Source organism: Quercus robur, chromosome 5 (genome assembly GCF_932294415.1).
Source record: "Quercus robur chromosome 5, dhQueRobu3.1, whole genome shotgun sequence".
Lineage (NCBI taxonomy): Eukaryota > Viridiplantae > Streptophyta > Magnoliopsida > Fagales > Fagaceae > Quercus > Quercus robur.
In genome coordinates, this window is record NC_065538.1 from 46,877,928 (window position 1) to 46,948,783 (window position 70,856).

At 33.8% G+C, this 70,856-nt stretch overlaps 7 protein-coding genes and 1 long non-coding RNA gene across 16 annotated transcripts; 5 read left to right on the top strand and 3 right to left on the bottom strand.

The window, feature by feature from the left end:
* The first annotated feature begins 776 nt into the window (after positions 1-776).
* LOC126726131 (nudix hydrolase 15, mitochondrial-like) lies at positions 777-5,401 on the top strand. 3 transcript variants are annotated; one of them, XR_007655714.1, is made up of 6 exons: positions 777-1,385; positions 1,484-1,626; positions 4,246-4,365; positions 4,451-4,636; positions 4,868-4,966; positions 5,047-5,401. XR_007655714.1 is itself a non-coding variant. In XM_050431256.1 (5 exons), the coding sequence occupies exons 1-5, from the start codon at positions 932-934 to the stop codon at positions 4,913-4,915; spliced, it is 951 nt and encodes a 316-aa protein (XP_050287213.1). In that variant the 5' UTR covers positions 777-931; the 3' UTR covers positions 4,916-5,401. The 3 variants fall into 3 exon arrangements, 1 of the variants encoding a protein (XP_050287213.1); XM_050431256.1 differs by having other exon boundaries at positions 4,868-5,401; XR_007655715.1 differs by having other exon boundaries at positions 779-1,385; positions 4,451-4,966.
* A 6,370-nt stretch (positions 5,402-11,771) lies between these two features.
* LOC126726133 (nudix hydrolase 15, mitochondrial-like) lies at positions 11,772-14,022 on the top strand. Its single transcript, XM_050431259.1, has 4 exons — positions 11,772-12,117; positions 12,200-12,342; positions 13,435-13,554; positions 13,653-14,022. The coding sequence occupies exons 1-4, from the start codon at positions 11,877-11,879 to the stop codon at positions 13,872-13,874; spliced, it is 726 nt and encodes a 241-aa protein (XP_050287216.1). The 5' UTR covers positions 11,772-11,876; the 3' UTR covers positions 13,875-14,022.
* Positions 14,023-14,489: 467 nt separating this feature from the next.
* LOC126726132 (magnesium-chelatase subunit ChlI, chloroplastic) lies at positions 14,490-16,695 on the bottom strand. 2 transcript variants are annotated; one of them, XM_050431257.1, is made up of 3 exons: positions 16,471-16,695; positions 16,121-16,236; positions 14,490-15,785 (listed from the first exon to the last, which is right to left on the bottom strand). In XM_050431257.1, exons 1-3 carry the CDS (start codon positions 16,571-16,573, stop codon positions 14,709-14,711), a joined length of 1,296 nt encoding a protein of 431 aa, XP_050287214.1. In that variant the 5' UTR covers positions 16,574-16,695; the 3' UTR covers positions 14,490-14,708. The 2 variants fall into 2 exon arrangements, with proteins under 2 accessions (XP_050287214.1, XP_050287215.1); XM_050431258.1 differs by having other exon boundaries at positions 14,490-15,761; positions 16,471-16,691.
* Positions 16,696-20,548: 3,853 nt separating this feature from the next.
* Positions 20,549-23,330, bottom strand: LOC126726134 (spermidine coumaroyl-CoA acyltransferase). Its single transcript, XM_050431260.1, has 2 exons — positions 22,368-23,330; positions 20,549-21,399 (listed from the first exon to the last, which is right to left on the bottom strand). The coding sequence occupies exons 1-2, from the start codon at positions 23,174-23,176 to the stop codon at positions 20,859-20,861; spliced, it is 1,350 nt and encodes a 449-aa protein (XP_050287217.1). The 5' UTR covers positions 23,177-23,330; the 3' UTR covers positions 20,549-20,858.
* An 8,050-nt stretch (positions 23,331-31,380) lies between these two features.
* LOC126726136 (NAC domain-containing protein 89-like) lies at positions 31,381-33,018 on the top strand. Of its 3 annotated transcripts, none has more exons than XM_050431263.1 (2): positions 31,381-31,599; positions 32,019-33,018. In XM_050431263.1, exon 2 carries the CDS (start codon positions 32,026-32,028, stop codon positions 32,941-32,943), a length of 918 nt encoding a protein of 305 aa, XP_050287220.1. In that variant the 5' UTR covers positions 31,381-31,599; positions 32,019-32,025; the 3' UTR covers positions 32,944-33,018. The 3 variants fall into 3 exon arrangements, with proteins under 3 accessions (XP_050287220.1, XP_050287218.1, XP_050287219.1); XM_050431261.1 differs by having other exon boundaries at positions 31,982-33,017; XM_050431262.1 differs by having other exon boundaries at positions 31,382-31,599; positions 31,993-33,017.
* An 11,145-nt stretch (positions 33,019-44,163) lies between these two features.
* On the top strand, positions 44,164-45,552 carry LOC126728264 (uncharacterized). The gene has a single exon (XM_050434116.1). It carries the CDS (start codon positions 44,164-44,166, stop codon positions 45,550-45,552), a length of 1,389 nt encoding a protein of 462 aa, XP_050290073.1.
* A 75-nt stretch (positions 45,553-45,627) lies between these two features.
* LOC126728265 (uncharacterized) lies at positions 45,628-46,714 on the top strand. Its single transcript, XM_050434118.1, has 3 exons — positions 45,628-45,979; positions 46,095-46,299; positions 46,396-46,714. The coding sequence occupies exons 1-3, from the start codon at positions 45,628-45,630 to the stop codon at positions 46,712-46,714; spliced, it is 876 nt and encodes a 291-aa protein (XP_050290075.1).
* Positions 46,715-50,560: 3,846 nt separating this feature from the next.
* LOC126726137 (uncharacterized) lies at positions 50,561-53,426 on the bottom strand. 4 transcript variants are annotated; one of them, XR_007655719.1, is made up of 3 exons: positions 53,142-53,412; positions 52,529-52,573; positions 50,561-50,931 (listed from the first exon to the last, which is right to left on the bottom strand). It is a non-coding gene; the product is annotated as an uncharacterized LOC126726137 (long non-coding RNA). The 4 variants fall into 4 exon arrangements; XR_007655718.1 differs by lacking the exon at positions 50,561-50,931 and adding an exon at positions 52,046-52,416; XR_007655717.1 differs by lacking the exon at positions 52,529-52,573 and having other exon boundaries at positions 53,142-53,426.
* Positions 53,427-70,856: the final 17,430 nt, after the last annotated feature.

Here is a 70,856-nt window from a genome sequence, read left to right on the forward strand (position 1 = left end):
TAGTGACGTTTTCGGGCCCTATAGCGGCGTTTTTAAGCCCCCATACCAGGTTAAGGGGCCCTATAGTGACGTTTTCGGGCCCTATAGCGGCGTTTTCCTGCAAAAAATTTTTTATAAGTCCCCATAACAGGTTCAAGGGGCCCTATAGTGGCGTTTTTAAGCCCTATAGTGACGTTTTTGGGCCCTATAGCGGCGTTTTCCTGCAAAAATTTTTTATAAGTCCCCATAACAGGTTCAAGGGGCCCTATAGTGGCGTTTTTTGGCCCGAAAACGTCACTATAGGGCTTAAAAACGCCACTATAGGGCTCATTGAATATGGGGCGATAGTGGATTAAAAAAACATGGTACTCGAGCTTGGCAAGCTCGAGTACCTAAAAAAGTGGTAGATTGCTATATAGTTTCTAAACAGTGTTTCTGGGCAAATTATTTTGAAAATTGATGGTAATGGGCCATTTTTGCCAATATTCGAGGTGGTATATCTTGTACCCGGCATATATGCCGGGCATTTGGGCCCAGTTTTTTTTTTTTGCAAGAAACAAGCAATGGGCCCTATCTGTCTATAAACAAATAACAAACAACCAAGAGTTGGTGTATATAAGTCGGATCCATGTTCCAAGTTCCCACATCAATGAATTTCCTTCAGCAAAAAAAAAAAAAAAACATCATTGAGTTTCCTTGACCAATTTTTTTTTTTAAATCGTTGAATTCTTTTAACTGCTTTTCAATTTTTTTTTTTTTAAATCCATGTTCATTGAACATTGATTTATTATTATTATTATTATTATTATTATTATTTATTATTCAATGATTTATGGAGCAATTGCAAAGTTAGGACATTTTATTATTCAATTTCAATGACCCAAATTTCCTTCAAAATTCAAATCATGCTTAAGAAGATCAAGTCAGATTATTGGTTCGTACACTTTAATTCATGACTCATAATTTATCCCATGCCATCCACCAAAACCCTTCTGCTTGCTTAGCCAATTCCGCCAAACCATCCTCTAAACCCTTTTTTATGATTCCAATTCTCCGAAGCCTATCAAAATCCACGCCCTTTTCATTCTCCAAGCTCACACTCATGGATTCATCATCCAGCTCAGGCTCAAAGAAACTGGCGGCCTTGGCCCAACATCTCCGTCTCTACAAGGCAACACCAACCATGAGGGACTTGGATGAGCAAATCCTCGAAGAAAACGTCGGAAAGGTTGTTTCCCAAGTGGGTTTTGCAGAATCAGCCACCCCAATTGCCCAACAAGACCCACAAAGAATCAGAGCCCACAAGACCCGGAAAGCCGCTGTTTTGATCTGTCTCTTTGAAGGTGACAATGGAGACCTGCGTGTCATTCTCACCAAACGCTCTTCCAACCTCTCCACTCACTCGGGTCAGTGCAGTTTCAGACACCCTTTTTCTTTGTTTGGTGTTTTTGATATGAAGTATGAGAAATTTGACACCAATTAATATGTGGGTTTGTTGTTGCAGGTGAAGTTGCATTGCCAGGTGGGAAAGCAGAGGAGGGGGATAAGGATGATGGAGACACTGCCACAAGGGAGGCAAAGGAGGAGATTGGATTGGATCCTTCGCTTGTCAATGTTGTCACTTCTCTTGAACCATTTTTGTCTAAGGTACTATATCACTATCATTTACTGTTTTTTTGTTTTTGTTGGTATGCTCCAATTATGTTATATCTTTTAATTTTTCAAAAAACCAGTGCCTAAATTTTTTCAGTGTTGGAAGTTGTAGGTTTGGAAAATAGATTAGGAAATGATAGTTGGGATTTCATTTATTTATTTTACTTACTTATTTGTACTGCTAACTGAATGTGTCTGGTGTATGAACTGGTCTATGGATCTTTACCGTTCCTGTGATATAATATTATAGGAAAAATAAGTTATCTTAAGTTTGAGACCTTATAGTCATACCCAGTGCACAAAGCTTTCACTTTTGCGCCTTAGTTTACAAGGAAAAAGTATTTTGTAGATATGAGAAGTGGAGTTGAGAGGTTTTTGAAAGGGCTTTTTGCATGGAAAAAGTTCACAATCATTTTAAGTGCCATCCCTAAATTATAAGGAGTATTAATGTTCAACGGTGCTTCATGCTTAAACTAGAAAACCTTTCTACTTCTGATTACTAAATTTTATATTTTAGCTGAGATCTTCATGAGCATTTGTAAATCCTGAATTGAAACTGAGACTTAACTTTCCACAGCATGAAGTACAAAATTAAAAAATTAGGCTCCCTGGATATTATAAAAAATCAGTTGCAGCTCATCCATCACTTAAACTTTGGGAGAATGATTTCTTCAAAAGAAACACAGAAAGGTTTTGTAAAAGCATAGACTAGGTCCTTTTTGGCTGCTCACCTCCCCCTCCCCCACTATCTACCTACCAAAATACAGTCCATTTTGGCCAAGTAGGATTTCTTAGATTAGTTAGTAGATAATTTTATTCAGTTTAGTTTCATTTTGTGTTAGACTTATAGAGGAGCAAAGAGTTGGAATTTCTATCCTTTTGATTTGGATTTTGGGATTAGCTCTATTATTTAATATCTGGATTTAATATCTGGAAATGCAAAGTTTGAAGTCCAAGTGTTGACTTGCAAACTCTCTTTTGAGATTTGCGGGGGTAAGACTTCTTGTGATAAGATATTGATGATTGTGCTTCAGTGAGTACAGGTCACATGGCTCAAGGTGGATTTCTTGTGACCGTTGGTGTTCCTTTATGGAAGGTGTGCACACAAATTTCATGTTGATAAATCACAGTCACGAATGAGTTTAGCAAATAATCTATTGATATGTATAGAAGTTGGTACAATTCTCTAAATGATTCTTTACAAGAAAAGAATAAAATAAACTCATTTGATTCGATCTCCATGATGCTTTACAATCCAAATGGCTATAAAGCTTAATCTTGAATCATGCCTTAATGTCCCTGAGTTGGATGTGTAGATGGAAGTACTTAATTTAATATAGAGTTTCATTGGCTTAATCTCTATGGAAATTGAATAATAAAAAAATTCTTACTTTGATTTGGAGGAAGAATAGGCCTTCATTTTGAATGAGCAAGAGTTCTCTTTTGGACTTAGAGATCTATTTTTGTTTGAGTGTCAGTATATATATATATTTTTACAAGTGTCTGTGTCCCCTTTCTCATATGAGAAGTCTTTATCCATATACAACTCAAGGGTACTTGATTTGGAATTTCCCTCAACATTTATTGAGATTTAATTATGAATTTTGAATTTGAATTTGAATTTGAATTTGGCCTTTCATTTAATCAATGTAAGCCTCTTCATTTGATGCCACCACATGGTTTCAACTAACTTGTGACGTGTCATTTTTTTGTGATCGGGGACCAACTTAGCAGGCTTGACATGTGGCTCAATCTCATTGGCTTAAAGCTTGTTGAGTAGGATCAAATATCAACATGTCACCATTTGGAATTGACTTGATTAAAAATATTGATCACCTTCAATCAGATGGCTATCAAAATCATGCAGATTTTCATGTCTACAGGAGGTTTTGCACTTTTGTTAGCTTTTCTGTAGTAGCTTCCAGTATGTTGGCTAGATATAAAGCCTTAACAGATAGACAGGGAACTCTTTTACTCTATGGAAAATGGAACTCTGTTAATAAAAATTAAAAAATTTATTCACAGAACATAGTTCAAATCTTCTTAGGGAGATCTTTATTCCTTGTAATCCAGCATATTCACATTAACATAATTCAAATCTTCTCGGGAAATTCTTGTTCCCTGGAATCTAACATATTCTGTCTGGACGGTTATTGCAATTCTTCATGGTCACTAGCTCTTCACAACTACCTTTATTAAGAAGGCAACAATGTTGCAGATGTTCTTGTGAACTATGCACGTATTTAAGTGTCAGATTTATTTTTTACCCAGAGGTGAATCTGCCTAGAGATATAAGAAAAACTTTTCAGATGACTTACACAGTTGTCGGGTTTGCAGAGTTCTTAAAAAGTTAGCCAGTAAACAAAACTGTCATCTTTCACCATCACAAGAAAACCATAACATATTTCCATATTACTCCTCATAATTGGTACACAAATTATAATTTCATAAATAACTAATGTTTTTCATCTTTTGTGTCTCTCATTACAATCCAAGTACAAGATTAGCATAGGATAAGTTTGCATGTTGAGTTACACACGACCAATTGTATGTCAACAGTTCATTAGGTTCTCCCCCAGTGGGTGGTTTAGCAACTATTGTTTTTCTTTGCAGCACCTCCTGAGAGTGGTTCCTGTTATTGGCATACTTAATGAAAAGAAAGCATTCAAGCCTGCCCCCAATCCTGATGAAGTGGAAGCAGTATTTGATGCTCCCTTGGAAATGTTTATCAAGGTTTTTCTCTTTTAAGGCCATTTCTTGATGATTAGATTATATGAGTTTTATCTTTTAATTTTCCTTAACCATATATATGATCCAGGGTGAAAATAGGAGAACAGAGGAGAGTGAGTGGATGGGACACAAGTATCTAATTCATTACTTTGATTATGAAATGGAGAATAAGAAGTATCTGATATGGGGTTTAACGGCTGGGATCTTGATAAGGGCTGCATCAGTTGTGTACAAACAGCCACCAGCTTTTCTGGAACAGAATCCCATTTTCAAGGTTTCTAGAGATACTGATAAAGATATTAAAATGCCTTGACTTCAAGGGAAATACTGTGGGTTGTAATGATGTATACTCATTCTTCTGCTATAATGTCCATCTCAACCTGTGGTTGTTGGACTATTATAATGTATTCAAGATAATTGTTTTAGATGTACTGAAAAAAAACAGAGAAGCTGAAACATTGCTCTAGTTAGATGTATTTAAACTGAAGAGGCTGAAATATTTCAGACCGGAGGAGGCAACTGGCATTGGGTGTCAAGGAGATCTCAGCTGTGAGTAAATTATCTGAACAAAGAAGTTGGAGTCACCCTCTTCACCATTGCTCAGGTCTGGTCTTCTTTAACTGGAAATTTCCTCAATAAATTTTCGTATAATTCTGTCTGATTTTCATCTGTAAGCTGTTGCAGGACCTGATCTCAAGAACAAAGAGCCTATCTGGTTATTGATTAACACAATTGACAAGCTTATCAGCATCAATAATTTTTCCTCATTGTTTTACAAAGGGAAGAACAATTGAGTTTACTCTTATCAATGCTGAGGTGTTACTTGCCAGGGTAATCTTGCATTTGTTATGATAATGAACATGAAAGCCCATGTACAAATTTCTCTTCTTATTTTGTATGATTGAAAAAAAAAAATTGTTAAAAAGGAATTCTCAAGCCTAAAGATTACAAAAACTTGAAGTTGTTGCCATTTCAAAAACAAAAAAGAAATTGCTGGATTTTAATTGAATGAAGCTTTAGAACTCCTTTTTGCCTATGAGACTATAGCATCCAATTACTAATCTACGAAAAGGATCTTACCACTTGGCTTAACAAATGATCAAATACTCTTCTTGAAATTTTAATTCCGATATTTATGGAGCTTCTAATTATGGTGTATCTCTATTGGAAATTTAGTGTATGGTAGGTAGTGAATAGGTACACTTTTCAGTAGTCTCTTTACCCCGTGTCGTCTAGCTGAGCTCTTTTATAATTTAGCACATTAACTTTCAATTGCTAAATTCAACTCCCTTAGCATTAGCATGCATTGATGGTGCCAAAAATGCTATTTTATCTATTTTACTACCTCACTTTACAAAATACTTAATATTAGTGGTTTTATTTTAGTATTTAAAACACAATAAAATAATATAAACACTTCTATAATAAACAACAACAACCACAACCAACATAATAAAATAATATATCTTTTAATAAAATATTGTTTTTTCAGCATATGAGCTACAGTGCACATGCAAAGATAGCTGTGCACTATAGCTCAACAAAAAAAAAAAAAAAAAAAAAAAAAAAATTGGCTTTTCCTCCACTGATACAAGAGCATTTTGTTATATTTGGTTGGTAAATTAAGCATTTTAACAATTTACTAATGCTCCTTTGTTCTAAAATGTAACCATTGTCGTTTAGAATTTGTTGAAAATGTAGCAATTGAAAAGTCTTGAATTAAATTTGTGATACAGTTAACCATATTGGGGTAACTAATGTCCACAAGATACAAAATGTGTTAATTTAAATGGAATCTTAACAATTTTATTTTAATTCAAATATTAGTGTCAAATATAGTAATTAAAATTTTGTGAACTAAATTGTGATGAAAGGTAATATTATGGTTTATTCAAATCTCATTCGGTAAAATAGGCTTTATACAACCCTTATGAAATAGAAAGATATTATATTTAGGGAAAAATAGAATGGAATGTTAAAAATCTTGTTAAAATTAAGTCATGAACCAAATCGAGTGTTATAAGTTCATGAAAGTTTTTTTAATTTTATTTTGTTTACAAGTTGAGCTTGAGTTCATTATCAAACTAGAATATATGTCTAAGTTTGATTTATTTTCTTGTGAAAGAAGCTTGAGCTTATTTACGAGTTACTAGATTATTTTTATCCTAGTTTATTAAAAAAATATATTAACTTATTTTTTCCCAATATATAGTAAACACTACAGCTAGTTATTATTTACCTTTTCACAAAGCATGTGCTAATAATTAGTAAATAAATTTAATTAAAATTGCATTACTTTAATTAACTAAATAGAATAGTTTTTGTTATGAACTTGTTATGAACTTATAAATTAAATCCATTAACCTTGTATTTTTACAATAAATGGATTATTTTCAATCATTTGTAAATAATAATTTGATATCTTATGAAAAATTTATACAATCCAATTTTAAGTCTTTATAAATATGCGTGTGTTCTCAAATTTATTCATGAACACAATAATGTTTAAAATAAATTTATTTAATAATTGAGCTTAAATTCAAATTGAATTTGATTAAATCTGTAAACGAATATGATCAAACTTTATTAAGAGCATGAGAGTCAAAATTTTGACACAAAAATGAAGAGTGCATTTGGTCATCTTTAAAGTTAAAAGTTCAAATCATCATACTCCAAGGTAGCTTTGTTCATGTGACACTTTGAAGATTGAGAAGTTGTTTGGTATTAGTGTTTAAACAACAGTTTTCAATATTTAAATAACAGTAACACTTTTAACACATATTTCTATAACACTCAAATACATATTTTCACAACATTGAAAACTAAACAACGATACTAGAAATCTCCAACTAAACGGGCCTTGAAATCTATATATCATGATTCAAGATAAAGTCCACCTTGGTATTCTTGTTGAAACTTTTTCTTTTTTAATAAAGAAAATATTGCTTTAATATTTGATGAGGATCTGCTGTTGGTAAGCAGAATTCCAACCAATATTGTTGACGCATCGAATTCAGTATTCATGAGGACTTGCTTAGAAAGAAGAAAACAACTTGGAATTCAAATTGGGATCCTCTCAAGTCTTTAGAACGTTTCTTTGACTAATAATAAGCTATGAAAAAATTTTAAAAAACATTTATGAGTTTCAGCTTTACCCTTAAAATTTAGAGGAAAAGATTTGGATTGGAGCCTTGGATTCCAACCACCAATAAGGAAGATTTATGTATCTCGTCATGTGTATTGTATATGACTCACTTAGTTAGTTGGGCTAAGTGCATTGTACATAACAATAACAAATGTCATAATCTTATTAGTAATTGGAGCCAGACTTTGAGTGGTCCATTTCCCAAATGCTGCTTTTAGAAAAGAGCAGCATGAGAAATATTTGACTTTAAAAAGTCTGAAGAATAGAGAGTGATTGTTTTGCAATAACCGGTAACCACCAGTCCTATATGGCTAAGCCAAGTAAAATGCGCCCGAGTCTTTGAAGTCCATACCTCACCAATAGTTGCATATCATTCTATTATGTTCATTATAAAGGGCTTGAGACAATTTAAAGCAACTTATGGTGTACACAGGTTTTTTTTTTAAATTATTATTATTATTGTTGTTGTGTTTTGCTAATTCTAAATTTCATTCAGCAGAAGAAGGAACAACAAAATCAGTCTTCCAAGCCTCCCTAACAGTAGATGGGATGGAAGATGTATTACAACCACAAGGACACTTTCTTTGGTTCAAGGATCAGGGCCGGCTCAAGGCCTAGGCAAGTTAGGCCTAGGCCTAAGGCCCCACTAAAAAACAAATTTTTTCTTGAAAAAAAAGGCCCAATTTTTTATAGTTAAAGGCCCAAATTTTTATAAAATTATATATATTTTCTAAAGGTTGTACATTTTTTTTATTAGTGATGTACAAATTTTACTATTAGCTTATAAATTGTCATGTTATTAATCACAAAAAATGTAATATAAACATTCATTAGTTAAATTGATGAAATTCATCAATGAGAAACAATATCACATTATATTTTGAACATTTTATAGTACTTTTAATTAGCGCATTTTTCTTTTTCATTTCTATTAAGACTCTCAAAGTACGAGACAACCTTAACTCAATTGAAACCCTAAAATATTTCAAAAAGATGTTGCAAATGTGTTAAATCATCAATTATAGATTAATCTCCCCTAATAGTTTGAGACTTTAATTTTTGTAAACTAATATCCTACAAAACCATACACCAAATAATCTCTCTCTCTCTCTCTCTCTCTCTCTCTCTCTTAAAATCAAAATATAAAATTAAAAATTAGATTACAACTTTATTTAACTATACATCGTCTTATATCCAAAATAAAGTATCTTTTCCAATCGCAGTATATTTTTATTTCTTTTTATTAATATTTATAATTCAACTATGATATTCAATTCTCTATATGAAATTAACATTAGTCTAGTTGGTATTATTTATATATTTAATGTATCAAATTAACCTTAATTTGATTAGTATTAAATAATTTTGTTTAATTAATATTTATCTATTAAAGGCCCTGCATAAATTTTTCGCCTTAGGCCCCTAATTATGTTGGGCCGCCCCTGTCAAGGATATTACAGATAGTGTTAAAAACAGACCAGCAACTTTCTTCTCCGTTTTTGTTGATGGTGTCAATGCATATCTTGGGGTCTCCTTCCACAAGGATGCAAGGGAATTTCTCTGAGATTGCTAGTTGTAGAGTCCAAAAAATGGCAGAAGCCTCTGCTAGTAATGGATCACAAGGCAAGATATTTTTAGCCCAAGCCTTTAGTAATTCACCTCTATCATTTCTTGCAACCACTGCTAAGGAGGAACAATTATCAGAAACAACAGCATCTGCATTTAATTTGATCATACCCGACGGAGGGCACTGCATATGGTCAGCTTTCTTCTTCTTTTGCTTCACTGGCTATTGTAAGAAACTGCTTTGCTCCCTTATTCTGCATTCCAAGTTACTATTAACTTTGTACAGCTTAATCTCTTGGTCACTAGAATGAACTACTTGATTTCTAAAGTTCCAATTGACTCCAATGTTAACGCCATCTGCAAGATTGCCTGAGGAGGATATTCTAGTATAGCTTTGAGTATATCCCCACAATAAGAGCTATGTAACATGTTTGGTATGAAACCTTCACAACACCCAAACCAGATAGCCTTGGCTATTGGGCAATTAAAGAAAAAATGAGTGCTGGTCTCTTGCTTCCTTACATAGCGAGTAATTGTTGTCATTTGATGCTAACTTCTATGCAATATTTTCTTTGGTTAGTAGGATGTCTGAGACCAGCCTCCATAGGAACATTTATTTAACTTTCATGGGTCTTGAGCCTCCATAGCTTTTGCTAGTTATTTACACCGGTTGCTATACTTGAGGCACTAGCACTTGTTGACCAGTGGCCTTGGATAACCCTATAAGCAAACTTCACTGACAACAACCCTTAACAGTTCAAGTCATCACTCTATAACTCCTAAATGTTACTCTTGGTGAGATATATAGAGGGACATGCCCACTTTAGGTGTCCTATTTTCCTCTCAGTTTCTAACACAAACTCGATCTTTAATTGCACCAAAAGTGGCTTGCTTTGATTACACAACAACAGATGAAAGATCAAAGTATCTTATGGTTCTTGATCTTAGGGAGTCATAGTGTATTCTATATTCACTCTTTGGTCTCTACTTTAGTGTTCTTTCTGAAGTTGAATAAAGTCTTGCGTTGGCTAGGGGCTTATAAATTTACAAAATCTTGCAAAGATTGGTTGCAATATTCCATATTTGGCTAGATAGCATAGCAATGATGACAAAGAATAAGTGAGTTAATCTAGAACCGCTCCTAAAATCATATACACCAAACATCTCTTTATCCTACTCAACTTGTCTTAACAAGTAAGGACTCAGTACAACACACTTTTCACGCTTATCATAATCAAGTGTATCTAGGATGCATAAACACCCATTTTAAACATCTCTTCTAAAAACTATATTTAAAATTATAAATTATAAAAAATAAAATAAAATAAAATAACCTATCTAATCTTAAGCTTTGTTCATATCGAAGTTTAGGGGCATGCCATTTGGCCATTATTGCCATTAGTTTTTAAGAATCATATAGAATACATTACAAGAACATTATCAATAATGAGTCCACATGGTACAAAGGTAATTTGTGTGTCCGAGATGTACAAGGGAAGGATGCCTTGCAGTCTGTTTGATAACACTTCGACAATGATCTTGAAGATCACACTGCACAGGGCAATGAGTCTATAAATAATCTTGTATTTTCTCTGGTTATTTACCGGGTGAGTACGATATGTGTAGTTAATTTTCTGAAGCATATGGTCAAAATTTAATGTTGAAAGGACACCTTGGGTGATCTCAAGGCCCACGACATCCTAGTAGTTTTTTTTTTTTAATAAAACACTGCTCCCGTCCCATGCCATGATGCCATTCAAACCAGGCCGACTTGGAATGAGACATTTGATTTATTGCTTGAGCGACCTAAGGGCCTTTGGTTTCTACATTAGTGGATTCAGTTGTCATGAATGGGCGCTGGAAATAACCAGTGCCAATCTCCATCACTTTTTATTTCTATCCCTGTGCTACACTGCCATTACAAACCTTGACTCTACTTTTCTTTTCTTTTTCAAAATCAAATTAAAGTTTGGTATAAGTTAGGAGTTAGGACTTACACTTTCTCGGCCCAGCATGTTAAGACCGGAGCATGACAAAAACCCCCATTCTATTATTGGGGTTCTTAGAGCACCTCCAGTAGCTTCTCCAAATTTTTGTACTGTTTGAAGAATGAACAGTGACATTTAACTTTTATCTACCCACTTTTTCAAATACACTTTCCAACAGATTCTCTATTCCATTCTCTATTTCATTTAAATATTATTTCTTCATTCTTTCTTTATTTTTTTTTATCATCATTTATTCTTTCTATATTCATTCCCAATAATTATATTTTTCAATGAAAAGTGTTATATTCACAACATTTTTTGCAAAACTTTCATAAGAATCACATCAAAATTTTATGTAAAAAATTGTTACTAGTTCTAATTTAAACCCACGTTGCTTTTTCCTTCTTTTATGAAATCTTGGATTTTTTTTGCTTCAATTCAAAGTCTAGCTTGCACCCGTCACATGACCCGGTCCCCCCTCATTGGGACCTAAAAAAATTCTGCCAATTCAGAGTTAGGTAGGGTGGGTTAGTTAAGGAAACGCAGAAACTGCATTTCCTCACAACCAAAATTTGTATAAAGTTTCAACTTCAAGGACAAAATTACGTGTTTGGCAAGGAAAAAGAAAGTCAATTTTGTGGCAAACGTTTGCACATATGCGCAATTTTCTTTTTTTCTTTTTTTTTTTTTTTTTTTTTTGAGAACCCACGTGCACAAATAAATTTCATTGAGACATAAGTAGGACGGTTCGCATAACAAGTCAATTGTGAATTGCCAAAGAAATAAAAAACAAAGAAAAAGCCCCAAAAACAAGAATGGGTTCCACTTCCAATTCCAACAGCCTCGGAAAAGTGTTAGAGAGGCTTGAAACTTTAGCTCAACAATACCGTCTTCACAAACCTAGTCCAATTCCAGTTCCCGATGGTACCAACTCGACACAACAAACGTTGGGATCCAATAAGAGAGCTGCAGTTCTGGTATGCCTCTTCCAAGATCCCTATGGAGATCTACGTGTCATCCTCACCAAGCGAGCTTCTACTCTCTCTACGCACTCTGGTATGTGGTTTTGAATTTGTGTCGGGTTTTACTTCCATGGCTGAAAACAAGAAATGAGTTTGTGTGTGGGTTTTGGTTGCAGGTGAGGTTTCGTTGCCCGGTGGGAAAAGAGAGGAAGGTGATGCTGATGATGTACACACGGCATTAAGGGAGGCTAAGGAGGAGATCGGCTTGGACCCTTCCCTTGTCAATGTTGTCACTGTTCTTGAACCATTTGTCACTAAGGTAATACATGTTATAATGGCATAATGCTTTGCAATTTAAGGTCTCTAATTGCTCGTTTTTTTTACGACACTCCAATTTTGACAACTTATTAAAGTGGTTGACTGTGAGCGATAAATTTATGTAAAAAGTAGTGGACAAAATATGTTAAACGATTATAATCAACCACTTTAGCATGTTGTGAGGTTGGGTGGTCGTTAGATTTATTTATGTTGATTGCGAGTCCAATATTGTGAGAGGGGGGTGCACTTGTGGTGTGTCAGTCTTAATTTATATTACTCACTCTAAAACTTTCATTAGTTGTATCTTGTATGGGATGGGACAATATTTTTCATGGATCGGTATAAGTATGATCATGGGTACAAAAATGATATAAATTGATTTGGGTTATGTCGGCAGATTTTAAAACAAATTGTTGGATGTACAATCGGTCTCGACTCTCGAACTATATCAGCACTCCTACACATATTAATGTTCAGACTTATGATTTAATGATAAATCATCAACTATCGATAGTAATGATGGCCCTTTTGCATCGTGCGGGGAGGTTTGACGTGATGTTGTGAAAATGAAATTGGATCTTGGTTCTTGAGTCATTCGTATTAGAATTGTAATCAACCATTCACTAGTAATGACTAATGACTAATGACTAATGACAAGCCTCAGATGCAATCTTTAATGTTCATCTATTTTGAACCCCATTAAAGTGTTCGAAATCATAGAATGTTAAAATCATTTGTGCTTTTGAATAAATCAAGAACATAACCTTTACCACAACTTAAGGATGTGAGCGGTGAAAATAAAAATGATGTGAGTGGTGGGTTAATGTAAAGTGATTGTCTACTGCTCTGAACTTTCTATCTCATCAAGTTGTAGGGCAAGTTGTGTTCATAGCAAAGTTGACAACTAGTTTAAGATAATTGCTTGTTTTGTATTTTCTGCCTATCTTTGTTCAAATTTGGAATGAAATGTTCTCAAGTCTCCTTGTGGTCTAAAGGGGTATCTGTAGGTGTAGGCCATGGTGTAAAGTTGCTCAGCAGAACTACAATTTACACACTTGACCTGTTTTTGACTAGAACTGGTTTCTTTTCACAGATTGGTTTGACAGTAGTTCCTGTGCTTGGCATACTCTCTGATATGAAAGCATTCAGTCCAAGTCCAAATGCTGCTGAAGTGGAGGCAATATTCGATGCTCCCTTAGAAATGTTTCTCAAGGTCTTACTATACTTTAAATTCTCACTCCTATTTTTTATTCTCTTCGACAAATTTAATCTGAAAGAAATTCCTGAGTGACATTTCTTTTATTGCCATAGGATGAGAATAGGAGAGAAGAGGAGAGAGAATGGAAGGGAGTTAAGTATCTACTGCATTACTTCGATTATGAAGCAGAGACTGAGAGGTATGTGATATGGGCTCTAACTGCTGGAATCTTGATTAAGGCAGCATCATTTGTCTTCGAGCGGCCACCAGCATTTCTAGAGCAGAGGCCAAATTTCTGGAATAGAGCTACTAACAGCAATACTACTACAACATAGATCCTAAGCATTTTTTTTGGGTCTTATATCATGTGATTCTTGTTTAACACTACTAATTATTTACAATCTGCGATGTTTAAGTTATCACATCATTCTGTGTGAAGGATTGAATTTGAAATATGAAAATGAAATAACTAACATTTTCTCCTGCTCTTCTTTCTTTTTCCTTATACTTTGTTACTGTTGTTATTTTGTGCTAGATGTTCTGCTTTTTTGCAAACTAATTAGATCGTCTATGACCAAAAATCTCAGTAGGTAAGCAAACTATTGGATATCAAGCAAGATCATGGCTGAAGTTGATGGCTACTGCACAAAATGATCAATGGTAATTAGATCATTGTTTTCCTAATATCAATAAAAAATAAAAAATAAATACAAAAAAAAAATTTATTTTAGTACTTTCATGACAGATATTTGGGGGGGAAAAAAACCCACAAATGTTGCCTACACATTATTAGCAAATAGATGAAACATTGTTCAGCTGACTCACTTATTAAGGTTTCCTGACCTATTAGCAGTTGTACCTCCATAATATCAGAAGAGAAATCTCAGCATGACTTGGTATAGTGGTTGATTTGCACATATAAAAACAAGCTATTTTTGTAAGAAAACAAAAGATTGAAGCGTCATTGAATTGATTCCAGCAAAACTATTGACAGAACCTTTATACATATGGACTCTTTTAACTTCATGCTCCTCAATACTACTAGGGTAATTACTTAAATGTCCATGGAAATAATTCTGAATTTTGCTTGTGGGGGAAAGAGAATGGAAATGCCCACAAAATATCAAATAAAACATCAATCTATTCAAGAAAAATTACAAATACCTCCCTCAGCTAAACACCTCATAAAATTTTTCAATGACAAGTAAACCTGAGTCGATTGACTCCAAGGGATCCTTTCGAAGGCGGTGTCTTAAGCAGTTAGGAATTACAGTGGCAATATCCTCCGTGGTTACGCTATCTCTTCCCTTTAGAGCAGCTAGAGCTTTTGCAGCTCTATTTGTCACAATGTCTCCTCTCAACCCATCAACATTCAACTCTGCACAAACCTTGGATATTTTCACCTGGAGATCACGATCAATCTGAACAGAAGAAAGTGAACTTCTAGCTGAGCCAATTTGTTGTTGGAGCTTTTCTTGCTCAGCCTTATAAGAATCCCTGAATTCCTTGGGATTTTTGTCAAAACGAGCTCTCTCCTCCACAATCTTGACTCTCAGCTCTGCATCCCTAACAGTCCCCACTTGTGCATGCATTCCAAACCGATCAAGAAGCTGTGGCCTTAGCTCCCCTTCTTCCGGATTACCTGAGCCAATGAGAATAAACCGAGCAGGATGTGAAATTGAAATACCCTCTCTTTCCACTGTATTCCAACCTGAGGCAGCTGAATCCAATAAAACGTCCACCAAGTGATCATCCAAAAGATTTACTTCATCTACATAAAGAATTCCTCTATTAGCTTTAGCTAGAAGACCAGGCTCAAATGCCTTGACACCCTCAGTGAGGGCTTTCTCAATGTCAATTGTCCCACAGACCCTATCTTCTGTAGCACCCAATGGCAAATCAACCATGTTGATTTTGGTCATGACAACAGATAGGTTCTCTCCTTTCATAATGTTTTCTCTGACTTCCACGCCCATGGACTCTGGATCTTCTGGATCTGAATTAAATGGGTCACCAGCTACTACCTTGATTTCAGGAAGCAAATCAACTAAGGACCTAACAGTTGTGGATTTCCCTGTTCCCCTATCCCCCATGATCATGACACCTCCAATCTTGGGATCAATCACATTTAGCAGAAGGCATAGTTTCATTTCATCCTGTCCAACAATAGCAGGAAACGGATACACCGGCCTCTGGCTTTCCTTTGCAGCAAGCTTCTGGGGCTGGAAATCATCAAGTTCACAGTCCTTATTAGCATAAAATTCAAAACCTATTCGTTAAAATTCTGCTATAAACATTCACTTCCAAGAAATGTTATCATCCACAGATATAATTTTCTTTTTGTTCTTTTTTACATATAAAGTTATAAGAAATACTCATTAACCATAAGATTATTTTGACAAACAGCCTGAGTGCACAAAAGGACCTCAAATCTTATTCAAACACCACAAGAAATATTCATGGTAACTTGAAGTTTTTGAGCAACCAATTTATCTATAGCATGTGTTTGAATAGAAAAGATAGCAACAAAAACCAAATATGATCTAAACAATAGGATAAATCAACAACATTAGACAAGTACCTGGTCAACAGAGTTGATGTCAGTTGCAACATTGGTAACTGCAACATGGAACTGAGACCTCCCCCTCTTACCATGAATCCCAATTCCTCCATAAAACTTCCTCCCACTACTCTGCCCTGAAAACCCACAATTGTCAACATCAATATCAATCCACTAAAAAAGCTAAAACCCATTTCTTATCATCATTGCTAAAGACTAAAAATCAATAAATTTAAAGTTTTTGGACAAAGAAGCACCACAAACGAACTGGGTCTGTCACGTGTGTACTCAATATGAGAATGAAAGTCCAAAATTATGGTTCTGACCCAGAAAAATGCAGTGGGGTTTAGTTTGTTTAGTTAGTAATGTACCTGGAGATAAAGTGAGAGAGGAAATGGAAGGCTTGGAGGTCTGAGAAAAGAGGGGCCTGGAAGCCAAGATTGCAGTTGAGGAAGATCCTAGTACCGACGCCATGGGCAAGTGTTTATGAGTGCAGTGTGTGTTATGGTCGATGAGTTTCCTAGCCTTCACAGCTTGACATGGTTTCTTATTGCTTTGTTAGGTTGAGGATAAGAGGATAGATTTGATTCGAATTTTCTAAGTTCTTGTTCCCTATTTTGTCCTTTCTCGATACTAATAATATAATAAAGAGAAAAAGAATTACATTGAAAATAAAATAAAATAAGTTAAAGGAGAGATTTTTAGAAAGCAAGAAAAAGAGAGAAGTCTCGAAAACAAAAAGAGATAGGGGTCTCTTTTATTTATTAAATTTTACCTAAATTGCAAATTACACACTAAATTTTGGGTTATTTTAGTCCTTTACTCTTAAATTTCAAATTTTGATTAGCATTTAGTAGCATTTGGATTTATTAACTTTTGTTAATGTATCAGGCCTAGTTGTTTGTTAAGTTCAAAATTTAATCAAAACAACCCCAAATATGGAGGGTGCAAAATCAAAATAAATACAAACATAACAAAATTTAAAGATGTAATATACAATTTAGTCAATTTTTTTAGTGAATGAGAAGGATCTCTTGTTCCAAGAATGTTGAGATCCTCTCAATCATGCTCTCAACATTTTCTTTTTTACAAATTTTATCTTGTTAAAGGACAAAAAAGAATTTGAAATAATAATAATAGAAGTTAAGGTTAAATAGTAACCTTTATGCTCACACTAATTTTCTCTTCAATTTTCTACCTATCGTTTAATTGATGAATTGTGGGTAGTTTAGATGGGAATAAGCCACTGATCTTATTTTCTTTTCCTCTTAATTTCCATTAACCATCATCTTTTGCTCTTTTTTTTTTCTTTTTTCCTTTTTTTTTAATCTTCCCTGCCCATTTCATTGTCTTGTTAACTAGCCAAAATGACTTTAAAAACAATAAAAAAAAATATTAAAAAAAAGGCCAAAAAAAAAAAAGTGTAAAGGCTAAAATAATATTTTTACAAGTTCTTTATACCTGCTCTCCACTCTTTTTTTTCCCTCCAAAATTCCACCTATTTCTCAGCATATGAATTTTGGTCAACAAATGAATTTTTGTAAGTACATATGGAAATTGGCATCCACCATCCTTTTATTTTCCTTTTAATTTCCATTTATATCAAATAAGAGCATTCACGTTGATGCTTTCAAATTGCTATATTACTATTTTTAACAAACCATTCCACAAAAAATATATTGCATTGATGGTTCTTTTTCAAATTTTTTTTGCAAATGTGCTACAGTAAACTATCATTTATAGTAATTTTCTGTAACTCAAATGCTATAACAAATAATAATCTCTCTCTCTCTCTCTCTCTCTCTCTCTCTCTCTCTCTTCTATTTTCTTTCTTCCTCGCCCCTCCCATCTCTCCCAAGCCTTCTCTTCCTTCAATTAAAAAACTCAAATTCTTTCTCTTTTTTTGTCTTTCTCAATTCACTATTCTCAATCTCTTGCCCCCCCCCCTCTCTCTCTCTCTCTCTCTCTCTCTCTCCTTGTTGGTCTTCTCTCTCAAACAAATAAAGAGGTGGGTTTGCGGTGGTTCATGGGCAACATTGGTGGTGGTGATGATGACAATGGGTTAGCAATGTGGTGGGTATGTATTAGTTGTATTTAGGTTCTTTTTTTTTTTTTTTATGTGTGTTCATATGGGTTTGGTGCTTTTGATGGTGGTGGTGGTTGATTTTGGTTGTGAGTTGAGATTGGGATTTTGGGTTGATATTAGGTTGTGGGTTTTGTTTGATCTAGATGTGTTTGGTTTTGGCTATGTTTGATCAGATCGGGTTTTGGGCTTTGGTTGTGGGTTGTGCTTGATCGGATTTTGGCTATGTATATTCATATGAGTTTGTGTTTGATATGGATATGAGTTTGGTGGTTGTGGTGGTGGTGGTTGATTTTGGGTTGTGAGTTTGGTGGTTGTGGGTTGAAGAGAGGGTGAAGAAGAAAATAAAGAGACAAAGACGAAGAGAGGTCATGGGTTGAAGAGAGAGAGAGAGAGAGAATAATAAATTAATTAATAGTATTTAGCTATGTTGTGAAAAATAAAAATATTGATGTAGGGTGAATTATGAAATGGTGAGTTAAAATAGATAAAGTAACTTTTTTAGAATGCTAAAAGCTAAATTTTTAACACCATTGATGTGGATGCTCTAACAAAAAACCATGTCCTATGATTTTTTATTCTTCCTTTGACATCTTCTCTTTTTTACTTCTTATGGAAAACTACCAACTGTTTTAACAAATATTGGAAAACTATCATCCTTTGATTTTTTTTTCCCTCCCTTTGTCATCCACTCTTCTTTCATTTTTAGCAAACACCACCTTAGTTACTATATATCAAAAAATAAAAATAAATAAATAAAAAGATAAATAACATCTTTACAATAATATTTTTTAGTAGGAGAGGGAAAAAATTCAAATATAGGTTTTCCCTTAGAGGAAAGGAAGCCGGACATTGTCACCAAACCATAAGGCTTTTGACAACATCCTATCAATTAAAATTTATTATCTCTTTTGGCACAAAATTGTAAATCTTTTTTTCTCTGCTTAGACCCAAAATGGCTAGCTATAAGAGAAAGGCAAGATGAATCAACACCTTCAATTGATCGAAATCTACTAATTAACCAATGCAACTGTGAAATCTTTTCTCAAAACCTCTAAATTGGCATCTTAAGCTAGGAGGGATGGCAGTACCTTGCCTTGTATTGCCTTTGCTTAGTCTTCCAACTCAAGGTTCACAACCGATAACTTTCGTTGCCCATCCAAAAGCCAAAAGGAGTGAAATCAACTTCAATCTATGGGTGAGGTTGTTGAATAAGATCTTGCTAAATTGGCTAAGCAAACCATACTTTGGATATCACTCGAAGTAGGGCCAGTCGTCAGATTAAGTCTAAGAAACCAGCTTATTAAAGAACGCTAATTGATTCTAAGTACCCGTTTGGATCACGGCCAACGCACCCACGTTTGCCCTTTTTTTTTTTTTTGTGACCAGTGACTACTGCACTGTGCAAATAGGCAAATGAACAATGTTTTCGATGTGAATAGTAATTCGGAAATTAATTTTTTATTGTTTTTAATTTTCAGCAAAATAAGCTAGGGGTGTGCAGAAAACCCACCGACCCGCCAAACCCGACTCGACCCACTGGGTTGGGTCGGTTTTTAAGGCTTGGTGGGTTGGGTTGGGTTACAAAAAAATATTTTATGGCGGGTTGGGTTGGGTTTGGGTCATAAAATTACAAACCCGCCAAACCCAACCCGACCCACCCATATTTAATATATATTTAAAATATATTTTTATATTTAATAATTTTTTTTAAATCAATTGTAGGACACTTTTATATATATATATATATATATATATATATATATTTAAATATATATTATATATTTAATAATTAAAAAAAAACAGTTGTAGAGCAGCATTTCCTTAGTTTATCCTACTAATACTAATTTAATATATATATATATATATATATATAATATATTATATAATTAATAAAATTTTTTAAATAGCCTGTTCTTCCTATCCTATATAAAAGCCAATTAGTTCACACAAATCCTAATAAATTACTATTGTTGTTTAGTCATTAATGTTGTTTGCCTTTAAGGAGTTACATTGATACTAATCTTTAGGTTTTTTTAATATTTTAATATATTTTTTTCTACTCAATTTAATAATAATAAAAAAAAAAATTTCAAACCCATGGGTTCAACCCGACCCATGTGGGTTGGGTTGGACTTATGTGATAGGTTGAGTTGGGTTGGGTTTATGGGTTGGGTTGGGTTTTTTTTGACCCACCATGGTGGGTTGGGTCAAAAACTCCCCTCAACCCGACCCAACCCGACCCATGCACACCCCTAAAATAAGCAATATCCAAACGCACCATCAGTAACTTTTTAATGTAGAGGAAAAAAACTACCACCTAGTAACATTAAAGACACAATATTCAGTATTTTTCACAACTATCAAGTATCAAAATATGATTGATTTTCACATGAATCTATCACTAATATCATTTTATTGTTTATAATTGAGAGCTTGTCACTTTATCAATGCTTTTATGTATTAGGAGAAATACAGAATTGGCCTGTAGCCAATTTAGGACACGTGTTGTGCCTGTATCATGTCATGTACCAAGGAGCATTGGACGAAGCCAAACCCAATTCCAATTACAAATAAAGACTTATTACTCCGTGAACAACTCTCTTGTCTGATTGTGGTACCCCTGTCAACCAAAATACATACTACAGTACTAAAATCATGATGTGAACTTGTTATTTAATATCTAGACAGCCCAAACTCGTGGTTGGCAAACTCCTTCATCTCTTCCTTGAAAGCAGGCATGGCACTCTCTCGCAAATTCACTAACACCTTGAAACCATCCTTCCTTCCAGAACTAACCGAAGAATATGGTAAGAAAAAGCAAGGCTCAACACTTCCAAGAAGGTTTCTTGAGAGTGGCAAAACTGTTACAGGACCACCCCAACCAAAATCAACAGTTGAGTGGCCTAAGTGCCTCCAATCTGTGAATCCACTCACTCCTTTTCCTGCTGTGATCCCATCTCCATAATGCAGATGCTGGAAGTCAATAAACGAGCGAACGTATTCATCAGTGGCTCTGCTTTTGCTCTTGTTGATCAGCTGTGCTGTTTCCCAAATAGGTTTCTCTACCAACTCTTTGGCACTAAGCTGCGCGTACATTGGAACACAGCCATTACCCCAGTAACCGGCAGGTAGTGGTGGCTTTACCTGTTTTCTCATATTGATTGCATAAGCAAACTTCACCTTCTCTTCGCCTGGAATTTTTGAGGCTTTAACCCTGTTGCGTAAATGACAAACAAAATGTCCAGGAGGCAACTCATAAGGCATAATAAGAATATAAATTCAATGTCGAAGCTATTGCCTAAAATGACAATAATTATAGGTTAGTACTTGTAATTGGGGTAAAAAATTTATCTATGATTCCTTATGAGCTATTAGGTTTCTTAGGTCCGTTTCAATATAGTTTATTTTGCTGAAAATTAAAAACACCATAACAAAATAATTTTTAAATAGATGAATAATATCGTGAGACCCATTTTTAATATATATTTTTTTTCTGAATAAAGTGATTATGAGTCCCGTAAATAGTAAGTAAACCATGTATAAACAGTGCATGAATAGTCACTTTGTCCCCTAAAACTGAAAAGTGTGCACAGAAAAAAAAATAATAATAAAAAATGCTGAAAACGCAGACACAAGTTCATCCGGATCCAAACACATACTTAATTAGTTCAATTATGTGGTTGTATTGAATTTATTGATCAATAAAACACATGATTGAATTTAATTATACATGAAAAATATAACATTATTTTCGTTGCATTAGTAAAAAAAAAACCATGTGATAGGTTTTAGTTTGGTATGCATGTACCATACCTACAAATTGAAACATTTACTTAATGCCAACTACAAATTTTATTTTTTTATAATACATCAACATAACAAATAGGTTAATATTCAATTAATTCAATAACTTTATTTCAATTGTCAAATTAGTGCATAAGGCTAAATTTTTGTCAATTTCATTTCTCACGTAGTAACATTGTAAAAATGAGTCACCCCTTTTATGAATATATATATTTTTCTATAAAAATAAAACTTATCCAATGACAAAAATCTGTCAAATGAAAAATTTTATGAATATTTTGTGTCATTTACTAACAGATTTGGCAATTTAGCTGATAATAAAGAATACAAAAAAATTTTAGAAGGCAAACACAAAAAGGAAATATAGAGGGGACTTACTTGGCTCGCCATATGAAAGCACCCAAAGCTTCAAAAGTGGTGAATTTCAATCCACACCGTTCAAACAGCGCGGTCTTGAACTTTTCCAAGCACTCATCACTCACATTAAAGCACTCCATCAAAACCGGACCAGTCTCCTCACTGTACGATGAAAACCCCTTCTCCAAACTCAAGAACTCATGAATCGGTGCCTCAACTCGGGGCGGGTCTCTGGGCCCCAACAGACTCGTCCGATCCCACACCGGTTCAACCGAAACCCGAGTCGCCCCACGAGCCAACTCGGCCATAACGTTGAAGAACTGAGTCGCGCCGAGTCCATCACACAGCGAGTGGTGTATTGCGGCCCCGAGAGTAAACCCACCACACTTGAACACCGTGACCTGTAGCACGCACGGGTTCACAAGCCTCTCTTCCTGATCCGGGTCGGGCACCAACTGCTCCAGAAAGTGGGCATCCGGGTTGTCGTCGAGGTAGTTGAGAGATTCGAGAGTGGTGTCATCCACGGTGGCGTGGATGAGCGGGACGGTCAGGTTTTTAACACTGCAAAAGAGGTGGTTTTGCCGGAGAGTGGCGGCGAGAGGGTAGTAGTGGACGAGAGCGGCGGAGAGTGCGGCGGAAATGACTTGAAAGGGGTCGTTAACGACGGCGGCGGCGGCGGAGGTGGCGGTGTTGAGGTAGGTGCGGAGGTAACGGAAGGTGACGTGGAGGTTGGGGTCGGTGTCGAGATGGGAAAGAGGGAGGGTGTGGTCTTCGTGGAATGGTGGTGTGGTGGGAGATACTAAGGCGGTGTGTGAGATTTTGACTTGCATTGTTGCTGAGGAGTAGGAGGTGAATTCTTTTTAGTTGGTTGTTGGTGTGAGTGATGAGTGTGGTGTGAGAAATTTATATATATGGTGTTGGTTGTCACGTTTTCAAACTCTCGAGATTTGGTGCGTTGAAGTTGGAGGTGTGATGTGGAACTTGCTGCGACTAACACCACCAATTATACGCAATCTCACCCATTTTTTTCTTTACTAAAAAAATTATACTCTGCGACGTTATTATTGTAGCAAGAAATTATAAAACATTTTGTGGTCTAGACTTTTCCAACAAGGCGGCTGGATATTAAAAAGGATGACCGAGTTTTGACGTTTTGGATGTCCAAAAGTCTGGACCCAACAACCACCGGGCGATTTTTCCTTATAATAGTGTTTGTTACCGTAATACTGTGATTTTACTTTTGGTTGCTTTTTTCGATGTTTGACGGTTTCAATTACTTTTTTTTTTCCTGTTAAACGTGGACGTCAGGACGTGATATTTTCATTTGACTTTTTTATTTAAAAAATAAAGGTATAAAATAAGATTTTTTTTAGCTAGTTTGGGATTTGCAGAAATTTTCAATTTATTTGTAATTTTAGTTTATTTTTAGTATTATTTATAAATTTTATTATATTTTTTGATATTATTTATGGATTTAATTATACTGTTCAACTTATTTTTTTAACTTTTTTTTCTATATTTTCAACAAAAAAAATTTTCTATTTCAACTATATAAGTTGTTCCTAAATAAATCCTTAGCCTTGATAATATTCTTAATTGATGAACAATTTTTACATAAATTTTCTATTATTTTATTTTAATTTTTCATCATTTCGGAGTTGAGACTTGCATGATCCAATGGATCAAGGACAATATTTATTACATATAATTTATTGTACACTATGTATCCGTTTAAGATGAGCTAAAAAATTCAGTTTATTTACACTTTTAACTTATTTTTTTATTATTTATGAGTCTTACTATATTTATTGATATTACTTATAGGCTCTACTGTACTATTCAGCTTATTTTTAATCTAATTTCTACATTTTTAATAAAAAAATTTTAATTTTAACTAAATAAGTGGTTCCTATACAAAAACCGTACTTACTAATTTTTTTTTCCCATGGATCAAAATAGAGTTAAATGTATTTTGATGCCGTGGCTACTAGCTAGTCTAGTAACTGCTAATTGTTGAAAGCAATATGTAGGCAATAGTTTTCTTCCAACCTGTTGAGTTTTTATTTATTTATTTTATTTGAAAAATGGTATAAAAATACATTTGTATTTAAAAAAATAACTCCACCTACTACGGTGAAAATAGAGTCACATGGATTGAGATGTGGGGGGTAGCTGGTAGCTAATAATTAGTATAATATTTAGGACAATATAAAGAAGCACTTAGTGCACTCACAATAAATATGCTAAATAACTCAAAAGTTATTTTAGCATCTCAACCACACAAAAAAGCCCTCCAATAAAGATGCTATAGCTAAATTATTTAGCTATATTTTACCTTCATGCTACAATGAGCTGCTATCAATAACAGCTCACTATAGCACGAAGGTAAACATAAAATTTCTTTTTTTATTCAAGGTTTTCAAATCCGGACCGTTCATTGAACCGTAAAAGAGAGAGGTTCAAGATTTTTGAGGTCGAATCGAGGTCGAACCGGGGTCAAACCAAGATGACGTCATAATTAATTTAATAATTATTTAAATATAAATAAATATATTAAATTTGTAAATATTAGCAAAATTTACTAAAAATATCTTAAAAATTGAAACAAAATACATAAAATAGTACATTATAAGGTTAATAAAAAATAGTACAACATAAATAAGCATAAAAAGAAATTTTTATAATAATCCTTTAAGAGAAATCATTTCAATTAACTAAAAATGACTTTTAAAATAAATTCATAAATTGCATAGGTATTATTCTTAAATAAAAATTTAATTTAGTAATATTTAATATGTTGAGAAAGATGACATAGAAGTTTAGAAACTATAAATCATGTAAATTTAATATAAATTTAATAATATTGCATATTAGCTCCCAAGAAGAGCACTTCGTCCGTTGGTCATAGCTTTAGTCTTACTTACAAGGTGTGAGAGCTTAGGTTCGAATCCTGGGAGCCGCATTTTTCTTTAATTTTTCCCTATTCCATGATTGGTTAAACCAGCCTACAATTTGTCCGGTACCCGGTTCTCTAGGCTTAAAAAACCAGATTTCAGTCCGATTCCCAATTTTTCTGGTAGAACCGCTCGGTCCAGTCCAGGTTTCAAAACCTTGTTTTTATTCCCTCCTTTCTTATAAAAATCTATAATGGCTCCTCTCTCACTTCTCTGTTTCTGTTCTCTCTTTTCTCTCTCTCTCTCGTCATTGGTTTCGTGGGTCGATTGGTTCTTGGGTATAAGTGTGGGTCGAAGTGGTTCGCGGGTCGATTTGTGGGTCTAATTGGTTCATGGGTATCAGCGTGGTTTGTGGGTCCGTGGGTATCAGCTTGGTTTGTGGGTATCAGTGTGGTTGTGCTGTGGGTATTAGCGTGGTTGTCTGTGGGTTTCAGCGTGGGTCAATTTGTTTGATTTCTATTAAGTTTTGCTGTGGTTTGATTTCTGATTTGGTCCAATTGTTTTTTTTTTTTTTTTTTTTTGCTGCTGTGATTTGTGGTTGTGGTTGGTGGGGCAACGATGGAGGTGGTGGAGGTGGTTGTTGCTATTGTGTTGGTTTTTGTGGCGGATGTATATTATTATTTTAATGAGTTATTTATATTATTTTAAATGAGTTGCCATATATAGAGTCTTTGATGTTGGGTGTATTATAAAGTAGGTTGTTAAAATAGATAAAGTTGCTTTTTAAGTTGCTAAAAGCTATAATTTTTAGCTTGCTTACTGTAAATGCTCAGTCAACAATTTGTTTGGATTGCCATGTTTTATTGGTTTATTTTATTTGAAATTTTTTTTAAATGAATTAAATGGTTATATGCTTGACTCGAAGAATGAATGCTTATAATCTATATCCATATATATAGAGAGAGAGAGGATTAATCCCTTCCAAATATTTTGAAAAATCAACTGAAAGATTGGTTTCTGCTAATGGTACTCAAATGAAAATTAAATATGAATTAAATAATTCTCATGTTTGCCATGATAATGTCTGTTTCAAGGTTCTTTCTGTTCTTGTTAAAAACATGATTGATAAAGTAATTCTTGGACTTCCATTTATAAATGCTTTGTATCCTTTTCTTGTTGAACATGATGGAATTACTACTTATCCTTTTGGACAAAAAGTAAAATTCAAATTTGCTTCAAAGTTTGAAATTGATACTGATGATGCTTTAAATCTGATTCATGCCAAAATCAAACATCTTAACTTCCTTAAGCAAGAAGTTAGATACAAGAAATATATATATATATATATATATATATCTAAAAACACATTTATTGTTGCTACTTTATTATTGAGCCACATAAGCATCACGTTATTATTTTTTTCCCATCTTTAGAGCATCCACAGTAATGCTCTTAAAATAGCTTTTTAGTTATTTTATAGCTCCAAACAAACAAAAACACCACACAACAATGTTGCTAAACTTAAAATATTTTACCAACTTGCTACAGTGAACTATTAGTAATAGGTTAGTAGCAACTCACTGTAGCAAGTTACTACAAATATTAAATTATTTTATCTTTCTTCTCTCATTATTAAATTAGTTTCTCTCTCTCTCTCTCTCTCAAGTGTATCCATGTGTAGTGTTTATTATATTTATTTTATTTGTTTGTTTATATTATTTTAATGTGTTGTTTGTTAAAATAAAACTTTTGATGTTAGGTGTATTGTAAAGTAAGTTGTTAAAATAGATAAAGTAAATTTTTAAGTTGCTAAAAGTTAAATTTTTTTTTTTTAATAACCTTGTTGTGAATATTGAGTATTGCAAAATTAATTATGTTTGGCCAACGTGATGCACTACACACCATCATAAACTCTAATCGTCTATTGTTTACATTGAAAACTCCTTTCAACATTGAATGTTATTTTCTTTCCATCATTATATATGTGTGTGTGGGTGTGTACGCGTGCGTGCGCGATACATTTTGTTACACAATTATTGGGCCACATCATCCACTTATTTTCTACTTCTTCTTTTCTCTTTTAAAACTTTCTTCTCACTACTCCAAAAAAAAAAAAAAAAAAAAAAAAAAAAAAAAAAAAAAAAAAAACAAAACAAAACAAAAACCTTTTCTACTCCCTATTAGTCCACACCTATGGTTACACTTACTCCAACCTTTCACTTCCCCCTTTGCCTCTTTACCTCCCCTGCTACTCTCTACTTCATCGTTACACTTCATTCACCATTTTCTCTTTCTTATAATTTGTTTCTTTTCCTTCCCATTTTATTTTGTATAAATTTGATATCATTTCCTCCATTCAATCCATATTTTTCCCATACAAAAACTATGAGTACTCTCTCTCTCTCTCTCTCTCTCTACTTTCTTTTGGTGAATTTTTGTTCTTTCTTATAATGCTAATTAAGGTTGATTTTTTAAAAATTTGTGTTTTGGTATTGTGTTTCAATTTTCCATCACAAAATCTTCCCTCTCCCTTTTATAACTTTGGTTGAATTTTGGTTTGGGTTAATACTAGTTATTTTTTGAAAACACAATCTTGAGCACTTTTCAAGGAGACTAGAATCTTATTGAGCACTTTTCAATAATATAAGCATTTGTTTTGTTAAAGCTGTGACCCTATAATAATAGTATTTGTCTTGTAGATGTATAATAATATAAGTGTACCGTAAAAAGTAACTTTAGCAAATTTTTTTTTTTTGTGCTAAACTTAATAGAAGAAAATGTTTAATAATTAACTTATTTAGTGTATTTTTTTCATGTAACCAAGAAAAGAGTGATAGAAACAAAAGAAATCACAAAGAAAATCAAGCTATCATTACGACTACAGGTTTTGTACCAATGGCTTGATTTTCTTTGCGATTTCTTTTGTTTCTATCACTCTTTTCCTAGTTACATGAAAAAAAAAATACACTAAATGAGTTAATTATTAAACATTTGCTTCTATTAAGTTTAGCACAAAAAAAAAAAAAATTGGTAAAGTTACTTTTTACAGTACACTTATATTATTATACATTCACCTGTTACGTAGTTAAAAAGAAAGCCACATCTTTGATAAGTTGTAATTATTTAGTCAACAAAAACATAATTAAAACCAAGGACCATATTACAAATATCAATATAAAGATTAAAAAAATTTGTGATAGATAAACTTATTATAAAAGTTAAAAACTAAAAAACTAACTTAACAACACCACCTCAGAATATATTGTAAACTAACTAACATGAAAAGCTTAATCAAATTTTAGAGATCCACTAATTTAATTAAATAATTATATACAAAAAACATGCATAGCTTCGACAAATTGCTAAAGTTTAGCACACAAAATAAAAATGCTAAAGTTACTTTTTACGGTACACTTATATTATTATACATCTACAAGACAAATACTATTATTATAGGGTCATAGCTTTAACAAAACAAAATGCTTATATTATTGAAAAGTGCTCAATAAGATTCTAGTCTCCTTGCAGTTTTACACAATCTACATGACTATGAATTTGAATATGCTTACCCATTGTTTGAAATTTTGAATAATAAATTATTATAAAGTCTATCTTTTATTCATTCGGTTTCATTTTAATTTTGGTTAAGATAACATTGTAATTTTGTAATGAGTTTTGATTATTATGATAATTTTCTTATTCCTTAATAAGAGATGAGAAATTTGAATAATAAATTTGAAAATTATAAAATTTAGTTGTATATTAGGCAAATATAACATTTTTTTTGAGGAAATAGGCAAATATAACATAGTACAACAAAAGTTAGAAGGATATGGTTCACATTAAAAAATATTAATTAAACACACACAAAAATAATAGCATGATATATTTGTAAAGATAAAAAGATATAAAAAAATACTTGTAGATTTTTTTTTTAAAAAAAATTGACAATACTTGAAGTAATTGTTCATTTTTATATATTACACCATATTACATAATATTTATATATATTTTCACGCAGCGTGTGGGTATGTGGCCAGTAATATTAAAATACCTCCCAATAGAGCACAAATTTTACAAGAAAATTAATATATAAAGCATTCTCAAATTTCACAAAATCAAAATTTAGAGGGAACAAAAAAATGTGGACAAATTAAGGGGGGTAAAAATGAAAATCGGACAAATAAAACTAATTTATTTATAAATTAAAAATGATGGAAGTAAAAGAAACAATTCATTTGAGTGTTTGAAAGAAACAATTCATCCGACAAACATCTCACATTAGCATCCATCCAAATCCAATGACTTCTATCTTCTTACTTTGGCTCATTTTGTTGTTATTAGAATATTACCCCAACTTATAAGGAAAAGACCATGTACACTGGGGATCTATCTACCAGTGGAAATTGGGTGTACGGTTTCGCACAACAAATTAGAATATTTCCTTTGTGTCCTCTGAAATTTTCGCTTCTTTTTTGAGTTGGATACACTTTTGGTGGTTTTTTTTTTTTTTTTTCACCACTAGTGCGGATGCCTTGGCTTCTCTGGGGAGATCACAGTTTTAAGTATTTTTCTTTGTTTGAAACTCCCCTTACTTCTATGTTTAATATTGCCGTTTTTGATAATCAGAAGATTATACCATCAGCTTTATTCCTACTATTTAGTTTACGTATCTCCTAAATTACGAGAGAGAGAGATCAAAGTTACTAGTAAAAGACTTGAAGAAGGCCAAGTACAAAAAATAAAAAAAGACTTTGAAATGACTCAATGCCCGACAGTATTTACCTTATTAATGACAAGGGCCAATACATTATCAATGGAGCAATGGGTATTTAACTATAAGTTGTACCTGCCTGTGTATGAATTAGAGTCTGGCCATTCAGTGCAGAACCCAAAAAGAAAAATTGAATATTAAAACTTGGCTCATATGCCTAATGCTAATGCTTAAACTCACAAGTCACATCCACTAGCTTAATGGAGCATGCAAATTAGCTCACATAAACCTTTCAAGGGACTCAAAAGCTAGAATTGTTTAGGTCACATTCCTATCAATTTCAGCCAAGCAAGCCAGATAGCTCAAATTGGAAAATGCTAGAAAATTTGGGTGTGTTCTTGTGTTTGATATTTTTTGGGTTTGTGTTAATGTTAATGCTGTGACCAGATCTTAATTCATGTGTTTTTTAGTCTTTAATTTTTTTTTCTTTTGTTAAAATTGATAATTTTTTTTTAAAAAATTAGATGCTAATGTGACATTTTTTATTATAATTTTATTAATTATGTCAATGTCTAATATTGATTACCAACCGACCTCTAGTCGAAATGGTACCTCTAGTCAGTATTAACTCCCTTTTAATGTAGTCCAACATTTAGTATAGCTAAAGGAAAAAGTTTGATAATATCAATTATCACATACTCCATCCAAGTAAATTTGGAGTATTAGTAAATAGTAATGTAAAAAAAAAAAAAAAAAAAACAAAAAACAACATGTCTCTTAAGATTTATTGTAAAAATATTGTAGCATAATTTTTTTTATTGGATTATATTTGGGGCCTAATTATTAATATTATTTTTTTTTTGGTAAACCGGGAAAGTAATATTAATTAAGAAGTGCTATTACAAGAACCAAAAGGGACCATCCTAGTCCGAGCTGTCCCCAGTGAATCAGCTAACAAAAAGGGGATTACAACAGGGGGAGGGGAATTAAAACGATTACAAACAGAGGATATATTAGCTCCTAACTTGGCTAAGGCATCAGCACAACAATTTGCCTCTCTATAGCAGTGAGTCATCCTAGCTTGAGGCAGCTGCAGAAGAAACTCACTGCAATCATCAACAAGAACCGAAAGATCCCTAATTATTAATATTATTATTGGTATGAAAATATGTTAAATTATTAGTATATGTGTGTGTGTGAGGCCATACACTTTGTATTGAATATTTGTGTATTTTATTAAAATAAAAAAGCAAATAAAGTGGGTAAATTTTGAAAATAAATGATAGGTGGGCCGGATGTCCTGGCCCATAAAAAAGAAAGGGCTAGTTGCCTAGTTGGAACCCGATTGCGTTGGGGAATTTGAAAAAAAAAAAAAAAATGAAAAAAGAAAAAAGTGACCGTTGGAAAATAGTCGGTGTGGTGTCAAATAAATAGGACCAGGTTCAGAAGTTTCTCTCTCTGTTCTCACAGACACTCTGAAACAAAGAAACACAGACAGAATACACTCAGCGTTTTGAATTTAGGGAGAAAGAGAAAGAAGTGAAAGATTTTGCTTTTGAATCTGAAGTGTGTTCATCTCGAACGCACGCACGCTCGCTCGCTCGCTCTCTGTGTGGAAGAAGCAACTCCAATTCTCTCTTTTCCAGTAAGCCTAACCCTAACCCTAACCCTAACCCTAATACTAACCCATACCCGTGTTTGTGTTTGTGTTTGTGTTACCGTTTCAGTTTCCGTACACCAAACCCTAACCCTAACATAGAAAAGTACAAGCATCACATTTTAATCTTAATCTGTTAAATTTAGGAAAGAGCATCCATTGTTAAATGACAATTAACTCTCTTGTCCTAAAATGGAAAAGGGAATACGAAAGCATGCATGGTTCCAAGGCTAGTCCTATTTCTTTAGAAAAATAAAAAGAAAGAAAAGAAGGCAGGGCCAAAGAAAAGAGGATGATATGATAAAATAGACATGTGGTAGTTGATCTCGCTGCACATACGTTTTCAATTTTTTTAATTTTTTATTATTAGTTCTATTATAGGTTTGGCGAATATAGATGTTCTGCAGGACAGAGATGGATTTCAGTCCTAGTCCTCGGTCAAATGTAGTTGGTTTCAAATTTGACCCCAGAGACCATGAGTTGCTCTCATACTTCCTCTACAAGAAGGTTAATGGACAGTCATTGGATCTCTACTGTGGTTTTATCTCTGATTTTGATCTCTACGGAGCCCATCAGCCTGATCAGATTTGGGATCTTTTTGGCGGTTCCTTTTTGCGAGAAGATGAGGACCTCTATTTCTTTACCACTTTGAATTTTAAGGGTAAGGGTAAGGCCAAGGGTAGCCGTGGCAGCCGCATTTGTCGCACAATCAGCTCCGGAGGAACTTGGAGTAATGAGGGCTCTAAGGTTATATATGACGCCCACAGCAGCCTACCTATTGGATTAAAGCGTTGGTTTCACTATGAGAACGCTCAGTCGCCACAGAATGGCTGTTGGATCATGCACGAGTTCACCCTTGATGTTGAGGGTTCCTCACTGCGGTTGCCTTCTTCTGATCAGGCTGTTGTTGCCTCCTCTGTATTGTGTCGGCTACGTAGAAACGATCAAGCCAAGACTGCTTCTAGGAAGAGGAAAGTTCAGCCACAGCCCCTCCCTCAACAAGATTGTCCAAGAAAGAAGCAGCGGGCTGCCGAGCATGCTACTACCACTGATGCATCTGATGACACTCTTCTGCCCCTGATTATTCCCGTTTCTAACCAGCATTCTGTCATTCACATTGATGCCATTGCTTCCCCTGCTGCTGCTACTGCATCTGAGCAGACTCTTCCACCGATGGTTACTATATCTGATCCTGTTTCAGAATCAGAATTTGGGCCTGATATATTCAATACTAATTTTGAGGATGAAGATTTCTGCTCGGATGATCTGGATCAATTTTTGACTGAGTTTTTGGGGGATCTTACCGATTGTGACGACACCCCACTCTTATAGTACATTCTTGTATTTTTTTTTTTGGTGGACTAGCAAAGGCCAAACTCCCACTGGCTCATTGTTTTTTGTGCCATTAGATTAGATTTACTTATCACTTAGAATAGTTCAAAGTGAGTGCAATTGTAAATTCCTTTTCTTAAGTTGGAATCACTCTACTCTTTATCTTTTTTTTTTTCTTCTTTACAGGTGTCAAATATCTTTACTTGAATTAAACCCCTATCTTGAATGTTATTGGTTCAATATTTACAAATTTTTTTCATTAGCTGAGATATTTTGTGCTATTTTGATGACTGGCTCTTGGAATCTATTCCAAAATTGGCTTGTTTTGCAACCATATTTTCTAATAATTTCTAAACTTCTGTGCTGGCTCTTTTATTTATAGAAGTTTTCAAATGACCTATTTATTCGCCTAAACATTTTTTTTCCATCATCTATGACATTATTCTATTCCCATTTCCCGCAAATTTGGTGAGCATATAGGTCATAAATAAACCAGTGCCTATCAACTTTAAAATAAAATAAAAACTATTTATTAATGTGCAGGTTTAGAAGGAAACTTCTTAAACTTGAAATAACAGGGCATGGACCTATTCAGTCTACACTGCTACTGTGTTAAATGTTTGTTCAATCTCTGAAGGAATCTAGAAGATTGAGTGGTTTATTTACCATCTGAGCTATGCGTTGAATACTTTTTGCATTGGTTCTGTGTTCAATCTACATTGTTACTTTGTAAAATATTTATTCAATCTACATTGCTATCGTGTAAAATGTTTGTCCAATCTCTGAAGTGTTCACAACCAAGAGGGTAACTTGAATTGCTATCATAGGAGCTTCAATACTTTTTGCATTGGTTCTGTGTCTTTGTGTGTTTAGATGTGTGAAAGGACAGGTGTATATAAGGCCTCTAGAGAAAAACCTAAATACAGTAAATCATTGGCACAGCAGAATTCTCCAATGGAGAAAGGTATGTCTTTTATTGTCCATTCATCTTTTTCAAACTTGTTAAAATTTCCTTATCTCTTTCATTTTGGTCTACTTGAAAATTGTCTTATTAAATATCGTTAGCTGCACCAAGAAGGGGGAGTTGCAAAACCACCAGATGGTTATGTTGAAGACAATGGAAGAACAGATGTATTTCCAAAGCTTCAGAATGCACAGGAGGTAGATGTGAAAACAACACCTGCAGTATCACTGCCCAAGATGTATCACGATTCAGACATGAGCAGCATGGATATGGAATTCTTGCCAACACCACCTCCTCCATTTTTTTCCTTTTGAGAAGGTCTTTTGGGAACCGATGGTACCTTTCAATGTAATTACAAGTAGATATCCCTTCTAAGAGTCCGAATGTAATTTCTGCAAAAGCTTTCACTGTTGCGTTGCTTCAACAGCATACAAATAGCATTTCACATGAGCTAACTGATGGAAAGGTAAGATTCTTTTAGCTTAATAAGAACTAATTACCAGGATGACAATGTGGCTGTTTGATTGTGTGGCTTCTACTTCAGAAACAGTCTCATGTTGTTGTTGTTGTTGTTTTTTTTTTTTGTTTTTTTTTCATCTTTGTCATCCTCATTAGGAAAATTAGTTTTGAAGTCTTAATCACATTTACCTCCAAGTGTGAAAATAAAGTACATTCACTATTTCCCCAAAACAATAATGATGAGTGCAGATGAAACTGATCAACAAAGTTGCTCATCTCAGAATTCAATGTTCACAGAACCATCTTCTCAGCTGTTCAAAGATGATTTACCTGTCAAACCTGTACATGAATCAACAGAGTGTTTCAGATTTTTCAAAAGTACAGACATGAACTTGTTCATTGGGCACAGAAGAAAAAACCACTTCAGGCGGAGAGCAAACTGATGCTGACAAAATGATGTCTAGTATGGGATCTCATCATGAAGACTCAGCATGCAAGAATTCACCTGCGATGCACATCACTGCATCAGACAGCAATGATGCTGAAAGGAATAAGACAGGTGGCAATGAACCAATCAGATTTATGGATGACTGAACCAGCTGAGTCAGCTGAACATGATTTAGATATGGAAGACAATCCCATCACAGATATCTCAAGGCAAATGCGGTATGACACCAAGGGGTTCAAAAAGAACCAGAGTTCATCTTCCAAGCTTTCTTTGGCCCCATTGGACAGGTAAGAGTATTCAGACACTTTACAAAATTTCTTTTTGAAATGATCTAAGGTAATGAGAAACTGATAATCGTGAAGTTAAATACTTATCTGCTTAAATGGCTTCAAGTGAAAATGAAGAAATATCACAAAATTTACTACATAATCTGTGATGATATAATCTTTGACACAGCATGTTAACTTTGAGGTTCAGTTTAGTGCACATAGTTTTTTTACTTGATGCGGGGTTGTTGATACAAGGACACTGGTGAAAGGAAAAGAAGCTGGGGAGGGCTTAAATTAAACATTTGGCATTAAGTTAAACATTTGTCATTAAGTTAAACATTAAGAAGCTGGTGAAAGGACACTACCTAGTAGTTTCACTTTCAGATAAAGCTTCTACACTTGGCTTTAAGTTAAACATTTGTCCCTCAAGATTAGATCATGTAAGAACTGTAAAACGAAAAGTTCCCATATTGAAGCTCAAATGACAATACCCCTCACAATCTTCAACAGGGAGGGCTTAAATTCTGATAATGTACCAATTGGGAGCAAGCTGATTGAGAATTTACTGCCACATGACAAAGTAAAAAAAGGTGAATTTGTTTTGCTTGGAAGTGAAAAGAATGTTAAAGACCATCATACTCAATATTTTTTAGTTGGATGAGAATTTTAACAAATCCACGGTTAGATTAGATGCTCTTCTTATATTCTACATGCTTACAAAATTTCAAGATTATATGAGATCAATAACTATGTCATCGATCATTTGTTTAAATTTCAAGTTTTTGTACTTGAGCTTTGTTGTTTGACTTTGTGTTTAAGTTCTTTATATCAGATTTACATCATTTTGAGCTTTGAGTTGGGTTGTTTGGTCATTCAACAACTGAAATATCAATTGCTTTACATAGGATTTTCCTAAGTGATGTAGAGATTTAAAAGTTCCCTTTGTTTGTCCCATCCATGTGAGGTAAGACATGTAAGGTTATAGCCAAAATAATAATTACTGGCAGAGTAGGCTTTAACTCTTTTGTTGATTGTATTTCAGTCACTGTAGAAAGAAATATCAATTCTTGCATAAATGTTTAAGAACCTTTGTGACAATGTCTATTTTAAAGTTGACATTTGGCATGCTTATACAATTATTATTGTATATCGATGCCAACCTTGTGTTATTGATCTTAAATAGTGAAAAAAACTGCCAATTGTTTGGATAAGCAGATAAGGATCCTAAATATAAAATTGATGAAGTCAGATGTAGGAACTAATTAAGGGTGGAACTTAAAGACAATGCAATATATATATATATATATATGCATATTGGCATTTTCTTTTAGATTTTTATGCATCATCATTTTTTTGGAAAGAATCTATGTTCAATACAAGTTTCCTCACTTAGTTGATTTTAGATAATGAGTTCTCAAAACGTTACCCTGTTTTTTGGGATGTGCTAATTATACTTCAGTCACTCCTACTATATTCAACAGCTAAATTTCTTTCAGAAGTCTTGTTACCATAGATTGTTTTTATTTTTTGGATGTTAATCTTCTGAGTTGAACATGACTGCTTAGTCTCTAATCTCTATATGATAATGCTCCTATGGTAAGTTCTCTCAGACATATAATCAGGCTTGTAATCTTCTCATAAGACCTTCTAGGGAAATATTATATTGTTGATTCAAGTTTTGCAACACTCAGAGAATTTCTTGAATCTTTCCAGCCTAACTGGTAAGACAACTGAATGTGGTGCCCAGACAAGTGTGAATTCTAAAACTTGTGCTTTCGAGCATGGAGTATATGCAGAACTTGAAGACCATTTTGGCTGAAAGGAATAAAATTTGCTTCATAAAAGCTGGCAAGAGGACACCTGATCTCTCAGGCATTAAAACTTCAAGGTATGATGTCCATTTAGAGATAAGTCTTCTTCAATGGTTGCCTTCCTATCTGAAAATTGTTTACTAATCTTTAACTGATGTATATCTTCAATGTAGGATTACAGAGGCAAACAAAGTTCTATCAAATTCTGTAAGTCAAAGACACCTGATCTCTCAGGCATTAAAACTTCAAGGTATGATGTCCATTTAGAGATAAGTCTTCTTCAATGGTTGCCTTCCTATCTGAAAATTGTTTACTAATCTTTAACTGATGTATATCTTCAATGTAGGATTACAGAGGCAAACAAAGTTCTATCAAATTCTGTAAGTCAAAGAGAAATTAATTCCTTGGAAAAGTCGGTGCAAAAAATGGAAGTACAGGGAAATATAGCATTGAAGATTGAGCGTTGTGTTGACAGTACTGAGAAAGAAATGTCTCAAAGCCCATCCTTGAAAAGGAAAGCATTTGAGGTTTTATATTATCAAACCACTTCTTGTTATTCATAAATATCTCTTCCAAATGATATCACAACAATAGTGATCTCATATGGAGTTTCTGTAAGTTATAAGAAAATTATCATGACTTCTCATCACCAACATTGATAGGATGCTACTTTGCAGGCATCATATTCAGATTCAGTGTACTTAAATCCTCTAAAACACCTCTCTGCATCATCTAGTGAAATCAGGTCTGATTGTTCTATTGACTATAATATGTTCTAAACTTACTGGAATAACATGTGCCTCATCAAAAATCACTTGCAGCAATTCAAAAGTACCTTTGGAAAGAGTCCTTGAAGAACAGGTAAATATCTACAAAATCTGTCGGTCTATTTATCAACCCTGACTGCTGATCTTTATATGAATAATATAGATGGTTGAAGCCTTATTTGGTGAACATAACTTGCTTCACTTTCATTTACATTTGCTCCAGGTCTGCATTCATGGGATTCGGGGAGAGAGTAGTGCCAAGCATGTCTTTACTGACCATGGGACCTCCAACTTGAATGTGTTCGAGAGGTGAACATGATGGACTTGGAAATTCCTTTAGTTATGGAAAATGATGGAAATGTTGAGAAGGCTGAGGCATATACGAAGGATCATGATGATGTGAGTGAACTAGGATTTATTTATTAGCTATTAAGTGATTCATATAGTCTTAACTTGATAGTTGCTCATCAAACCATGAACTTGACGAAGTCTCAAACCTGTAAGTGACTTTGAAACTGTGAACCTGAAACCTAAAAAAGGACTTGCAGTTTTTCAATTGTAGAGGAACACATGTTCATTAATTCATTTAATAAAATGCTGACTTTGAGATTCCCAATTACCAAAAACCTCTTTGTCAACTAAACCCAACATAGCTTTAATGAACCTTCCTGGGTCAAAGTTTGGACTTTGTCATTCCAAGGAGGATGTAATGAGAGCCCAAAAATTGCAACTGATGCCGGAGACTCAAAGAACTATTTATTTTAATTTAGGATTATTTAATTTTTGTAGTCATATTTAGTTTATTTTTAGACCCTATTGAAATTATTAAATAGTCCTTTTGTTTTCTCTCCTGCAGATTTGCAACTTGCTGAGAAAGAAGCATGGGGGGAAGCCAAAGAAATATTAGTTTGAGCTATTGTCAACAATAACAATTTGCCAAAAAAAAATTTGCTGATGCTTAACCATCCCATCAATGAAGAGAAGATATCCTTACTGTCTTTGATATTAAATTCTTTTTTTCTTTGTTCAGTTTTTATTGTGTTGGAAATTCCTTCATAATTGAGAACAACATAAGATTCAGAATTTTGCTTCCCAACTGTGTCCAAGAAGCTTTGAGCATGATCAGTGGGTGGGAGAAACAGTTTTTATATTAAGGTATGTGCAAGGCATTTTCTGGCTGACTTGACCTAAATTTCTTATCCGCCTGATTGCACCTTTATATTTTTGTATAGCTAAATTAAAGTAGTTTGTCATCTTGTGTAAATTAAAGCTGAGTAAGATGTTTATCTTAATAAATGATTGAACATTTATATTTTTGTATGGCTAAATTAAAGTAGGTTGAATTAGATTTTTATCTTTTGAACTGCCTACTTGGCAAATATTCTCAAGCTGATTTCTTGTCAGCTCATGCATGAGTACCATTTCTAATAAATAAATGATAACGATGAATTAAACTTTTACAAGGTATCTTCTTTTTTTTTTTCTTGCTCTTTTTTGTGGGTTTATCACATGTTTTTCCTTGGGCTTGGGACCAATTTGATCCAAGTTCAGTTCTCCTTGAAATATAAAAATTAAACAAAAATGGCATGGAAGTGAATAGAAACAATGCAAGCTGAGGTCCAGTTGGTTTGTAATAGCAATTTTAAGCAACCGCATGGCATGGAAGTGAATAGAACCAATGCAAGCTGAGGTCCAGTTGGTTTGTAATAGCAATTTTAAGCAACCGCATAATTTATTTTCTCTTGTTTACAAGTTCATAAAATGTTAAATCTCACTGTTTGCTGTTCATTACAACTTATTGGTACTGGTCATGCTATAATTTTGTTCTGAAACAAATTTTAAGCAAAAAAGAAGCATGTAATACAACATATATATATTTCTGAATGAAAAGAATAGTGTATTTCATTTCTATGAATGTAATACATCAGAAATATATCTTTCAATGAAGAGAGGAGTTCCTCAACCAAAGTTTTGCTATCTAGTGGGTTTGGGCTCCTATCCCAAAGCTGAAGTATTTGCTGCTTTGTTACAGTCTTTACTTGTACATTTGACACCACCCACCTGAAAATTTTGGCTTACTCTTTTGCTTCCTCGAGCAAGTGATTGACACTGGAAAGATTGGGAATTGTTGAACTGAGGGTTGGAATCATAAATGATAAATCCCCTTCAACAATCATATTTTGCAATCCTATTTCTCTAGTATAATTTGTTACCATCACTACTGACAATGCTTTCCCTTCCTCACAATCATCCCCACTAGTATTTTCTCACTCAAAGCAGCTATGGTCACGTACTTGTACCTTGATCCCAACTGAGCTTGTTCATTGGAGCTTCACACCATCAAATTTACTTTGTAACAGTCCAAAAGTGACGCCGTCCACATGACTGTCTCTCTGGTTTGCATGCCATATTCTTGGTCCGGATTTTCGTCAGGCTTAATAGCATATTCAACAGCTCTTTGTGTTAGCAGAGGAGCCTCTATCCTTCCTCCAGTCCACCTGATTCATTTCTCATCCACCAAAGCATCTATATAACTGGGAAGAAAAATCTCTACCTCTACAAAACCACTTTGTACCAATTTGACTTTTTTTTTTTGGTTATGCATTTTAAGTGGGGGAGGGGATTCAAATCATGGATGTTTACATTAAAAACACTAGGACTTAGTAAATTATAATGCCAAAATATTGGGATTGGTTATCTTACGGAAGTCACCGAGATTGTTTTATTAGGAGATCCATATTCCAACTTCTCAAATTAGATTTAGAAAGTGAATCGTTTCTCTAATAACGGAAAGTATCTTTACTTGATGTTTGACTTCAAACATTGTATAAAAGGTTCGCCCTCCAAATCATGACGAGAACCTTCACTTGAAAAGGTTTGTAGCACAAAAGATGCTGCATTTGCCTCCTTAACTCAGCCATTTCAACGTTACAGAGGTCTCTTTTGTGAGCTGGAGGTGTTTCAACGTTAGGCATGATTGTGTTTTGTGATTTTAATCTTATTTATAAATTTCTTAATCAATTAATCAGTTTTTGAAATAAAATCTATTGTTCCTCAAAATTTTATATTGTTAGTTTAAATAACAAATTTTTTGACACTAGTAAAGCAAATCAATCAATAGGTGGAAACCAATTCTAGGATAAAAAATTATAAATATGAATTAAGATGATTGAGCTTCTAAGCGTTCAACAATGGTGTGGGAAAGCCACATATTCCAATTGCTTTCTTTCCTACATCCAAGTTCTTCCCCCTCAAAATCAAGGATTCCTCTTTTTCTTCTTTGTGACTCTAATATAATATTTCTTTCAAACACACGACAACATTTTATTGGTTGGGGGACCACTAGACATTATTGACATGGCCCCCCAATTGTATTGACAAATTTTTCCCACAATTGAAAGTTACTTTCTTACCTCACGCATAAAAAATGGCATGTAGAAACATTTTACAAAAATTGCGGGTGTAAAAGGCATTGGATTTCTTTACTTAGATGGTGCACAATCAACATTTTGTCTTTAGGTTAAATTTTTTTTTCTATATCATACTAATTAGTTAGGTGATGTAATTTGTGACAAGTTTAAAAAAAAACATTTATGAGAAAAAAAGAAAAAGAAAAGAAAATTGAGATGTGGAGTTTTACTTTTTACCAATTGTATGCAAAAAATCATTGTTTCAAGTGAGCATGAGATTCTACCATGTGACGTTCTCTTTGACAAGATTTTTTTTTTTTTTTTCCACATAAATTCTTTACTCAACTGCCACATCATAGATAAGGACTATTTATTTTTTTAGATTCATTGAGTCAGGATATTTCTCAAGTGCCACATTAGAGATAAGGACTAATTAAAATTTAAAAGATAAGGACTCTTCATTTTCTTAGGTTTACCGTTACAGGACTTTCCTCTCTCACATTCTACTCACCATTTTCAATTCTTGCACTTTGCTACTTTATATAGCATTACTCATCAATTAATCAATCAAATATAAGGAGAGTCCTCTTGTGAGAGAGCAAAAGTTTCTGTCATGTGGCACTCTCTTTGAGGATTTGCTTGCAATAAAAGATATGGACTTTTTTAGTTTAATTTGGTTCATCGTTTCAAGAATATTTATCTATCCCTCACAAAGAGAAGGACTCTTTGTTTACTAAATAGATACCAATTAAAAGATAAAGACTCTTTATTTTCTTAGGTACATTGTTTTAAGACTTTTTTTCCCCTCTCTCTTTTACTTTGGATTTTCTTCTCTTGCACTTCTGCTTCTTTATATACACTTGCTCATACCCCTTTACGTCATCCCAATTGAAATACACATATGAGATTCTCCAAACTAGGAACAATGTCCTTTAGTTTCAACCCATCAACTACACGTTTCTAACCCTATCATGATATCCCATCTCACACTAACATTAATGAGTTAGCTACAACTAGAGAATATGTATTGCGGTTTTTATTTTGAGTGACAATGACTTGTAGTTTTGATGTGGAGGTTAGAGGTCATTGTGGGTTTTGTAAGGGTTGTGATTGGATATGGGAAGAACCTTTTATGGGTTTTGGGAGTTTTGATTTGATGTCACTTTGGTAACATATATACTATTTTGTCAACCTTCAACCCTTAGTCCATGGTTTTTACCTATTCTTTGTTACTCTTTTTGTATTTTTACCTTTAGCTACTAATGTATTGTATTGCTCACGCATAAATGAAATAAAAAATTTTCTCTTATTAGCTTGAACTATAAGAATTGTATTTGAAATTTTGAACGTGAGGCTTATAACTTAATAGAATTGAGAAAAAAAATTTTATTAGTTAACATAAAGTTATTTGATATAAATTTTAAAAATAATACGAGATCTTTAGAAGTTTATCTTTGCGATTTGCCTTATACAATATTTGGGCGCTTGGGAGTTTACTTCAATTTTTGCAATAGTAGGAAAAATTATTGCTATTTAGTGTGCGTTTGGCTCCAAATTGAAAATCCAGTTTATTTTACTATTCGGCTTATTTTTGCTACTATTCATAGGCCCCACTGCACTTTTTGGTACTATTTATGGGCCTCATTGTACTATTTCAGCTAACTTTTACCTTTATTTACAGTACTTTTAGTAAAAACTTTTCAATTTCAACAAAATAAGCAGATCCCAAACAGACCTTTAGTGTATTGGTGTGAGCCTTGACCATAAAAGTAAAAAAATGATGATTATTTTTTAGTTTTCTTTGTTGTGAATCAAGATTACCTCAGTTTAGTTGCAACCTCTAATTTAATTGCAGTTATTCAAGAGTACTGTGCAGACAGTGTATAGACTACAGTTGTATTGTTAGTTCTCTCTAGCAAGGCTACAATTAAGCAATTTTTCACAAAGGTTCTCTGACCTGGACCGACCAGTCTGACCAGGTTAATCATGAACCGATCACTAAACCAATTTTTTTAATGTAAGAACTAATCACTTAAACATTTTAAGAGATCCTCTTGAACTGGGGTTCGACCTGAAAAATCGTCCAAACTGTGAATCGGTTCAACTGGGTCAAAGAGTTTACTTTAATTTTTAAAAATAGAGAATAGAGAGCTATGGGGCATAGAATCGGAGGCCTTATGCTTTATTTAAGAACCATGACTAGTACTGTGGGGTACAGAAATTTAATAAGGTAATCATGCCACTTATCATACCCAAGGCCGAGGAGGTCAATACAGTTCTGAGCATTGTTATTAATACCGTTCCGTTCCGGCTGGAATGGCCGAAATTTTTCGTGCCGGTATGCAAACCGGTACTGGAAACCCCCTCGTTCCACCTTGGGTCAGATTTCGAGAAGTTTTGGTCCGTTCCGGTGAATTTCGGCCAATTTCGGCCGGTATGCAAATTTCGGCCGGTACAGGATTCGGAGTTTTAAAAAAAAAAAAAAAAAAACAGTTACGTCCAAACGACACCGTTTTGGACTTGACTAAAAGACCTAACTCAGACCCTTTTTCTTTCATTCTTTCACTTTCACTTTCACTCTCAAATCCCTCACTCACTACCGTCGTTCTTGTGCCCACTGCCGTCGTGCTCGTGCTCACTACCGTTGCTTAGTGCTGTGCTCTCTCAATCACTCGACTCTCTCATACTCATCTGTCTCTGACTCTCTCACAGTCTCACTCTCTCGGATTGAACAGCCAAATCAAGTATTCTTTCTCTACTTTCACTCTCTCGGATTCAAGCTTCAGTTCAGCCAAATCATTTTTTTTTTCTTATGATTTGTTTTGTGTTTAAGATTTAAGAACTTACTAAGATATTAGATATGTGATTTGTTTGTTAAGATATGTGATTGAACAAATTGGGTAAACCATGTTTAGTTTTACTCTCACTCTCTCGGATTTGAGCTTCAGCCAAACCGTGTTTAGTTTTTTCTTAACTTGATTTGTTTGTTCATTAACTATATATGGCTGTTCATGCATTTGATTGAATTTCATTTCATTTCATTGAACAGTAAATTATGGCTCATCATAGTTCAGGGGATCCCGCATGGGCTCATGCCCGTGCAGGTGCTTCCTCTGCTTCTGTGGCCTCTGCCCCTGCAAGATCAGATGATCCCGCATGGGCTCATGCTCGTGCAGTGCCTAATGCAAAAAAATAACACTATATGTTTGCATTGTAATAAGTTGATTAAAGGGGGTGGTATTACTAGACTTAAGTATCATCTTGCTGGGATTAGAGGTCAAGTTGAACCATGTAAAAAGGTTTCATCTGATATTAGGTTTCAAATGAAACAAATGATTGAAGACTTGAAAAAATCTAAACAAACTAAAAAGAGGATTCAATTAGAAATTGAGAACCCATATGATGTTGATGAGGAGGAGGAGGAGGAGGAGGAGGAGGAGGAGGATGATGAGGTTAGGGTTGTTGAAAAGAGTCCCCTTCAAACATTAGGTAAACGAAAATCTAGGGGAAATGATGTTGACAATGATATGGGTCAAATAAGAGGAAAAAAGAAAATTAAGAGTTATTTTGCTCCTAGAACAACCCCCGGTGCTCAACCCTCTATAAGAAGTGCTTTGGCTACAAAAGCAATGATTGATAATGCAAAAATGAATGTGGCAAGATGGTGGTATCATTCTAATGTACCCTTTTATGCATCTCAGTCACCCTATTATCAACCTATGATTGATTCCATTACTGCTATTGGGCCGGGATTTAAGGGGCCTTCTTTTTATGAGTTGAGGGGACCCCTTTTGAAAAATGCTGTCCATGAAGTTAATGATTTTTTGTTAGATATAAAAAATGATTGGAAAGTATATGGCTGTTCACTGATGTCTGATGGGTGGACAAATCAAAAGCAACAACCAATAATGAATTTTTTGGTGTATTGTCCAAGGGGAGCCATGTTCTTGAAATCTATTGACACTTCAGGCCTTACAAAGGATGCTGAAACTTTGTTTAATATATTTGATTCTGTTGTTCAAGAAATTGGTGTGGAATATATTGTGCAATTGATTACAGATAATGCTTCTGCCTATAAAAAAGCTGGAAAAAAATTACAGCAGAAGTATGGTACTTTATTTTGGTCTCCTTGTGCAGCTCATTGCATAGACTTGATGTTAGAGAATATTGCTAATCCTAGGTGGTTCCCTCTTATTGATGAAGCAATTAAGAAGGAAAAAAAGATAACAAAATTCATTTACAACCATGGAGTTGTTTTAGACTTGATGAGGCAAGATTTTACAAATGGAAGAGAGTTATGTCGTCCTGCAATTACAAGGTTTGCCACTAACTTCTTAAGTCTACAAAGCATGCTAAGGTTCAAAAAAGAGATTAGACAAATGTTCACTTGTGATAAATGGCTTTCATGCCCCCATGCTAAGACTGCCGTTGGGAAGGAGATAAGTAAAATTGTTTTGGAAGATTATGCGTTTTGGTCTTAATGCAAGCACATAGTGAAAGTTAGTGAGCCTTTAGTTAGAGTATTTCGTCTTGTTGATGGGGATGAGAAACCTGCTATGGGATACTTGTATGAAGCAATGGACAAAGCAAAAGAGGAAATAAAAAGAAGGTTGAAGAACAAAGTTTCTTTGTATGGACATTATGTTAGAGTTATTGATACTAGATGGGACAAACAACTTCATAGTCCTCTGCATGCAGCAGGTTGCTTTCTTAACCCTGCAATATACTTTAGGCCTTCATTTAAAAGGCAAAATGAAGTTCAAAGAGGGTTGCTAAGCACTCTAATGAGGTTGGTTCCCGATCCTAACATTCAAGACAAAATAAGTTCACAACTTGATGAGTACAAAAAATCAATTGGTGACTTTGGCACATCACTAGCAATTCGCCAACGAGAGAGACTAAATCCAGGTAAACATTAACAATTTAATAGTATTTCCTTTCAATATGTCTATTTATCCTTTATAGTTGTTATTGTAAGATTACACGAGCAATGCTTATTTTACATTTTTATATGTTATTGTAGTTTCATGGTGGGAGCAATTTGGACTTGGAGCTCCAGACTTACAATCATTTGTCATTTGTGTGCTAAGTCAATGTTGTAGTGCAACTGGTTGTGAGAGAAATTGGAGCACATTTGAATATGTTCACTCAAAGAAGAGAAATAGATTGGAACATAAACGAGTAAATGATTTGGTCTTTGTCTATTATAATTTGAGGCTTCGAGAAAGGTAAATTTATAATCGTTACTCATATGTAAATGAAATGTACTTTCAAATAATTATAATTTATAAAATGACATTAATGTTTAATATTTTCATTGGTAGGAACATTCAAAGGAACAAGTATGGAATGGATCCTATAAGCTTGGATAACATTGACTTGATGGGAGATTGGGTGGCTGAAGAACCTGCACTTCTTAATCCAGATGACATAAATTGGGATTGTCTTAATGAACTAGCAACCCTAGTGAATGTGGAAGAGGATGCTGAACTTGAAACTATTGATGTTGATGACGATGATGATGATGACAACAACAATGAACATGTCTTGACAAATCTTCCAATGGGTGCTAGTAGTTCTTATGGGAGTTCTTTTGATGATGAGTTTGATCCTTTTTTCATGGATGATGATGAGGAGGAGTAGGAATATTATGTTAAATTAATGTTAAATGTTTTTATTGTGTGATGTTATATTGATGTTTAAGACTTAAGACTTAAGACTAAGTGTATGTTGAATTGATGTTATGTTGATGTTTAAGACTTAAGAGTTAAGACTAAATGATTTGTATTATTTGATATTTAGTTATTTATTTATTAGAATTGACAATTTTATGTTCAACAAGAATATATATAAATTATTTTTTAGGAACACCGAAACACCCTGAAACGGTATGCCGAAATCGGCTAGTACCAAAATATTCCGTTCCACTGGGCAAACCGAAACGGGCTCCGAAATGGTATTAATAACTTTGGTTCTGAGAAGTCCATACACTCGGATGGTAAGGCCGGAGAGGCGGGCCATGGCCACGTCAGTAGCACATTACTAGAGGGGGCCACACTGTAGAGGAAGAGCTTCAGAGAGGGGGTTAGCCCTGATGTGATTGGAGTGATGATAGCTGCCACCACATTTAATGCACCTCACCAAACACCCTGACCTTATTTATGTGAAGAAAACCCCTGAACAGTGCTGTCTTGGTTGTCACAACTCACAGAAGACTTGAGGGGGCGTCTGATGGGACAAGCACTCGAGTAGTGGCCTGTAAAATCAACAAATAGAGGGCCAAGATCAGCCAAAATAGGCTATATAATGTGAGAGATACTCCAGGGATAGAGGGGAGAGTTCATCTGAAAATCTAAAAAAGAATGTAATACAAAGAACTAAAATTGTAATCAAATTTAAGAAGAATATACTCCAGAACTACTCTCCTCGGACTTTGTTAAGGAAGGATTTTTTCGCATAAAACCTGTTTTCCTTTATTTTATTTCAATCTTAAATTCATTAGGGGCATTGTCCAACTAACCGAAACCTAGTTTTTAGCCCACTCTATAAAAATTCATTGTGTTAGGCTCTTTGGGCCTGAATCCTTCTACCTTTTGGGCTTAGGAACCAAAACCTACCCTTACAAGTACTATGACCAACGTACCACTTAGGTTCCTTGTGAACAAATATGAAGTATTAATATATTTATTTTAGACTTAGGTGATTTATAATTTTTCAACTTATTCTATTACCTCTTTCTCAATTTATTAAATTTGTTTTCTTTGATAAATTTACTTGTGATTTAAGAATAATGCCTTTGCATGGGAATATACTAAAATAATTAAAAGTGATTTTTTTTATTTAATCAAATGATTTAGACTTGATGGACTATTATAAGTTTTTTTTTTTTTTTTTTTTTTTTTTTTTTTAAATTTATGTTGTACTATTTTCTATTAACCTTAAAATATCATGAAATTTTATTATAAATTTTGTTTCAATTATTTTTAGATATTTTTAGTCAATTTTGATAATATTTATAAATTTAATATACCTTTATTTGTATTTTAATTAATTATGGTATCATCACGGTTTGACCTCGGTCCGACCTTAAAAACCTTAAACCTCTCCCTTTTCCAGTTCTTTGAACGGTTTGGATCTGAAAACCATGATTTTCACATAACTTTTTTGTTCTATTTTCTCATGTGTCTTTCACATTTAGTACTTATCTACCTGTATCTCTTTGGTTATTTAATCGTTAGTGCTATTAATTATAGTTAATGTGGTTTGTTCGAATTAGTTTCAAATATTTTAATTTAATGTTACAGTTTTGATATACGATTGTGGTTAATTAGTAGTGTGCTCTACATCTCTAATAAAAACAAAGCTCCTTTGTAAACCAATAATACAAGACCAGTTCAGTCAATTTTATCTTAGGCTTTTCTTGAATTTTAGCATTCTCTTTGTTTTTGTTTTGTTTTGTTTTTTAAATTTTTTTTTTTAAAAAAGGGATATAGACGCCCTATTAGAGACAATTAAATTGATGGACATATTTAGCCAATTTTTCTTTGTTTGATTACGTTCTATTTATGTTAGTATACAAATGCTTTTGTTTCATTTAGATTATGAACAAGGTGTTTGAGATTGGGGTCTTGGGATTTGGTGGTGAGAATGGAGTGGAAGTGTACATTTTATTTAAATGTTATTTTATTACTTTAAATATTAAATTTATAATAGGGTATGGACTCCTAGAAATGTCTAATAATTATGTAATTCCAATCTTATATATATCGATTAGTAAAGAAAACAAACTCAATAGTCAAAAACTGCTTCTAGGATAAGGAAAAATTATAAAATACGAATTAAGAAGATTAAACTTCAAAGCATTCGGTAATATTGTGGGGAAACATCATAAATACTATATAACAAAATGAGTATTATATAAGGGTCAAAAAATAAAAATTATTCATTTGAGATATCGCAGCATGTTGAGGTGAATTCACAAGTCCTGAATTCCTACCTAGAATAATCCATTATCTTCCTACCTAATCTTGCCTCTTTTTTCCCCTCAAATCTTTTGCTCTTTAGATTTTTGACACAAAACACATAAAAAAGTCCATGGACACACAATTTGTCCCATGTGTAAGTGATGTAAACTAATTACAAGTTGACAAATGTGCAAGTTGTGGTAAATTGTGGCTAATTATGTCCCTAGAATAGTTGCACAAACCATCCTAAACCAACCTGCTTGTTATATATATATATATATATATATATATATATATATATATATATATATATATATATATATAAAAGGGATAAGATGGACAATGGCTCCAAAATTTATGGATCAATATAGTATTTTTAAATTGACTGCAAGTAAAAAAAAAAAAAAAACCAATTTTGTTGCTACCAAAATATGGGGACCAAATTGATAATTTGTGTGTGTGTGTGTGTGTGTTGATAATCTGGACCTAATTGATAGTGATCCAAAAATGTAGGGATTAAAGTGATATTTTTGGGAAAAAAAAAAAAAAAAAAAAAACTAGCGCACCTCTATCCAGAGTACCAAGGTCAAGAGATGAAAAACCTCCCAAAAAACTGGAAAAATAAAAATAAAAAAAATAAAAACCATGCTTAATGGTTGTGCAATGAAGTCCTTAAAAGGAAAAAATGCCCTACACCCCCTGAGCTTTGGAGTAGTGGCCAAAGCACCTCCTAAAATTTTATTTTGACCAATTTACTCTTTTAACTTTATACACTTGCCAAATCAGTACATTTGTTAGTTTGGTGTTAAAAAACTGACGGAAAACTCATGTGAGAGGAAACTGACATTATAAATGATTTATCAGCTCAGTTGAGGGAGGTAGAAAGCTACGTTTAGAGAGAGATGAACTAGAAGTGTAGAACCACTGCAACACAACCTTCTCTTCGGTGTTGGAGTCTTTGTCCCACCGTCGCCTTGCTGCTGGTTATTATTATTATTATTATTTTTTCATGCTCTCTGCTATTCCAATCCTCCATCTGCAAGTTTCTGTTGCAATGTTTTGGTTAGGTTTAGTTTTCGGGTTTACCCTTTACACTTACCCAAGTGTTTCAAGGCTACCATGAATTCATATATCATTGAGTGTTTACAAATGGTAAATTGTTTCACAAAATATAACCCAATGAATCAATAATTGCACTTTCAGTAGTATTAAATATATATATATATACACACACATGGCCTATCACTATAAGTTATACAAATTTGGGATCATCATTCTTCTCAACTAACATTGACAATATCAATTTATTAGACCCCTTTCATGTACATTAAGAGATGAAATACAAAACCAATGAATTGAAATACCCAATAAATCAATAACTACACTTTTCCAATGAGTCTCTAAGAAAAGTGAAATACTACAATCCACATTGCGGTTGCAAGCATGCTGAGACAGAGCCTATACATGATTTACCTAATCTATATGTTGATTGAAGAAGAAGAAGAAACTTCAATGAGGCTGGCAGTTTGAGTTTTCCAAATATATATTAATGAAAACACAGATGAGACAAGAAGGTTAAACAAAAGATTAATACATTTAATAGATCCCTTTGATCAATATTCCCAATCACTAAATATACACTTTCTGCCGTGACTTGACCTAATCCAACTTCCATTTTGCAGTATTAAGATGCCTAGAAAGAGAGCCCCAAAAGTTGTTTTATGCGGCTTTGTGCTTTTCCTTTCTCATGCACGAGAAACAATCAAAAGTGTCATCAATGCCCTCTCATGTTTCATGCTGCGTTGCTACCTGAACTGTTAGCCTTTGTGAATCATAACCTTTGACTAGAGTACATGTTCCTTAAGTATCTTGAAGGATTGAAGCTGCTCAAAATCACTGCAATGAAAAGGAACTGAATTTAGATGCAATAGAAATAGAATCCAAAGCAAAAACACAATCAGGAGTCACATTCAACATTTACTGATAGGAGAAAGGACAATAACAGCACCAATGGGATGTAGGAAGAAAGTGGTCCTCTATCCAGAGTACCAAGGTCAAGAGATGAAAAACCTCCCAAAAAACTGGAAAAAATAAATAAATAAAAATAAATAAAAAATAAAAACCATGCTTGATGGTTGTGCAATGAAGTACTTAAAAGGAAAAAATGCCCTACACCCCTTGAGCTTTGGAGTAGTGGCCAAAGCACCTCCTAAAATTTTATTTTGACCAATTTACTCTTTTAACTTTATACACTTGCCAAATCAGTACATTTGTTAGTTTGGTGTTAAAAAACTAACGGAAAACTCATGTGAGAGGAAACTGACATTATAAATGATTTATCAGCTCAGTTGAGGGAGGTAGAAAGCTACGTTTAGAGAGAGATGAACTAGAAGTGTAGAACCACTACAACACAACCTTCTCTTCGGTGTTGGAGTCTTTGTCCCACCGTCGCCTTGCCGCTGGTTATTATTATTATTATTATTATTTTTTCATGCTCTCTGCTATTCCAATCCTCCATCTGCAAGTTTCTGTTGCAATGTTTTGGTTAGGTTTAGTTTTCGGGTTTACCCTTTACACTTACCCAAGTGTTTCAAGGCTACCATGAATTCATATATCATTGAGTGTTTACAAATGGTAAATTGTTTCACAAAATATAACCCAATGAATCAATAATTGCACTTTCAGTAGTATTAAATATATATATACACACACACACATGGCCTATCACTATAAGTTATACAAATTTGGGATCATCATTCTTCTCAACTAACATTGACAATATCAATTTATTAGACCCCTTTCATGTACATTAAGAGATGAAATACAAAACCAATGAATTGAAATACCCAATAAATCAATAATTACACTTTTCCAACGAGTCTCTAAGAAAAGTGAAATACTACAATCCACATTGCGGTTGCAAGCATGCTGAGACAGAGCCTATACATGATTTACCTAATCTATATGTTGATTGAAGAAGAAGAAGAAGAAACTTCAATGAGGCTGGCAGTTTGAGTTTTCCAAATATATATTAATGAAAACACAGATGAGACAAGAAGGTTAAACAAAAGATTAATACATTTAATAGATCCCTTTGATCAATATTCCCAATCACTAAATATACACTTTCTGCCGTGACTTGACCTAATCCAACTTCCATTTTGCAGTATTAAGATGCCTAGAAAGAGAGCCCCAAAAGTTGTTTTATGCGGCTTTGTGCTTTTCCTTTCTCATGCACGAGAAACAATCAAAAGTGTCATCAATGCCCTCTCATGTTTCATGCTGCGTTGCTACCTGAACTGTTAGCCTTTGTGAATCATAACCTTTGACTAGAGTACATGTTCCTTAAGTATCTTGAAGGATTGAAGCTGCTCAAAATCACTGCAATGAAAAGGAACTGAATTTAGATGCAATAGAAATAGAATCCAAAGCAAAAACACAATCAGGAGTCACATTCAACATTTACTGATAGGAGAAAGGACAATAACAGCACCAATGGGATGTAGGAAGAAAGTGGTCCTCTCCAGAAAATGCAATACTGCAAAAGAAAATATATCTGCACACCTCAATTTACACAGGTGATATAGTCTCCATGTGTGAAACTAAAAGCCAAATCCAGGCAAACAAGTTGATACAACATGTTTCAGCCACAAGAAATTCAAATTAATTAATTTTGTTTACAGAATAAAATAAAGAATTCACTATAATTTGCCAGCACCAAGTGCTTGAATAGTTTTTTTAAAATTAAATGAATATTCCATGGAACCACATAAACCCGACCATGAAAACTATTGCCAAGAAATTGTAAACTCATCTAAAATCCTAACGAACAACCAAAACCCATCAGAGCACTACTCATATCTCTCTCAGGCATTTTATCAAACAACTCAATTGCTACTCAAAACCAGTTTTGATGGAATGGAAATTTTACCACAAACAACTCTACCCAATCCACCACAGGCCTTGAAACACTTGGTTAAGTGTAAAGGGTAAGCCCGAAAATTAAACTAAACCAAACCAAAACATTGCAACAGAAACTCGAGGATGGAGGATTGGAAAAATAGAGAGCAGGAAAAAAAAGAAAAAAAGAAAAGAAAAAGGCATACCAACGGCAAGACGATGACAGGACAAAGACTCCGGCACCGGAGAGCAGGTTGTTGCGGCAGTTTTAGAATTCAGGTTCGTCTCTCTCTAAACGTAGCTTTTTCTCTCCCTCTCAACTGAGCCGATTCACCCTTGGTAATGTCAGTTGCCTCTCACGTGAGTCTCCCGTTAGTTTTTTAACACCTAACTGACAGAAGTACTGATTTAGAAGTTGTACAAACTACAAACTATAAAGTTGAAGGACCAAATTGGCCAAAATAAGAATTCAGGGGTGCTTGGTCATTACATTAAAGTTGGGTGTATAACTATTTTTCCATCCTTAAAATGAGGCAAAAATGTAAATATGCAAAAAGAGAAAATGCTCACATCTATAATTTTATATAAAAAAAGACGGTTGAGGTTTTTGTGTTTGACAAAACGACAAAGAAATGGGTTAAACGGCACCCTCAATTTATAGAGCTTAAATTATAGTAAAGTGCATGTATGAGCTAAAAAATCTGTGTGGCCCTTTTTGGTCTTTTCGTCATCAGCTCTAGAGTTTTGGCTGCTCTTTATTTTGCTGCCACACATGATGAAAGACTTTATGGAGAAACTTTATTTCACATATTCTAGCAGAATGAGATATATAGAATCATGATAGATTTTGAAATTTTTTTGAATTCTACTCACTCTGACAGACTTCATCATGGCTACTCAAATACCACTACTACTTAGCAAGAGCACGAAAGTGTACAGGAACAAATTTGTTTTATTATATATACTTTAAATTTAAAAAATGATTTTCTTATAAAGCATTTTAAAGAAACTTCACGGAAAGACATTGGTGAAAGGATTTTAAAAATGAATTTGAAAGAAGCTTTGCATGAAAATGTTTATTCTCAAAATAATATTTCAAGACATAATCCTTTTCCCAAAACCCAATTGTAGACTACTATGAGTAAAAGAACCTCCCAGGCAAACATGAAAGGAAAGGGCAAAGCACCAGCGGTGCAACCCAAATAATTCCGAAAGCCTTCAGTAAGGATTTCAGATAGGCATGAAGGTGTCTTGATAGAGACAATATCTCTTTAGGATACGTTGCTAGCAGAGGCAATGTATTTATGTGGTGAAAAAAGTGAAATTTTGCAAGAAGTGCTTCACACTAACCTCATTTTTCGAGACGGAGAATTTATAGACCTTCCCCTTCATATTAAATTACTTCTTGATAATTTACAAGCAGCCTTCACCCTCAGACAGAAACCCTTATTCCAAAAGACCCTTAAGGTTTTGGAATTACATCTTGTTAGCACCAATGCATTCATTAAAGCATCTAGTTGTGAACTCCCTGGCAAGGAGGATGGAGATTCAAGCTCCACAAAGACAAAATCACAATCTCCAAAAAGCTATCTTATGGGAACAAGCTTTTCAAAGCTCCACCCTAAGATTCAGCAAAAGATGAGACTTGCCATTAGAACCCTATCCTCTAAAATCCAACAGAATATACTAACCCATAAAGCCATAACAAGTTCTTACGATAGATGGATGCATACATTCATGGTTATTTGAAATGCTAGAAGCAGGGTTTATTAAAAAACTAATCATAACTTTTGGAATTCAGATTAGTTTATTTCCAAAAGTCATCCAAGAAGTGGCCGCACAAATTGGAGGACTTAATTATATGAAGATTACTATCTGGAGCACTCTCCCAGCTTGGGACACTAGCTATTATATGGAAGCACGACCAGTACACATTTTGGTCCTTATCCATGATTGGGGGTGTATCCCCGAATACAATTGGTATACTGGAGATACTTATTTATCACTTGATGATCCAGACACCCTGGCTTAAGAATGGTCTAATTTCATGAGTAACAAGATTTATGAAATACAAAAAGAATTAGACAGAGGCTTCCACTTATATGGCTACACCAATAGGATAGCCGTATATGGTCCAAGACCTTCAGCAAGAAGGCTTTTTGGAAAAAGAAAGATTACTAAGGATCCTAGAATGATGATGGCAAAGGATCGTGTCCCTATTTATCTTCCTATTTCATACTGCATGCTATATAGTAATTATGGAGTAATCCATGAGCATGAGCAGTATAAGGATTACTTTAATTTGCTAGATTATGATAACTACGTGGATACAGATTGACAGATGGATAGATATGCCAAGCAAGACAGAATGCTCTTCCAGACAGACAACTGCGACAGACTACTATTCACCGACGACATATCACTATTCACCAGCGATAGAACACTATTCACCAAGACAGATCACTATTCACCAGCATGCGTGAATAGCTTCTAAACAGATCCAAGATAGTCCAGACGGATATAGATAGATCCAAGATAGTCTAGACGGATACAGACAAATCCAAGATAGTCCATACAGATATAGACAGATGTTCATAAATCATTACTGTTTACTAGCATGTGTAAAAAGAGACCTGACAGATTCCCAGACAGACTATTGCTTATCAATAGTAATATTCTTCAAGTTTCCACTGACAGACTAACTTGAGTTAACTTTACTAACTTAGGTTACTTTTGAAGACTTACTATGGTTCACTTCATCTATAAATAGACAGACTTCGAAGACAGAAGACAGGTTCAAGTTCTAGGTTCAAAACTAAGGTCCAACTTTCAGAAAGAAGATAGCCCTTTCTCCCTTAGAAAGACTTTTGTAATCCTTCTCTTATAATCTTGTAATCTTGTAACCCTTCCCTTCAGACAGAACCTTGTAACCTTTTAGTTTCAAAGATAGTTTTTACTTTGTAATCTTGTAACTTTTCAGACAGTTTTATTTTCAAAGCTTGTATCAAAGACAGAAGTTTGTTTTCAAGTTTTATCAAAGATAGAAGTTTTATTCAAGTAAGGTTTTACTAGTTTCTGTTTTCATATTCCATATTCCATTTTAACTTATTTTGAACATATCTATTTTGCTATTTTCTTCTTTATCATCTATTTTATCATTTTTTATGCTTCCATATTACCGTTGTGCTCTCTCCTGGGTAGTTATGGTATGTTATGGTATCAGAGTGGGTACCCATAATCCCTTGTACGGAACTCTGACTTCCCATACGGGGTAAAGGAGGGCTCTCCGAAGTACGGCGTCTCTTTATGCTGATAGCCTGGCTTTGTGTTTCCCTGTTGAGTGTAAATCATGGCAGCACCTTGCTAGCGTAAGTCTGGATCTGGCAGCATGCAGGTGATCCTAATATGCATGTGACTCTGATAGTTACCGCCTGTGTCCTTATGTTTCAGGCTAAGTGCAACATCTTAAAGCCTGGGCACGGCTGTCCAATTGCGATTAGAAGTCCCGCTCTGGGTAATTCTGTCTTGGGTGAGAAGTCCCTAGGGTATGTTATGTGGAGATCACGCCCCACCTCGTCAGGTGTAAGTGGGAGGCATTTAGGCCTACCACCACCATTTAAAGGGAGTAGCAAGGTACCTATCAGAGTCACATGTCTTCAAGGGAACTAATTTCTTTCAGGATTAGGGGTGAGGTGAATCTAAAAACTAGCACATTAATTTTAATTCCTTCATCTGTCATCAAAAGGGAATAAACAAAGCCATAAAGGGATTTCTTAAAATAACTTTGGAAGAAAGGTCATTAACAAGGACATTTTCGAAACATATTCCATCATTACATATGTGAACATTAGGTAATTTATAATTAAATATCTGAGTTAATCTTTCAGATGATCTTTCATAATACTTTAAAGGTATTAATTTTTCTTGTATACAATTCATGTTATCATCACTTGAGTCTGTCAATGTGACTTCTGTCAAAGAAAACTCTTTATTAATAATTTCTGTATCCCAAATTAAACTCAAATAATTCTGTCTATCATTATCAATTCTATTATTATTTGAAATATTAATATTTGTAACCTCTTTATCTGTAGAAGGATTAGGGGGATTTGTCATTATTATGCTTGTCATAGGAGAATCTGTCAATGGTCTAGGAAAATATTTCAAGTTTGCTATTTCTGCAATATTTTGTTTATTTATCTCTATGGAATTATCTTTTTTAATTTCTTGTTTTACAATTTTTGCTTCTGTCATTAAGTCTTGTAGAGTTACTTGTTTTATATCTACTCCATCTTGTTTCATTTTTGTCTTTTCTTTCTTATCTTTTTCTCCTTTTGCACATTTCTTAGCATGGTGTCCATATTTCCTACAATTAATACAAGCAATATGTATATCTATAGAATCTTTTAGTTTTATTAAATATTCTTTTTGTCTTTTAAATGATTAGGTAAATTATCTATCAATTTCATTATTATGTCTTTTTGTTTTCTTTTTCTTTTATTGACTTTAAGTGGGTTGGTTTATTTTAGTTCTTTCTTTTTCTTTACTTGGTCTATCTCTTTTTGCTTAACATCAAACATTTCCATTAATTCATTTATTACATCTTTCTCAAATTCTAATTTACTAATTTGTTTAACAATTTTATTATGTCTATCACATTGTTTCTTAGTATGTCCATATTGTTTACATTTATGACAAATAATATTTCTGATATGTCTGTTAGTTCTCTCATTATCTGATAACTCAGTATTATTTAAGATTGTTATGTCTCTTTTTCTGTCTATATCTAAAGGTGAATTTAACATTCTTATCTTTTTAGCTAATTCTGCTAAACCATTATCTTGAGTATATATAATGAATGAAATATTTACACCTTTTACAGAATTTTCAATTGTCTATATAGATGATGTTTTAATATTTTCCAAATCAATTGATGACCATTGGAAACATTTAGATATATTTGTCAAAGTAATTAAAAACAATGGATAGTTGTCTCAGCCACTAAGATAAACTTGTTTCAAGATAAAATCAGATTTTTGGGACATAATATTTATAAGGGAACCTTAAGTCCCATTGATAGAGCCATTCAATTTGCAGATAAATTTTCAGATGAAATAAAAGATAAAAATCAGTTACAAAGATTTCTTGATAGTCTAAATTATGTTTCAGACTATTTTCAAGGATTAAGAAAAATATGTAGACCCTTATATAAAAGGTTAGAAAAAAATCCTCCTGCATGGACAAACAAACATACTATGATAGTTTGACAGATTAAAAAATATGTTATACTACTCCCTTGTATTGTTATTTCTTCACCCCATGCTTCCAAGATTGTTAAGACAAATGCTTCTGATATAAGCTATGGTGGAATTCTAAAACAGGTAGCAAAAGATAATGCTAAAGAACAAATTGTTAGATTTCATTCTAGCTCCTGGTCAGCTACCCAACAGAATTACAGAACCATTAAAAAAGAAATTTTATCTATTATATTATGTGTTTCAAAATTCCAAAATGATCTTTTTAATCAAAATTTTTTAATCAGGGTTGATTGTAAAAGCGCTAAAGAAGTTTTACAAAAAGATGTTCAAAATCTTGTTTCCAAACAAAGTTTTGCTAGATAGCAATCTATTTTAAGTGTTTTTGATTTTGATATTGAATATATTAAAGGAGAAACTAATTCGATTCCTGATTTTCTAACTCGTGAATTCCTGTAGGGAAGATGAATTTCCTTGCAGATAAGAGCAACTCCCCAAAACCCAGAACCAGGCAATCTTATGCTACTCCTCCCATTCCTCCTAGCAGATTTCTCCCTTGTCCCTCTTTCACTTCTCCCACTTTCTCTTCGAATAGACCCCAAGAAAGATCCCCATTAACATGTAACCCAAACCCCTTTGAACCGCTCTCTCCAAACCCCACTCTAACAACCAAACAGACTTATGCCTCACCCTCAACTCCTCCCTTAAAAACACCATTTAACATTGTTGCATTTTTCTTTTCCCCTTTTACCCTCTACCTCTCAAGAAGCCCCAGGCCCGAAAGAAGACCACAATATTGAACTCCTAAAAGATTCCTGGAATTTTATTCTATGAATTGAACCAGAATTTCAGCACATAACAGATACCCTCTCCCTAGTCAGACAGCTTGTACCCCCAGGATGGGAACACCCTAAGACAGAAACTTTAAAGACCCAGAAATTTTATGAGTTTATCTTAGTTGATACAGACTCAATCTTGGTAACACATATGCCTTGCTCTCAAGATCCAAACAGAATTGGCTACTCTAAAGTAGTCATAAAACAGATCCCTACCCCTTCCCAATGGAGAGCATAACCTTGGATTGCTAAGAACTTTTCCCAACCCTTTGACCCTCAGTTTTATAATTATTATGATTATATGGAAGTTTGGGATAGTTTCCTTCTACTCCAAAATAATATTTACAGACATACTTGGTTTTTCCGGTTTGATATGTATAGATAGAAAGATATGATGATACCAAGATGGTTTATTGAATGGAGGAATTCCTATGGTCCTGAAGTTATGATTCTCCCTTCTGATCACTTAAATGCCTATGAGACTCTCAAGAAAGAGCCGGAAATACCGCATCTTAAGAACTTCCCACATCTTTTGCAATTCTTTTACAGGTTTCCAGACCTCCCATGAATCATTAGATGGGAATACAAGATAGAAAAGCATCCCCAGTATCCTTTTCCCATGCTCACCAAAAAGTTTAAATTAAAGTGGTGGAATAAGTTTAATTTTGATCATATTTGCCAAGAATTATAGAAAAAGACCTCTTCTTCCAAGACAGAAAGTTCTAATTTCCTTTTAGAGAAAAGCCAAGTCCAGTGTCAGCTTGCCTTCGTCTCAGACAGAAAACAGCTTAAGAAATAGCTCCTTGAAGCTACATCACAAATTTCAGATGATGAAGATGGCACAATAATGGAACCCTCCTCTTCAAATTATAGGACTCACCCAGAAGCATTTCAAGATTCTTGATCCCTATGACATATGACAAAAAAAATAGAATGATAGTGTAACGACCCAAGGAAAAGCGCTAGCCACATCTGCGCTATACCTCAAAAGGACTAGTCACAATTGAAGCTCCTTGCAATTGTTAATAAAGCCCAGTTTAACTCAGTAAATACCCGATGTGTGACTCATCACATACCCACACACATCACACAATCAATCAATTTGGGGCATCACAATCTCCCCCACTTAAATCCCTAACGTCCTCGTTAGGGCCCACTTTGTGGGGTAGTGTCTCTGAGCCCACACGGGATTACCGGGCCGGCTCTGATACCAACACTGTCACGACCCAAATCCATAGAACATGAATTTAGATGCATGACCAACCTACTAAACTTATATAACTCCATAAACAATTATCAAACCCATAAAATACCCAATGATTATCCAATGATTCAAGCCTACTCTTCCACATCCTATACAAAAACATCAAAAGTCCTAATTGTCTACAGAATCATAACCTGGCTCTGATACCATATGTAACGACCCAAGGAAAAGCGCTAGCCACATCTGCGCTATACCTCAAAAGGACTAGTCACAATTGAGGCTCCTTGCAGTTGTTAATAAAGCCCAGTTTAACCCAGTAAATACCCGATGTGGGGCTCATCACACACCCACACACATCACATAATCAATCAATTTGGGGCATCATAGATAGCCTTCAAGGACAATTATGACAGACTACTATCTAGACGGATCCAGAAAGATCAGACAGATATTCTTGACAGAATACTATTCAATTGCACGTGTCAGACATATTATCCAAACAGATCTAGAAAGATCAGATAGATATTCCTGACAGAACACTATTCATTGCATGCAACAGAGAGTATCTTGACAGATTCTGATTCTCAGAATATATGGTTCTATAAGTTCCTACCGACAGTTTAACTTGAGTTAACTTTACCTACTCAGGTTAATTTATCATGGTTAACTGCATCTATAAAAGAAATGGACTACGAAGACAGAGGACGGCTTTTGAAGTTCCAAGTTTTAGAAGCCTTTAGAAAAGTCTTTGTAATAGCCTTCCCTCTCCTCTCCCTCAGAAAGACTTCCCCTCTTGTAATCTTGTAACCTTTCTCTTCAGATAGTTTTATTTTGTAATATTGTAACTCTTTAGACAGTGTTTTATTTTCAAGCTTGTATCAAAGACAGCAGTTTTCAGTTTTAATCAAAGACATGAGTCTTTATTCAAGTAAGGTTTTACTAGTTTCTGTTTTCATATTCCATATTCCGTTTTAACCTTATTTTGAATATATCTATTTTGCTATTTTCTTCTTTATCATCTATTTTATCATTGTCTATGCTTCCATATTATTTCCGTGCTCTCTTCTGGGTAGTCATTGTCTCTAATACCATAACATACCCAAGAGAGAGCACAACAGTAATATGGAAGCATAAACAATGATAAAATAGATGATAAAGAAGAAAATAGCAAAATAGATATATTCAAAATAAGGTTAAAACGGAATATGGAATATGAAAACTGAAACAAATAAAATCTTACTTGAATAAAAACTTCTATCTTTGATAAAACTTGAAAAAAAACTTCTGTCTTTGATACAGGCTTTGAAAATAAAACTGTCTGAAGAGTTACAAGATTACAAAATAAAACTGTCTAAAAGGTTACAAGATTGTTTGTCTGAAGGGAAGGGTTACAAGATTACAAAAGAGGAAAGGTTACAAAAGTCTTTCTAAGAGAGAGAGGGCTATCTTCTTTTTGAGAGTTGGACCTTAGTTTTGAACCTAGAACTTAAACCAGAGAATTGGAACCTTAGAATTGGAACCTGTCTTCTGTCTTCAAAGTCTGTCTATTTATAGATGAAGTGAACCATAGTAAGTCTTCAAAAGTAACCTGAGTTAGTAAAGTTAACTCAAGTTAGTCTATTAGTGGAAGCTTGAAGAATATTACTATTGATGAGCAATAGTCTATCTAGGAATCTGTCAAGTCTCTTTTTACATATGCTAGTAAACAATAGACGCATGCTAGTAAATAGTAATGATTTATGAACATCTACCTATGTTCGTTTGGACTACCTTGGATTTGACTGGAAGCTATTCACGCATGCTGGTAATAGTAATCTGTCTTGGTCAATAGTGTTCTGTCGTTGGTGAATAGTGATTTGTCGTTGGTGAATAGTAGACTGTCACAGTTGTCTATCTGGAAGAGCATTCTGTCTTGCTTGGCATATCTGTCTGTCTGTCAATCTGTATCTGCGTAGTTATCATAATCTAATGGATCAGAGTTATCCTCATACTGCTCATGCTCATGGACTACTCCATAATTGCTACATAGCACGTAGTATGAAATAGGAAGATAAATAGGGACACGATCCTTTGCCGTCATCATTCTAGGATCCTTAGTAATCTTTCTTTTTCCAAAAAGCCTTCTTGCTAAAGGTCTTGGACCATATATGGCTATCCTGTTGGTGTAGCCATATAAGTGGAAGCCTCTGTCTAATTCTTTCTATATTTCATAAATCTTGTTACTCATGAAATTAGACCATTCTTGAGCCAAGGTGTCTGGATCATCAAGTGATAAATAAGTATCTCCAATATACCAATTGTATTCGAGGATACACCCCCAATCATGGATAAGGACCAAAATGTGTACTGGCCGTGCTTCAATATAATAGCTAGTGTCCCAAGTTGGGAGAGTGCTCCAGATAGTAATCTTCATATAATTAAGTCCTCCAATCTGTGCAGCAACTTCTTGGATGACTTTGGGAAATAAACTAATCTGAATTCCAGAAGTTATGATTAATTTGCTAATAAACCCTGCTTCTAGCATTTAAGATAACCATAAAGGATCACAAATTACTAGATCTTCTATCTCTGTGTTGATAAGTAATCCCGGATAGGGATTGTATTTGTCAAAAGTTCCTTCATAAACTCTGTCTGCTTCTCCAAAGCTCTCATACCATGTAGCTTTATGAGATAGCCATACGTCGTCTATCATGTCTTTTGTTCTAATAAATGCCGTAGAGACTAAAACTTTTAAAAGATGCATCCATCTGTTGTAAGAACTTGTTATGGCTTTATGGGTTAGTATATTCTGTTGGATTTTAAGGGTTAGGGTTCTAATGGCAAGTCTCATCTTTTGCTGAATCTTAGGGTGGTGCTTTGAAAAGCTTGTTCCCATAAGATAGCTTTTTGGAGACTGTGATTCTATCTTTGTGGAGCTTGAATCTCCATCCTCCTTGCCAGGGAGTTGACAACCAGATGCTTTAATGAATGCATTGGTGCTAACAAGATGTAATTCCAAAGCCTTAAGGGTCTTTTGGAATAAGGGTTTCTGTCTGAGGGTGAAGGCTGCTTGTAAATTATCAAGAAGTAATTTAATATGAAGGGGAAGATCTGTAAATTCTCCGTCTCAAAAAATGAGGTCAGTGTGAAGCACTTCTTGCAGAATTTCACTTTTTTCACCACATGAATACATTGCCTCTACTAGCAAGGTATCCTGAATGGATATTGTCTCCATCGAGACGCCTTCATGCCTAGCCGAAATCCTTACCGAAGGCTTTCAGAATTGTTTAGGTTGCACCACTGGTGCTTTGCCCTTTCCTTTCATGTCTGCCTGGGAGGTTCTTTTACTCATAGTAGTCTGCAATTGGGCTTTTAGAGAAGGATTATGTCTTGAAATATTATTTTGAGAATAAACATTTTCATACAAAGCTTCTTTCAAATTCATTTTTAAAATCCTTTCACTCTTTCCATGAAGTTTCTTTAAAATGCTTTATAAGAAAATCATTTTTAAAATTTAAAGTATATATAATAAAACAAACTTTTTCCTATACACTTTTGTGCTCTTGCTGAGTAGTAGTGGTATTAGAGTAGTCATGATGAAATATGTCAGAGTGAGTAGAATTCAAAATTTTTTCAAAATCTGCCATGATTCTATATATCTCATTCTGTGAGAATATATGAAATAAAGTTTCTCCATAAAGTCTTTCATCAACTATTGTAATAGTCTGGGGAAAATCTGTCAAAAGCTTATGATTAACTTTTCTTGTGAAGAGATTAAATCTATCTTTGTTCGAGAAATTACCACAATTAATGTTTTCTTTAATGATCAATAAAGGAGAATCTGTCAAGGCTTCTTTTATTACAAAATCTGTTATATGAGTATTTGAGGATACTATTAAGGGTGTAAGTATATCCTTTATTATAATTTTGTTTGGTACAGCTGTCAGACTATCAGTCCATTCATATTGACTAGAAGAGATTATAAGCATAGTTCCATTTTTTGTCTCTTTTCCATCAGATTCTTTTTCACAAGGTGTTTGGACTATATGTCGGTGCCTATGCAAAAAAAGCAATGGGAGAATAAGAACAAATCTCTGTTTCTATATCTTGTTTAGATTTCTTTATATCCTTTTCTATCAATTGGCCATCTAGTAATATTTCTATCTTTAAAGATGACAAACTTCTTTCAGTTCCATAGATTCTCTCATTGTTAGTATCTTTTAAGATTGTGACATTATCAAGGGAACTAATTTCTTTCAGGATTAGGGGTGTGGTGAATCTAAAAACTAGCACATTAATTTTAATTCCTTCATCTGTCATCAAAAGGGAATAAAACAAAGGCATAAAGGGATTTCTTAAAATAACTTTGGAAAAAAGGTCTTTAACAATGACAGTTTCAAAACATATTCCATCGTTACATATGTGAACATTAGGTAATTTATAATTAAATATCTAAGTTAATCTTTCAGATGATCTTTCATAATACTTTAAAGGTATTAATCTTTCTTGTATACAATTCATGTTATTATCACTTGAGTCTGTCAATGTGACTTCTGTCAAAGAAAACTCTTTATTAATAATTTATGATCCCAAATTAAACTCAAATAATTCTGTCTATTGTTATCAATTCTATTATTATTTGAAATATTAATATCTGTAACCTCTTTATCTGTAGGAGGATCTGGGGGATCTGTCATTATTATGCCTGTTATAGGAGAATCTGTCAATGGTCTAGGAAAATATTTCAAGTTTGCTATTTCTGCAATATTTTGTTTATTTATCTCTATGGAATTAATTTTTTAATTTCTTTAATTTCTTATTTTACTATTTTTGCTTCTGTCAATAAATTCTTGTAGAGTTACTGGTTTATATATCTACTCCATCTTGTTTCATTTTTGTCTTTTCTTTCTTATCTTTTTTTCCTTTCGCACATTCCGTAGCATGGTGTCCATATTTCCTACACTTAACACAAGCAATAGGTATATCTATAGAATCTTTTAGTTTTATTAAATATACTTTTTTGTCTTTCAAATGATTAGGTAAATTATCTATCAATTTCATTATTATGTCTTTTTGTTTTCTTTTTCTTTTATTGACTTTAAGTGGGTTGGTTGATTTTTGTTCTTTCTTTTTCTTTACTTGATCTATCTCTTTTTGCTTAACATCAAACATTTCCATTAATTCATTATTACATCTTTCTCAAATTCTAATTTACTAATTTGTTTAACAATTTTTATTATGTATATCACATTGTTTCTTAGTATGTCCATATTGTTTACATTTATGACAAATAGTATTTCAATATGTCTGTCAGTTCTTTCATTATCTGATAACTCAGTATTATTTAAGACTATATGTATCTCTTTTCTGTCTATATCTAATGGTGAATTTAACATTCTTATCTTTTTAGCTAATCTGCTAAACCATATATCATGGATCTTTCAATTGATTTTAGTTTCTCATCAATTTTTTCTTTCAAACTATAATTATTTCTAGGACTATTATTTATCCTTTCTTTGTTGACTAGACTATCATCTTCTTTCTCTTTCCTTATCATGTTTCTTTCTTTCACTATGTCTTTTTCTATATCTAACTCTTTACGTAGAGTTATGAATGAGTTAGCAAGAATACTATTATCTTGTTGTCTTTCTATCCTTCTTTCTTTGTCTTCATCAATTATATCTATCTTCTTCTTTTGTATTATAGCACCAGGATTCTTTTGTATTGTTTCTATTATGTCTTCTTTCCTATTATTATTTTCTTGTCTTTCTATTGAACTTCTTACTTTTACTACGTCTATCATCTTTTGCATCTCTTGATTGTAGTCTTTTCTTTCATCAAAGTTTTTCTTATTGTTTTCTTTATATTGCATTATTTCTATAAAGCTATTTTGTTTCTTTTTTGTCGGAATTGTTTTTAATTCTCTATTATCTTTTCTACTTCTATTTATATGCCAGTTTTCTATTACATTATTCCTTTCATTATGCCAATTAGCTATCATGGTCTTTTGTTAAAGGTGATCTATGATTTGGTTCAAATTCTCTTTCAGAATTTAAAGCTTTTAATTTTTCATAGAGGTTCGAAAAACTATCATTTTTCCTTTTTGCTGCAATGGATCTTTCAATATTTTCTAAAGATTCTAATTTTTTATTAATTATGTCTAAAAAATTACTATTGTGTCTATTAGTCTGTCGGTTGATTTTATCTTCTGTTAATGTAGTCCAGTTATTTGTGTTATTCCAATTATTTGTGTTATTATTATAGTTATAATTATAATCATCCATATCACTGTCGAAATCAGAGTCTGTTTCATAATCCATATTACCATTTAATCAATTATTGTCTATATCTCTCATGCTATATCCTTCATCATAATCTATATCATCATAGTCTATGTTTCAAATTAGTGTTTGCCTAACCTAAGTGTGAACTAGCAAACAATTGATGAAATGATAAACGTATTTATTCTATTTCTAGGCAATTAATAATTACTGGCGGAAGTATTACTAACCACTAGTATCCTTGCTATCGGGACCACCTTCTCGGGAAACTCCATTGCGAGACCACCCAAACACATGCCTGTCCGTCGACTAACAAAAAACGGGCTGACCAACGTGAAACTATGGTTTGCCAACGAGTCTTGAGGCTAACCAACACTAACAAGGAGCAAGTATTGGCTATATAGTAATATATGTTCCTAGTAACTTCTTAATTGCAAAAAAATAAAACTCATACATCTACCATCCATGGCTTTAATACCAAAACATATCCAGTGGAGATCACGCCCCACCTCGTCAGGTGTAAGTGGGAGGCATTTAGACCTACCACCACCTTTTAAAAGGAGTAGCAAGGTACCTATCAAAGTCATGTGTCTTTATGCACCCTAGATGTGTCGCACCTGCTTATTGTTGCGCCATCACACCTACCTTTTTGCTGCCAGATTTGGACTTACGCTAGCAAGGTGCTGGCACGGCTTACACTCAACAGGGAAACATAAAGCTTGGCTGTCAGCATGAAGAGATGCTGTACGGCGGAAAGCCCTCCTTTACCCTCGTATGGGAAGTGAGAGTTCTGTACAAGGGATTATAGGTCTCCGCTCTGATACCATAACATACCCAAGGGACTTTTCACCTAAGGCAGAATTACTCAGAACAGGACTTCTCACTGTAGCTGGACAACCCTACCCAGGCTTTTGGACATTGTACTTAGCCTGAAACATAGGGACACGGGCGGTATCTATCAGAGTCACATGCGTATCGAGATCACCTACATGCTGCCAGATTCGGACTTACGCCACCGGGGCCCACGCATGCCGTACGACGGAGATGCTTTTTTTTGAAATTACTATGTTTGATCCTAAGTGCATGGGTAGGCTAAAAGTCTCTGGGTTTTTTTTTTTTTTTTTTTTTTTGTCTTTTTGTCTATCAACTCTAGAATCTGGATGGTATCACTCCTTCATTAGAAATATCCCAACTCCTTTTGGCTTTATCTTATCACATCTAATCTCTGTTGATAGACACAAACACAGAACCCGGTGAGGGATAGATATAAGATTAGAGATGTTTATGAAATTTAGGAGAAGTGCTATTATTCAAGAACACCACTATATTTATCATTATTGAAAGTATATTTATCGTTATTTAAAGTATATTTATCTCACTTAGGTGTAGCTTCTCCACATGGGTTCAACGTGCATGTGGATTATTACTTTGTTTATTTCTGGTTTGTTTTAATTTGTTATGTAGTCATTTTGTTTCTCTTGCTCATGTTATTGTGCTAAGATATCATGACACTCACTTAATTCCTTTGGTTTTGATATGGGTGGGCAAGTTTTGGTGATTTGAAAGGAATTGATTGAGTTTTATGTTTTTGTATTTTGATTGTGGGTCGTTGTCATGCTTTCTTGGCTACTGGCAAGTCTATAAGACCTTTGCAAGAGAGGGCTTGGTTGTGGGCTTTGAGGGTGGTTTTGTAAAATTAGTATTTCGTTTCATTTTTTTTTTCCGAAAGGATTTCATTTTGTTATTTAATGTATTCACCTAATCATTTCGAAGTAATCTAAGATAAAGATTGTGAATTTGAATGTAGAAATATAATTTGGTTGATTTACTAATGGTCTATTCATGAAATGTTATATGAACTAGAAAGAACTATATTAGTGTTTTGCATTTTGGTGAATCTTAGATGGGTTTGGGAAACTGGAGAATTTCATTGTGATTGCTTGGACTTAGTGTTTAGTGTTGTTGGTCTAATTAAATCATCAAATAAACAAAGCACGTGACTTGCACGTGCCACCAACACTAGTTATTGTAAGTTGCCACCTGCTCAACAAAGCAAAATTCTCACATTATTGTAAGTTGCCACCTGCTCAACAAAGCAAAATTCTCACATTATTGTAAGTTTACCACGTGCTCAACAAAACAAAATTCTCACATTATTGTAAGTTTGCCACATGTTCAACAAAGCAAAATGCTCAACAAAGAAACTGTAGGCCAATCTGCTCTTTTGTTATTAGGTAATACAAACACTGACATGGCAAATGGTGATAGACAATTTGTGTTTACAATGATTTTTTTTTTTTTTTTTGTGACATTTTACAAATGCCACCTAAACTTAGATTTCTTGTAGTAGTATTAAATTTCTCTTATCACTATTATAAAAAATAAAAAATCCCCATAAAAAAAAGAGAAAAAGATTTCCCTTAGTACAACTACACCATATCCCAAGATATCCACGGAATAACATGCAAACACTATTATATGCCTACTTTCTTATCTCTGGCTTTTTATCATCTTCTTCTTGTTCTTTTCTCTAGTGTTAAGTGTTAGCATCTTTTTTTTTGTTATTTTCTCTTAGTGTTATTAGGTGTTAGCATCTTCTTTCAGAATCCTCAATCTTCATCTTCATCCTCATCTACAACTAGTCGCTAACCCGTGCGATGCACGGGAAAGCTATTGTGTATAAAGATGTAAACTATTTTTTTTCCCTCTTCCTCTTTGATTGTACATTAGGATTCCAGTCTTATAGTTTCTTATCATAGATATGAAATATTAATCTTGATATGAAACATTAAATTACATAATAAAAAATAGAAATCAAACTTTGGTGCATATGACAAAATGATACCTGTCCACTACTTTAAACCAATAGTATAAAATGTATTTTCTACAGTCAAAACTAAAAGGGAAAACCATGAACTACTACATAAACTAAAAGACAGTACCAAGATTTTTACTTGATGGATTTTAAAAGCCAATCCTATCAGGTCTTATATGCATGGACTCCAATTAGCCATGATTTTATCAGGCAGCTATGAACTTTGCAGGCCCAAGGGTAGGCTTTATTGTATGAACCTGGTTGCACCAGTTGTTTACTTTTTCCTATAAGGTTTTCCACATGTTATAATTCAATCCAATCAATGTCAATTGAACGCGTTCTAGTCTGGTAATATATCTAACTGCCATTGGTGTATTTACTCTCATTTCACATAAGAGTGGACTCTATGTACATGGATCCAGCTCATTATTATGTGAGAACTTGAGAGCAGGAGGATATAGTATATGTATAAATAAAACTAAATAGCAAAAACATATATTACAAATTAACAGTTATATGATCTATTGATGAGGGTAATCTTTATCTTCACTTTGTGATCATGATGAAGATGCAACAACCAACAACCTATTATGATATGGCACATCAAGGGAAAGAATCAATAAATCAACCAAAGAATTAAACATACTAAGGACACAAACACTAAAGTGTTTGACTTCCTTAAAAAATGTGGCTCAAGTCACAACAAACCTTGAAATGTAATTTAATGGGAATAAAAACCCAAACACTATGACAATATTTCAGTGCTAGTTTTTGATTAATATCCTTTTGTATTCTAATAAAACATTGAAGAAACACAATGAAACTTGGAATATTATGACAATTTGAAGTTTCAGTAGCTTTTTTAAGATCTTAAGTTACTTTTCTTACCAAGTCTGAATTATCAAATAGCTTACTTATTGTCCTAGCATTGGAAAAAAAGAAAAAGAAAAAAAAAAGAGGATCTAATAATCTTTTTTGACGCTATATCCAAGTTCATCAGCCAATTTAGTTGAACTTTATAGTATGTACTCATTTCATATTGTCAGACTGTTCCTGTTCCTATTCCTAACAGCTGGTGGAGCCACTCCTTTTCTTTCTTTCCACTACTTTTCAAACTTGTCTTCTAGTTGATGAGAGAGATCCTTCCAAGCTGAATTAATTGTGTTGTAGAGATGCCAACAACTTTTCCATTCAAAATATGTAACTGAGACACTCCTAAGTTGGTACTTATATAAAATTGATACAGAATGTTTAGAAACAGTTGTCGTGATGCATGATATGCAATGCCAGTTATGTAATGCTAAAAATGGAGTAGTACACAACCAATGATAAAAAAGAATTCTAACTAAATAGTTGAACTTTTTCTTTTTCCTGATAAGTCTTCATAGTTAACAGCCATAGCAAATTCATGTTCATTTGTAAGTGAATTTAATATCAGGGTCTGAATTGTAATTTGTGAGCTTGATTGAATAATTTAAAAATGGAAAATAAATTGAATATAAATTAAGTCAAATCAATGTCAAGACCATGTAAGAAAACATTTTTTTTTTC

Excerpts from the sequence above, each read along its gene's own strand:
- LOC126726132 (XM_050431257.1), bottom strand. The coding sequence starts at position 16,573 with ATGGCGTCGGTACTAGGATCTTCCTCAACTGCAATCTTGGCTTCCAGG. Across the intron at positions 16,237-16,470 it reads CTCTCTCACTTTATCTCCAG|GGCAGAGTAGTGGGAGGAAG; the intron begins GTACATTACTAA and ends GTGGGTTTTCAG. Across the intron at positions 15,786-16,120 it reads ACATCAACTCTGTTGACCAG|GACTGTGAACTTGATGATTT; the intron begins GTACTTGTCTAA and ends TATGCTAATAAG.
- LOC126726134 (XM_050431260.1), bottom strand. The coding sequence starts at position 23,176 with ATGCAAGTCAAAATCTCACACACCGCCTTAGTATCTCCCACCACACCA. Across the intron at positions 21,400-22,367 it reads GCTTTCATATGGCGAGCCAA|GGTTAAAGCCTCAAAAATTC; the intron begins GTAAGTCCCCTC and ends TTTACGCAACAG.
- LOC126728264 (XM_050434116.1), top strand. The coding sequence starts at position 44,164 with ATGCCCGTGCAGGTGCTTCCTCTGCTTCTGTGGCCTCTGCCCCTGCAA.
- LOC126728265 (XM_050434118.1), top strand. The coding sequence starts at position 45,628 with ATGGGATACTTGTATGAAGCAATGGACAAAGCAAAAGAGGAAATAAAA. Across the intron at positions 45,980-46,094 it reads ACGAGAGAGACTAAATCCAG|TTTCATGGTGGGAGCAATTT; the intron begins GTAAACATTAAC and ends ATGTTATTGTAG. Across the intron at positions 46,300-46,395 it reads AATTTGAGGCTTCGAGAAAG|GAACATTCAAAGGAACAAGT; the intron begins GTAAATTTATAA and ends TTTCATTGGTAG.
- LOC126726131 (XM_050431256.1), top strand. The coding sequence starts at position 932 with ATGACTCATAATTTATCCCATGCCATCCACCAAAACCCTTCTGCTTGC. Across the intron at positions 1,627-4,245 it reads TTGAACCATTTTTGTCTAAG|CACCTCCTGAGAGTGGTTCC; the intron begins GTACTATATCAC and ends TTTTCTTTGCAG. Across the intron at positions 4,637-4,867 it reads AACAGAATCCCATTTTCAAG|ACCGGAGGAGGCAACTGGCA; the intron begins GTTTCTAGAGAT and ends GAAATATTTCAG.
- LOC126726133 (XM_050431259.1), top strand. The coding sequence starts at position 11,877 with ATGGGTTCCACTTCCAATTCCAACAGCCTCGGAAAAGTGTTAGAGAGG. Across the intron at positions 12,343-13,434 it reads TTGAACCATTTGTCACTAAG|ATTGGTTTGACAGTAGTTCC; the intron begins GTAATACATGTT and ends TTCTTTTCACAG. Across the intron at positions 13,555-13,652 it reads CCTTAGAAATGTTTCTCAAG|GATGAGAATAGGAGAGAAGA; the intron begins GTCTTACTATAC and ends TTATTGCCATAG.
- LOC126726136 (XM_050431261.1), top strand. The coding sequence starts at position 32,008 with ATGTTCTGCAGGACAGAGATGGATTTCAGTCCTAGTCCTCGGTCAAAT.